Source organism: Heterocephalus glaber, unplaced genomic scaffold, assembly GCF_053883595.1.
Source record: "Heterocephalus glaber isolate CG9 unplaced genomic scaffold, H.glaber_assembly_v1.0 deba00001509, whole genome shotgun sequence".
Lineage (NCBI taxonomy): Eukaryota > Metazoa > Chordata > Mammalia > Rodentia > Bathyergidae > Heterocephalus > Heterocephalus glaber.
The window spans coordinates 11,888,194-11,960,282 of NW_028258325.1; the positions used below are offsets into that span (position 1 = coordinate 11,888,194).

The window sequence follows — 72,089 nt, forward strand, 5'->3', positions numbered from 1 at the left end:
GGAGCTGATGATCCCTCCAACTTACCAATCACGGTGGTCTTGTGTGCCTTTTTTGCAGAGATTCCCTTCACTTTTCCAGTGGGTTTGTTTTCATCAGGGAGCCTGAGACAGGCGTTCTCTCTGTTGTTCACTTCTGGCCCTCAGGACAATGGCTTTTATGTCCCCCTGTGCCTCTGCAGTGTGTAACCAAGTAGCTGCACAGCCAAAAGGCCAGAGGCAGGGGGTGGGGAGAGTGTTGTTGGAGGCTCCTCTGAGGCCAAGCAGTCAGCTGGTGGGCCTGCCTGGGGTGGAGGGGTCCTCTTCACCCTGTCCTGGTGGCAAGCCTGTCCTGGTGGCAAACTGGTGGAGCAAGCCCCAGGAGACAGAACTTCTACTAGAATTTTGACTTGATTGTCCCAGTGATGACAATTAATCTAAAATTTTTTTTAAAGTGAACTTTCCAAAACATGTTTATGGACTGTATTTTGGCCTGTGGAACCCAGTTTGGAAACCATAATGTAAGATCTGTTTGTCAGGTAAGCTTAAGGTTCAGCTTGATTGGATTAGGAGACTCCTGGAGGGGTGATTGGATCATGGCGACACTATATTCATTAGTGGACCAATACACTGATATTCGCAGCTCAGTATGCTGCTAGGAGGTGGGGCCCCATTGGAAGAGGTGGGTCACCAGAGAGATGCCTTTGGAGCCTTCCTGGCTGCCATGAAGTGAGCAGCTTTGCTCAACCACTCTCTTCTACCATGATGTTCTGCCTCACCTAAGACTTACAGCAATAGAACCAGCCAATCATGGACTGCAGTCTCAAAAACCATGAGCCAAATATGTCCTTTCCTCCTTTATGTTTTATGTCAGGGATTTCATCCTAACAACAAAAAAGCTGATCAACACAGTCTATAATCACTAAACAAGAAAATTGCAAAGCCTTTCATTTGCCCAAGATGCATAAGGGGCTTCCACTGGACCTGTTCATGACACTCTCTCATCTAGAGGTCACAGTATTTATGGCCCTTCACTTCTCCACTTCACTTAGCCCTTGAGCTTCATTTCTAAAACAAAATTGATTTGCCACAGCAGAATACTGATTTACAGGTCCTACAAGGCAGCCCTAAGGCCAACAAATCAAGTGCCAGATTTACAAATCCTCGAAAATGTATAATGAATGCCAAATAAAAACTTTTAATTTACCAATCTTTATTTGTAGGAAGCATAAATCAGCAACAAGGATGCAATGGCATCAGTGTTATTATGATTAAGTTTTGAAATCCTGTGGCTTTTTTTAGTTTTATATTCCCTTTCAAATTTGATCTTCTCTCTATGAGTGGACTCCTGACTTTAATAACTAGGGAAGAACAGCACCCTTAGTTACAGCCTAGAAAAAGGATTTGGTTGATGGAGACTCAGGTTAGGTATTAAAGTCCACAGTATTTTTAATTTGGAGACTCAACAAAACCTTTTCCCATTTCTGGCCAGTGTTTCATTTGCCAAGAAGATGTCTTTGCTGTAGGTTTAATCAGATAAAGCCCTGAACACCCCAACCCAAAGTCTGTTACCTTACTTGGTTTGTTACCTAGTGATGACATTTAATAGTCTCTCTGGTTTATCAGGAGACTTGGCTTTCAGATGCATTTTCTTCAGAGAAAATTTTCAGTCTTAGGCTCAGAGGCCCTTAAGACCCTAAATTCTGAACAGGGTGAGATGAAAATCTGAGAGGTGGTAGGCATTCTTGGGTGACTTGCACCTCTAGGGTAGTGATGGCGAAGGGCCTGTGTTTGTTCCTGAGACTCCCCTGGAAATTATGGAGTTGGAGTTTTCAGTGTTTCCACCTCAGCTCCCTTTTCATCATTAAAAATGGCTAAAGCCCCAGCATATTGGAAGTTGCCAGACCCTGTGGCAGCCTATGATATCAATAAATATTTTTAAGGGAAAGAAAATGCAGGACAAAGGAGAAGTGAGAAATTCAAAGCAAGCTTTCTCCATTTCCTCATTTTAGGCACTGCCCAATGAAAGGCAAATGAGCTCAAGGCAGAGCATTCAAAAGAAGCACAAAAATTATCACATGTATTTTTTAAAAACTTCTTCTTTAGTTTTTATTTTTTTCAAAGAGACCATTTCTATTCACTTTTTAAAATATATTGTATTAGTGCCTATTAATTTTATGAAATAGTAGATTTCAATGCAGTATTTTCATACATACATAAAACATATTTTGATTATATCTATCCCCCCAAAAGGAAAAGATTTTTAAATGCATTTATGTTCATCACAGAAATGTAGACAACTTCTTAAAGCCTTTAATTATACCCATAATCTTTCTCATTTGAAGATAATCTTTGTATAGATCCCTCATGTAAGCACCATGTATACTAAAAGGATGTCATAGATAATACTATGACATCATACTCAACCACACAAAAAGTTGTTTTGTTAGTGTTTACTGATTATGAAAATCCTTTTTTCTTTTGTGAGATAGAGTCTTGCCATGTAGTTCAGGCTGGTCTTGAATTCACCATGTAGCCCAGGCTGTCCTCATACTCACAGGAATCCTCCTGCCTCAGCCTCCCAAGTTCAGGGATTACCAGTGTGCACCACCATGCCTGACTGATTGAGACTATTCAAAGTGGCAAATAGTCACTGTGAATTTAACATCAGTGCACATTTGGAGTGTCGTAAGGGATGGCTGTGACTTTTTCTGAGTGTAGATTAGGTGTTGTACATGTTTTCTTACCTCAGTTTCCCCTTTCCCTTTGCTCACTCCACACACTGTAGGTTTTTCCACCCACACATCCAGTGCTGTGTCAGAAATACATAGGTGCAAACCCACATCACAAATATTCGCCATGCATCTGCCATTTACCATGCAATGCTGTAAGGTCTTGTGCCCAGATGTTGAGCAAGTACATGTAGGAGGAAAAGCCAGGCATAATAAATGCGTTCTTGGAACTTTTATTGTAAAAGTCTACATTGACTCAGTTGCAAAGTACTCCACAGGTGATTCTTGCTAAGAATCAGTTTTTTAAATTTGCAAATAATTAATGATTTAAAATAAATTAGCGTTGATTCAACTTTATTTCTTTGCTAGTATCATTCTCACTGACTCTTTAATTTACTGTTGCAGGTAGAAAGGCAGAGACAGAATTACGGTTAGCATTTAGAAAGTTTTAGCTAATAATCTGGTGCTCTTCCAAGACAGAGTATCACATATATGAGCGTGCTTAGTCAGAACTCTCTGATATAACCCAGCAGGAAGGAAAACCAGCAAGGAGCTCTGTTTGGAAGGGTTCATCATGATGGCGGTTCTGTGGGCAGACATGGCACCCACAGAGTGAGACTGGACCTTCCCCTAATACCTGCTGCTGGAGTTCCTAGCTTGATCTTTGTCGGTACTGAGAAGGAGAAAGTGAGCAGATGTGAATAAGTGTGACTTTAAAAGTACTGCAAATCTTCACTGGGAGTGTCTCTGTGCTAGGCACAAGGATTTAGACAAGAATAGATCTCCTCTTCCTGGTGGGATCTCACAGTTGAGGGAAAGAAAACAGCGGCCAAGTAATCCACACAGTGTGACACATACAACTGACAGATTCACGGGTAGAAGAAACAATCATCTCTGTGCGGAATTTCACCAAGGAGTATTACTGTAGGACGAGGGTGATCTGCCTGGCAAAGAAGGAGCTAAAAGAAGACGCAGCCTGGAAAGGCCAGTTCATGTGTATTGTGGAGAATTCAGAGACTGGAGAATCAAGTAGGAGATGAAACCAGGATGGTAAATTGAGGCAGTCTGTGAACACCCAATGGCACATTGTGTTTGGATTTAATCCTGTGGGCTCATGTTCAAAGAAGAGCATGAATACTCTTGTTAGCACACCACACTCTTTCAGAACTACTTTTCAAAAAATCATTATTTATTCATTTTAATTTTCCTTCATGTTGAATTTAAAAAACACATCTTGAAATTGAAATTTAATGAAGACCCTTCTTAGGACAAAGGTAAATCTAATAAAAAGATAAATGAATATGAAGACATTAAGAAAGTATTGCATGCAATATGGCAAAATAAAAATTGCAGCCAATAATGGCAGTTTGAGAAACACCTTCCAGAATTAAACAAGGGGAGCGACAGGAGTGACGAGACTAGGTTTGCAGGCCTTGGCTGTGGGCTGGGCCTTGCTTTCCAACAATCACTGAAACATCAGGGGACTGTGGGGACAAGGCTGGGACTCTGGGTTGGGAGACCTCGAAGTACTGTAGTCAAGAAAGTTTGAAGACTGAAACCACAACAGGGACTGTGTTGATGGAGACGAGGGACAGATGCAAGTGCCTATTCCCCGCTTCTTGTCTGCCTGGTAGACAGGCAGGAAATGAGGACAGATGGCTTTTCTCCAGATTATTATCATTTATGCTTCCTTCCCCAATTACTGGTATTAGAATCATAATGTCGGATGATAGTGGTGTTTTCTCCCAATGCCCGGAAGCTGCTACTCTAAGTGGTTATAAACATCTTTGCGAATGGACAAACCACAGAGTATGAAAATGGACTTTCTGAGTTAGTCATTACTGCGTCTGGCCTTAACTGTCAACCACTTACAGCTGGCCACATGCAAAGAAATGCCACTTTGAAGTTCATCAGTGCCATCAAATATAGAAAAGGAGCCAATTTATATATAGCAGGTGAGTTGCTGGTCTTTTATTCCCTCTTTGGTGGCCTGAATAATCCAAGATTTAATAGTCCCAGCAAAGATGGGCAGTGGAGGGGGTGGGGAGGCCAAGATGCCTTGGGCAGTACTATTCAACTTTGCCTGTTTAGCTTCTACTTTCATTTCCTATTCTAGTGGCACCCAAGTCTTCCTCAAAAAGCCACCCTCCCCAAACTTGAATCCTTGACTTTTTTTTTTAATTAAATTCTTTCATTGGTACATTGTAGGTACACAGCACAATTACATTTCTCACTGGGAATTGTACCTTTATGCATCTTGGAATCCTTGACCTTGGACAGACCCGACTCTCACTCTTGCCTTCCAGCTGAATACAAACCTCTGGTGTGGCCAGTCGAAGCTTTCTATCCTCATGGTGATGGTGACTGCTTCACTGATAGGCAATGGTAGAAACCTACACAAAGGGACTCAATCCCAACATGGTTTTGAGGGACTACTTCACTAAGAAACACTTTCTCTAGTGTTTAGAAGTAAACTGGAAGTGCTGGACAGCCAGCACATGGAGAGAATTAACCTCACCTCAGAGAAACAAACCGGTGGGAAAGAAACCCTACATCCTGATGACACTGATTTACCTTTTCCACCTAGTTTCTCTCCCTGGACTTTCCAATTTTGTGAGAAAATACCCATTTCCTTTTTTCCTCTCAGGGCAATTCTAATTGAGTTTTTGTCACCTATAACTGAAATCCATCAAGCCCTACTCAGTAAGTCCAAATATAACTGGTATAGGATGGATAAGTGGCAAAGGAAACAAGTGTTGTGAGCCAGAGATAAGGGGGCATCTTAGCTCCCCTTTCGGTCCAAATCTGTAAAAGTTTACTAAGGCTTTGCTATATAAAAAGGAGTACTGTATGTTGCAAGTTTGCATAGGGTCTAGGGATAAAAACACAAGAGCATGGTCTGTATCTTTCAAATGGTTATAATCCACCGAGTCAGTGCCCGGTGATCTCACTTACCCCTTGACCTTGTGTCTACTAAAGCAGCCTGCCCAGACTCCTGCTCTCTTATCCTCTACATGTGCAGCTCACTGCAGACCCAGTGAGGAAGTGGACACCGTCAGCTGAAAGTTCCCTTGATGTCCTTATCATTTTATGTTCAATGTCTGGGTAGAATTAGTGCTCAGGAAGTTATTTTTATATGTAACTTTGTGGTAGGAAAAATTAAAAAAACATATGCAGATATGTAAAAACAAAATTAAAAGCTGAAAGTCATAATGCCAATTGAGTGATGAACTATATAGACCTTCCCTATAGACCTTCTGAATCCTCTTTTCCATTGTATTTGGAGAGAATCAACCCCACCCTTGGAAACTGCACATTACATAGATCCATACAATTGAGTGTTGGAAAAAAAATAATCAGTACTATCAAAGAAAGGAGGTAAAGGAAGGAAAAAGGAAATGAGGGATAGAAGGAAAGGAGGGAGGAAGGGAGAGACAGAGGGAGGAAGAAAGAGAGGAGTGGAGAGGAGAGGAAAAAGGTTATATTAGTTGCCTCTTGGACTTTGTTGGCATGGAAACATGATATATCTTCCTCTGAACAAAGATTCCAGCACACTTGCAATACTACTGTGTATCCATCTCACAAAATCACCACTGCATATAGATCACAAAGTACTACCAAAGAAAAGCAAGGTGACCGAAGTCTGGATAAAAAATTGGGCAGATATACCCTGGACATTCACAAGAAGTACTCTGGCTGGAATTTAAAATCATGAAGCTGTGCCCCAGCTCAGCAGAGCCAGGGGGAGGCAGCTGTTGCCTCTCTCTCCTGCTTAGCCAGCAGAAAGCAGGTAGTTCGCAGATCTTGCCTGTCCCTCTCCCTTGGAATAAGAGATGTATGGGCATTTGTTATTTCTATATATGCTGAGGACTCTTTTCCCTCCTGCCTCCTAAAGGAAAGCACAGAGTCTGTAAGCACAACAAAAATTCAGCATGCAAAACATCCACACCATGAAGCCTTACTGCTTTTGTGGCTGTGTACCTTTTTCATCCTGCCTTAGGAAGCCTCACCTCTAGCCTCCCTGGACCAGCTGCTGAATTCTTAGAGTGCCTTTTCAAATTGAAAGGTACATATTTATAGCTAGCCCTTCTTCTGGAATTATAATCCAGGATAGACAAAGCATATGGGGAAAGGAGGACTCCTCACATCTCAAGCACATAACCAAGTGAGTCAGCACACAGGCTGGTTTGAGGGAAGGAGTCAGAAAAGCTGTAAAAATGGCATCCAGGAAATAAATTGATGATGCTTGTGACACATATTAAAATTATGACCCCCACAGGCATCCAACATAGGCAAACCCCACATTTGCAGTGCAGCCATGGGGATGTGTGTGTGTATAAGTAGTTGACACTTAGAATGCTTACTTTAGAAATAGAAATATACAGGCTGTAAATTAGTATCAGACTCATACTTGATTTTATGAAGACCTTTCTGCAGAAATAACATGTATACCCTGATGAATGACAGCATCAGATCCCTACACCTTGTGGGCACCCTGGGAATGGAGCTCCTGCCCCTTACAGGACAGCAATGAGATCCAAAGTGTCCAGCATGGTAGTTATATCAGGAGGGAAATTAAATTGTGGGGCTGGGAAACCCAGGATCTGTTTGGGAGAGATTGATCCAGAAAGCATATCCAGAGTGCTAGATATGAAGAATGAGAGAGAAGAACCAAAGAGATAGTCTAGGGCCAAGGAATACAAGTTCAGGGAAACTTGATCTTTATTCATGGGCAGCGAGATACCCTGGGAGGCTTAGAGCAGACAGCACTTTAATCAGACATGTATTTTCTGAAAAGTCACTTCATCTTTGCATGAAGCCTAGAGAAAACACTTCTGCAAATTAACCTCTCTGTTCCAAACTTTTATGGGAAGCCTGTGACACAAATATGGCAGAAATACCAAGGCATCTCTGAGACTGGAACCCTACTTGCCTGTAATTATTGACTCCCTCACGTTTGGCAGGAGGAGGAGGAGGAGGGATCTCCCATTTTAGACCTGTTTGTAGTCCACCCAGTTTCACCTCTCTGGGAAGAGTTGCCAGTTCATCAGACTAGAAGCAAAGATAGCAATTTATAGAGAAATCATATCTTCCTCCCTTGCACAGCCCAAGCAAAAGATAGGTCAATTGATAACAGCATGAAAATTTTAGAATAAGGGAAAAATGAGAAATTGGATGTTTTTTGTTGCTTGTAGACTAACGACACACTAAGACATTACTTAGGAACAGATTCTAGCTTTTGTAACCACCCTCAATGTCTGATCAAGTCCTAAGCTGTTAGTGCCTTCCCAGGCTGTACCGCTGTGAAGTCTACTTTACCTCAGTCTGGGCACTCCCCACCATGACCTCGCCGTAGTAGTCAAACCCAATGCTCTGTTTCCTCCCCTTTACAGGTGACTCTACGTGCACCATCGCAAAGCCTTCCCACCTCAACTATCCTCCTCTTTCTTCACCAACCATGATCTACCTGATGTCCCCTCAACGAGCCTCCCTCGTCTACCTTAGTTTACATTTATCCATCTCTATCTACTTTCAGCTACCTTTGCCTATGCTCAGCCACCCTTATCTGCCCATTATTCTTGGCTAACTTCATTATTCCCCAAATATCCTTGTTAACCCTAGACTACTCTTCCCTCCTCCTGTGAATGTTTAGCTTTATGACCACTGTTCTCTCTGCCCCACAATATAGTAGCAATGATAACAATAATGACACTCTCTCGAATGCACTGCACATTTTCAAGAAGCATAGTTGGAATGAAGGATTTACAGAAAGTCCCAGACTTATGATGGTTCAACTTAGTGATTTTTCAACTTTACAGTGATGCAAAAACAAAATATATTCAGTAAAGTGAGTACCTATAAGACCACTATAATTTTCACTATCAGTACCATATTTATTAGATGAGGTAGCCAACCTTTTATTAAAATTGACTTTATGTTAGATGACCTTACTCAGCTATAGGCTAATGTAGGTGTCCACAGAATATTTAAGGTAGACTGAGCTAAGCTCTGATGTTCAGTAGGTTAGATGTATTAAATGGATTTCAATTCATGATATTTTGAACTTACAGTGGACTTCTCAGAATGAGATCCCACCAAAAGTCAAGTAATGTATATATATATATATTTTTTGGTACCAGGGATTGAAGTGAGGGACTATTTTGGGGGTGACAGAAATTACCACTGGACTCTGGTTAAGAGTTGCACAACTATGTATATTTATTAGAAACTGTTTAATTGTACAGTTAAAATGAGTGAATTTTATAGCATGTAAATAATACCTCAATAGCTATGTTTTAAAACAAACTCATAAAGTGATATTTATGTGCACCTAATTTTCTCCTGTAACAGAAATACACTCATTCACACTGTGATGCTAACAAAGTCATCTACATTTATTTTCCTTGCAAATTTGCATTTTTAAAAAGGAAAAAAGTTTTACTTCCAAAAGAAAGAAAATATTTTCCATTGGAAGAATTGTCTCCAAAACTGTACTCAAATGTTTAAAGTTTTCATAGTTCCCCAAGTTACACTTTGTACTTCTAAAGTCATACTTGTTTCTAACACCAAAAAAGAAAATAGGTCAGATATTAAAGTTTTCTTCCTTCTGCTACATTCTCCTCTATTTTTTGCTTCCTTCTACTGCAGAGCACATTTAGCTCCCTTGAGTTAAGGCACAAGAAATGTGAGATACTCTGTTATGCAAATTGCAGGAGGAAAGGCAAGGTCTGCTATGGTGAAGGTTTTTGAATTATTGAGTTTCAAGCTAAGTCAAAAGAGTATGCAGTGACCTCATTTGACCTTGCCAGCAGCTGGAAGATTCTTAAGGAACTGTATCATGAAGAAAACCCAGGAAGGATGTGGAGCTCATATTGACTAGGGGTAGAATGCTCAGTGGTTCAGTGGTGAGTATGCACATTCTGGGCCAACACTGCCTCAGCTCAATTCTCAGCCCACTACTTAAACTCTGCCTCAGTTTCCTCATTTCTAAAAAGAGAATACTGATAGAAATAGTAGCCACCTCAAGTGGAAAAGAAGGAGCCAAGGACATACAAGTCTGTATGTACAGCCTATTTCAAACAGGCTCATATTAAATGCAGCATGATTGGTAGGAACCATCCTTAGTGGCCCTCTTCTTAGGGCTCTGGGGTGACTTCCTGGGCTAGATGAATTAGGTGGTTTGACCTGCAAGATATGGAGTCTCATTAGGTTGCAGCAAGAAAGAAGGGTATAACATAAAAAGTACAGGAAACAAAGAACATGGAGACAAGAACGCTGTCCGTACATGAGAAATACTGTCTTCAGACGTCAGGTGACAGCTCAGGACTGGATGGAGGCTGCACCATTTCCCCATCTTGTGCTCCTTTGTTAGGACAGGGAATTGATTCTGCATTGGTTGAGTGCCTTCAAATGCCATGTAAGTTCCATGTCTCCAAGCGTGCCTTTCTTAGGCATGGTTTTTTTCAAGGATGCTGCTCAGTCACAGACTCCTGAGAAGTAAAACTCAAAGTCAGACATTGTAATTTACCTTGAGAGAAGTTAAAATTCTCTAAGGGACTCTAATTCTGATATATTTTCATTTCATTAATCCTTAAATATATAAAGTAATAAACACTTTGTAGAAATGTTTATGTCGTTTTGATTTGTACCATGTGTTCTTCCTCTTATTATTACCTTTCCTAATGAAGGGTAAATATATATTCATTTACCAAGAAAGGTGAGATTTAGAAAAAAGAATTTTACAGCTGGGTTTTCTCAAATTAGGTGCACATAAAAATCACTTTAGAAGTTTGTTTTAAAACACAGTTATTGAGGTATGATTTACATGCTATAAAATTCACTCATTTTAACTGTACAATTGAACAGCTTCTAATAAACATACATAGTTGTGCAACTCTTACCACAGTCCAGTGGTAATTTCTGTCACCCCCAAAATACTCCCTCAATCCCTGGTTCAAAAAAAAAAAAAAAACTCCCTCATGCTTGGAAAGATTTTAGTTTTGATTTTGACTTTGAATCATTTTATTCTCAAATAAGTTACTCTTAACAGCATGGTACATATTTTTCCATAACTTTATCATTGCATTTATGCACTTATATACTGTCTCAGTCCATTAAGGCTATTAGAGAAATAACATAAACTATGTGACTTGGAAACAATATTTATTTCTCATAATTCCAAGGCTTGGAATTTCAAGATCAAAGCATCAGAGGACTTGATACCTGAAGAAGGTCTGTTCCTCATACATGCAGCCTTCGCTCTGTGTCTTCAGAGTGAACTTCAGGGTAGCTTTCTGGAATCTTATTTATCAGGGTACAAATCCCAATAGGGAGGGTTCTACCCTCATGACCTAATCACTCCCACCTCAAAATTCCCACCTCTAAATACCATCCCCTTGAGGTTTGGGATTTCAGCGTATAAATCTGAGAAGGACAACAAACCTTCAGAACACAGCATATAATATAAAACCTTACTTATCATATAAATATATAATAGCTAGCCATATGTCAAAAAATTTGCAGTACATGCAATCATAGCATAATTCCCTTCCATGACCTGCTTTTTTAGTTAAAAATGTGCCTGAGATGTTTTCATGTCAGTTCATTTTTCTCATTCTCTTATGTCTCCCTAGTATTCCAGTGTATAAATTTAGCATAATTCACTTTGCCACCATTTCCCTTTTTGAGGAAAATAGAAGCTGTTTTTAATTTTTTATCTTAAAAAATACGGAAGTAACATCCATGCACTACATCCATCGTGTGACTGATTCCAGGTGAAAGTTTCTCAAACCATCCAGCCTATGTCAGTTCACCAGCAACACACCAGGGAAGGCAGTCTGAGTCCTTAGCACTTCTTCTGGGACTAGAAGCAGCTCCAAGTCCCTGATGGGAACACTCCCCAGGACAGGAAAGACATACGGATCAGGGCTCTTCCCTTCCTGCTCCAGACCTTCTGCTCCCAGGCAGCCACTTTGGGAAAGGACTGGAGAGAAAGAAGCTGCAGACCAGATCCCAGCTAGGTGTGAGCACACCAGGGCTGCAGGCAGTGCATAAACAACCCAGAGACCTGATCCGGGCAACACTTGCTGCCACAGCACTTGCTTGTAGGTACCTCCTCCAAATTCCCCTTTTCACTTTCCATTTGGCCCCAAGACCTGATAAAGGGCTGCCTGCACAGAAACATGCTTTGCCTTTTGTGTTTGTTGTTTGTTATTTTGCTACATTTTGCTTTCTTGTCTTTTCTTCAGTTACTTGCACAAACCATTTGGATTTCAGAAGATGGGGTCCACATATTGGAAAATCTTCATATTTTCTTCCTAAAGGAAAAAGTGTCATACTGACACTTTTTTAAAATAGCACTTTACAATCTGTCCAGTAGTGCTGGATTTAGTTAATCTCTTACCCTCTGTTATTAAGTCTACAAATGAAGAATAATGTTATAATTGAGAAATAGTATTATAATAATAGCCCTATAATGCCGCATAGATGGTCATAAGGATTAAATGAGAACATGCATGTCAAGAGCTTAGCATATCTGCCATTTAATAAATGCTAGGTCTTTCCCCTATATTGTCTTAGATGAGTATTTCAGCTGGGCTATGAAGTAGACAGGATGCAATCAGTTAACCCCATCTCATAAATGAGAATGATGAATCTCAGAAGTAAATACCTTCTTCAGGACCATACAGCTAACGAGGAGAAAAGCAGAACTTGAATTCAGAATTTCTGACTTCAATGCTCTGGTTACTCTGGGCACACACCTTCTAAGGCACACACCACTGACACTGGAAAAATACCTCAACACAGAAAATTTTATGCAGATCAACAAAGAAAAACTTTGCACTGCAGCAGTTTCTAGATCATGGCAGATGAATAGTAAGTGTTGAACAATTCCCAGTAAAAGAAAATCCTCAATCAACAACTCTTGATCTTGCTGAATTTCTCTGTAAAATCTTGAGCAAGCTCAGGAATTCCCTAAATGCTCCGGCAGTTTGAAGCTCCAGCATACTGTCCTTCAGCTTTCAAGGTCACATCTGTTCCAGAAAGCACAGACCTGCAGCATCTCATTTGTTTTATGAATCTCTTGGCATGGTTCCCGTTGCCTCTGCCTGGAGCTTTGTTGTCATGGTCCCATTCTCTGCTTTCATCATCCTTTCTTCTAGCATTAGTTATCTTCCTGCAACTCAAATCTTATCAAAACCTGCACCTGTTTATCAACAAATTAAGCCCTCTCCAATACCCCTGGGTTAAGGTCCAACTCCTCTCATAAGGCCTATAAGATCATTTTTCTAAGTCAATCAAAAATATTTATTGAGCCCTACACTGTGCCAGACATAATTGTATGCACTGGGGAAACAAAGTCCCTGCTTTCATGGAGTTTACATTCCAGTGGGGAGGATGAAGGGATAAGCAAGTAAATGTAAAGAAAACCAGGTACTTTCATAGTACAGTCTTACCCTATCTTCTTCCTCCACAACTTCTGCCCTATATGCTGTACACTTGCTCCTCATTTCTCTATTCTTGCAAATACATTAAGTTTTCCTACCTTTGTGGTTGTTTTTTTTTTTCTGTCTGAAACGTTCTTGACCCTTCTCTACTTTGTAAAACATATCTAAAATGTAATTCACATCATCTCCTAGGGGAAGTTTTTCCTTCTTGATCTCTTGTGGGTATGTTCTCATATATGCCCCCTTACACCTAGAATGTTTGTCATGATCATATTTTGTTTTGTCATTTTTTAGTAGAGTGACTACAGCAGAGGTGCTGCCGATCAACTGCAAATAATGTTCCAGATTTTTTTCTCTCTACCCCACATATTGGTTTGTGTCAACTAGACTAGATGAAGGGATACCCATATAGCTGGTAAAATATTATTTCTGGGCATGTCTGTGAGGGAATTTTTGAAAACCTGGCATTTGAATCACTGGGCTATGTAATGAAGACTTGCTCCCACCCAGTGCAAGTGGGCACAATCTAATGTGCTGGTATCTGGATAGAACAAAAAGGCAGTGAAACGACCAATAGATTAATTTTGTCTCCTCTCTGGATCTAAGATGGCCTTCTTCTCCTGCTCTTGGACATTAGAACTCCAGGTTTCCTGTTCTTTGCACTCTGGGACTTAAGCCAGTCCCTGGCTCACTCACCCAGTTTCTCAGGCCTTTGGACTTAGACTGAACCGCACTACCAGCTTGCTTGGGTCTCCAGCTTGCAGACAGCCTGCTGTTGGACTTCTCAGCCTCTGTAATCATATGAGACAATTCCCCTAATGAGTCCTCTCCCATATATCTAATCATCTGAATGCCCTATTGGTTCTGTTTCTCCAGAGAACCCTGACTGTTCCAAGCCTTGCAATAGGACTTAGCAGCCTGTCCACATCAAGAGGTAGAGTCTATTCCCCTATCCTTTAAGCTGGAATGGCATTGTTCTTGCTTTGGCAGCACAATGTGACAGAAAAAACAGTTCCTGCTGACTTCTGGTCCCTTGGCCTCTGCATTTGCTGTGAGAATAAGCATGTGCTGGCTGACTGCAGGATAAGAGACCTCCTGGACCAGAGTCAAAATAGTTCAGGAGCCCCAGGAAAGGCTAAGGCAGAACCAGCAATGCACTCAGCTCACTCATGGATTTGTTAGCAGAATTCAATGTTTATTGCTCTATGCAATCGTCTCCTAGATAGCATCAAACACTAAGGCAAATGCTTTAGGGAACCATCAAATCTTATTGTTCTTTATACATGCCAGATCATTGGTATTATTTCACTCATTCATTTATTTACTTATTCATGTATCTAACTTTCAAGCAGGCTTAAAGATTGATATGATATATTTTCTGGCCTATCAATAAAAGTCAATGAAATGAGAAACGTATTTCTTTTCTTCTTGAATAGCTCTAGAAATGGAGCTCTCCTAACAGCTCAACAGAGACAATCCCTATGTTTAGTCTCCTCATAGACTAGGAAGTTCTTTCGTTTGTCCGTCTTCAAGCTCTCCAGCTTTAATTTGAGCTTCTGTGATTTTCTCAGCTGCCCGTGAACCTGGGGGATAAAGCTTAGCATTCACCTCATAAAAAACCTTCATAAATGTAAATTCAGTCATTAAGTCAAGGAAACAGTTAAGCCACTTTACATGTGCTGAAGATTTTATTTTGGGATATCTCTGTGGGAAGGGATGTTTGGGATTAATTGAGCTTTCTGGATATCTGCACACGAGCACTGGAGTTTTATATTTAGAACCAGAACACCTGATCAGAGCACCTGCCAAGAGAAATTGCTCACTTAACCTCCCGAACTCCAATCAGAAGGGGGAGGGTGTGGAATCCCTGATGGAGGCCTGTGGCGAGGTCAGGTCCCTGATTTAGGGGCAAGAAGGACCTGCCAGGGAGCCCGTCATGGTTCTCGTCTTTGCTCATGGTCACTCATACTCTACCTGGAACCCCCTGGGGTAGGGTTCTCCATGATTCGCTAATGCAAAAGCTCTGGTCTAGGTCCTGTCTTCTACAACATTTAAGGGTGAATTTTCCAGATGTTTTAAATGCTAGAAAGAAGAAAATCTCTTTTTCTTTTTACTTCTTTCTGCCATGAAAGAATTTAGAACATCATCTTCCCTGTAGAAGTTTTGATAAATGTCCACTTTCTTCTTGCTGCAATGAATTCTAGTCGACTCTATGTTCTAAACACACAGCATCAGAGAATTTCACTGCCATTCGATTTAAATGGGCACACATACTTTCTCATTTCCAAGTCCCTTTTATACCTCTATCATTTTTTGCAGTTCTTAGCATCAACTGACCTCTACATATTCTTTGTTAAAAATCTGATTTCTCCCACAAGAGCTGGGAATTTCTTTCATCTTATGGGGTTTGTGTTTTCTTTTTTGTCCAAAGACTTTTATGATATGTAATCTATGTAACATTGTACTTTGTTAGCTTTCCCATTGCTGGTGCAAGATACCTGACACCTGCAACTTAAGGGAGTAGAGACTTAATGTGGTCATGGTTCAGTCATTATCCGCTGTCTGAAGGCAGGAACATCATGGGGGAAGGGCACGGCATAGCAAAGCTGCGTATTTCATGGTGGCCAGGAAGCAGAGCACAGGGGACAAGCCCCAGGAAGAGCTATAGCCTTCCAACACGGCCCAGCAGTGACCCACCACTAAGGACCTCCTCTCCTAACAGCGCAGTAAGCAATAAGCATGAGTAGATTGATCCATGGATGAATATGGCTTCACTGTGATCCAATCACTTCCCCAGGAGTCTCTTAATCCAGTGAGGCTGATGATTAAACTTAATTGTCACACCCTGAAATGTACCTTTTTTAGTGCAGCATTCTATGAGTTCTGACAAGTCTATAGAGTCCTATAACAATACCCACCATCAAGATATCTGACAGTTCCATCCTCCCCAAATGCCCATGTTCCTTTGTGGTCAGCTCTTCTCAACACCCTGCTCTTCACGATTATTGATCTCTTTTCTGTATCTTTAGCTTTGCCTTTTCCAGAATGTCATAAAAATGGAATTAGACATAGTATATTATGCATAATAGATTTATATTGTGTAGTCCTTATGATTTCTCTTATAATAACACATTTGAGATGTCTTGTTTTCTCATGTAATCAGTAATTTTTTCTTCTTTTTTAATGCTAAGAAGTCTGCCATTGCATGGATGGTACCACAGACATTCATCAGTTTGAGAACATTTGAGTTGTTTTCAGTTTGACCCATTACAAATCTGTTGTAAATATTTACACGTACATTGTTTTGTAAACATAAGCTTTCATCTCCCTTGAGGAAACACCTAGGCGTGGGACTGTTGACTTGTAGATAAAGCATACGTTTGATGTTGAATGAAAGTGACAAACTGTTTCCCACAATTACTGTACTATTCCTTCCAGTTACTCCACGTCCTTGTTGGCACTTGTATTGATAATCGTCAGTTGTGAATTTTTGTTTTGTTTGTGTTGTTTGTTATTCTAGTAGGCAAAGGGTGGCATCATGTAGTTTTATTTTCTGTTTTCCTGGTAACATATTACAATCAGCGTCTTTTCATGTGCTTATTTTTCATCTATTTATGTTTTTTGGTGAGGTGTCCATTAATTTCTTTGTCAATTATAAATTGAAGTATTTATTTTATTATTATGAACCTGGAGAGCTGTTTATATATTCTTGATATGAGTTTCGTTAGACATGATTTACAAATACTTCTTTTCAGTCTATATTTTGTCTTTATTCTCTTAATGATGCCTATTGAAAAGCAGAAGTTCATAATTTTTATGAAGTCCAAATTATCAACTTTTTAAAAATGGATTTTGTCTTGGTGTTACACTTAATAAATCTTTGCTAACCAAGGTTATAAAGATTCTCTATCAAATTTTCTTCTAAAGGATGCTTATAGATTTAGGCTCCAATTGTATGAGTATGCTTCATTTTGGATTATTTTTCATGTGATGCAAGGTATAGGTTGGGGTCCATATAAAGATGTCCAATTGTTCCAGCACCAATAGTTGGAAAGACTGAAATTTTGGTTCTGTTTATTGCTTAGACCTGTGTCTGCCATGTAAAAGAATTCAATAAATATTTGAAGAAATATTGAATCTCCCTAATTTAATTTTCATGTATATTTAAATCAATACTTCATCTAAAGTTGGAATATTATAAAAACTATGGATTTATTTGCCAAATTGTTTGTCATGTCAGCTTTATGTATTAATTTTTAAACCAAATGTTTTTCTTTGAAACAAAAATTATCTAATTCTTTCATTCACCATATATTTCATTCACCAATTTTGATTCTAAGTTACACACTAAGACAAGACTTTCATCAGTTTAGTGAAACCTGTGGATTCCTTTCTCAGAATAATGCATTTAATTCATAAAATAAAAGCACAGCATTATAAAGAAACCAATATATTCAAATATGGTTTGTGAAACCTTTTTTTGTAACTCAGTAATGTATGTTTATTTATTTAAATGTCATATAATCAATCAGAAAGTCTAATGACTATTATTGTGTCAGATCAGAGGTGAGGTGTTTTGAGATGCCTATAACAACCTGTAATGTAATTTAAGAACACCTGGGATTACTATTTACGACAAAGCCACAGGTACTTCTGATTCTATTGTGCCTTCATGTTTATACTCATGATTGAAGGATGCACTAAATTTCTGTTACAGGTTAGTGAAAATGATAATGTATTATTTTTCTGTTTAAACTTCCAGCCCCATGAATTTCAACTCCAGAGACAAACTTGAGCTAGAGAGGTGCACAGATAAATAAAACTCTGCTCCTACTCCCAAAGAGATTGCATTCCAGTGAGAGGCAAAAAACCAAGAGATTCTACAAAAGCCAGATTGTGTTGAATGGGGGAGGGAGAATGGTAAAGGGTTCACAAAAATGGAATTAACCTAGATCAGCCCAAGAGGAACATAGTAACACTTGTGGTCACCTAAGAAAAAATAATGAATTCTCCTTAATAATGGTAAAGGAGTAGGAGAAGAGAGGAAAATATGAGAACCTCAATGACTAGTATAATTTCTTTCCCCAAGATCACCACTGAATAATAAGAAGTGGGTATGTTTTAAAAACCTTATCCATTACCACAAATAAAAAGAATTAGAAATGAATATTCCATTCTCTGGTGGTGAACCAGACAATAAGTTCTTCTCTAGGTTACAGAAAAGTCTTTTCATCCTAAAAGGTAGAATGACATCCTGGAGTTTTAGGCTGTAATCTGGAACTTAGCTCTTAAAATGGGACCTTGTATGGTGAGAAAAGCTACTCAGTGCAATAGGAAAATAGGGGCTTTGTGTCAGCAGACAGATCTGAGGCTGTCCTGGTCACTTACCTACGTGTTTGGGGCAAATAATGCAATCTGATCAACTCAGTCTTTGTAAGGAGGATGATTTTTATCCTGCTGGGTTAGGGTTAAAGACTAAGGGTTAAAGGATATTACTGAGTTAAGAATTCAAGAGTCGAGGCTATGATGCACCAGTGGAGGGTGATTTAACAGATCAGTGGTAACCTTATCAGGAACTGGGGCATGCGTAGTTCTGCTCCTGCAAGGCTGCCCTTGCCTGTTTGGGACAAAGGATAAAGCTTCTTATCCAGTCACATGCTCCCTTTTCCATGCACTCAGCTATCTGGGGCAGGCCTTGACTCTTGAACTGAGGACTGCAGGAGGACATATGCTGTTGTTTATCTGCCCTCCCTCATATGTGTGTGTTTGTGTCAGTGTGCATCAGTTAAAGTACATTCGAGGCACAGAAATCACACCAGTTATTTGAAAAAAGAGTTTAATATAAAGAATTACAGAGTTGTTACCTAGGTAACTGAAAGGATAAAAGAGAACTTGAGAGTATAACAGAGGTAGAAACTGCCAGGAGCTGCTACCCATCACAGGCCAGGGCAACAAGCGGGAGAGGCAGACTTATTATAAGTCAGGACTTGGAAAAGCACATGACGCTGGACCCACGTTTCTGCAAAGGGGTGCTCCAGTGTTTCAGGGCAAAGGCAGGGCAAGGAAGTAGTTTCACAAGCGCTGAAAAAAGCCCCCACCTGGATTCAGCCACTGCTGCAGGAAGGAGCCGTCCCAGTCAGGGTGATGAAGTGGGGCTTCAAGGGGGGCATCAAGGAAGAAGCAAGAGGCCCACAGGCAGCTCCATCCTTTCCCCTCCAGCCTCCTGCTCTCTCCCTAGTGCCTCCTACTGGCAGATCCTGAGAGGGAGCAGCTGATAGTAGGAAAACAGCCCCAGCCTCAGCATCACAGGGCTGAGGATAAAAGGGAGATTTGAAGCCAAGAAAAGGTAGTGCAAGAGCGTGAGGTGAGAGGATTACTGCAAGTTTGAGGCCAGCCCGTGCTACATAGTGAGTTTAAGGCCAGCCTGGACTGCATAGTGAGAGAAGAAAAGAAGAGAAAAGAAGAAGAAAAGGAAAGAAAAGAAACAGTGGCATAAGAACTGGCATGAAGTATGTATGTGTACATGTGTGTATCTCCATCTGCATGGTTCTGGGGAGGAGTGAGTGTTTGAGACAGGGATGGGAAGCAGGAAGTCCATCTCAGCTTTGGGTCCAACTTGACCTTTGTTAAGACAGGTGGTTGTTATGTAACCACTGTGTTTATTTCTCAATTGCTTAAAAACTTGAAGGGATATCACAAACCCCTGTTTGTCGAGAAAATAAAATTTAAAAACGTGAAGTAAAGGACCTAATACAGTGGTTTGGATGTTGTAGAAAATCAGCAAATGCAAATCCTCTCTTTTCTTCTCACCTCTCCTCTCCGTACAAGCGGCACACTGGATAGGGAAATTTCTCTCAATGATGAATAATTATACAGTATCCACACAAATTGAATAGTGGACAGAGATTTAAAGTGTACAAAAGTTTTTCATGGTTATTCCACTTAATCCTTGCAATGATTTGAAAAGCAAAATATTTATTCCTATTTTTCTGTAATAAGATATCTGTAGCTCAGAAAAGTTGGCAAACTGCCTGAAGGCCAACTAACTGAACTAAGGTCAAGTAGTTGAGACATAATTAATTCAGCATCACTGTTTCTGAAGCGTGGTCCTTTCACCTCTTAACTCAAAAATACACCTGACACTGGTTAATATACATATTCCTAAACCTTACCCTAAAACTATGGATTCTGAATCTTTGAGATTCTCCAGGACTTTGTATTTTTCACAAGCTCCCCAGATAATTGATACACGAAGGAGTTTGAAACTCACTGTCCTCACCATATGTCTCTCTAATTGGTAATAAAAATGTATTCTGGCAATAGACCTTTAATTGGTTCCCTGATGGGATAAGCTACTATTCCTGACATAATTCTTTGCAATTTCAAAATCTTTGTAGGTATTAATTGCAATAATTCTCAAAGTATGGTCTTGAATCAGCAGCATCAGGATCCAGTGAGACCATGTTGGGAGGACAAATTGTTGGGTGGTAACAGACATGGGAGAGGTAAACAGGACACTTCAGATCCTACTGATGCACACTGAAGTTTGGGGGCCGCAGTTGTAGATGAATCTACTTGGAACTATCCTTTAAATTCCTTGACCTACCCTCCTTCGATGGCCGGTTTCCCCAAACCTCAGCTGCGCATGCCAATGGTCAGACCCTCATAGACTCTGCTCTTCTCAAGAACAACTGACCTCTTCATGATCACTATTTCTCTGTCCCATCCTCCAACCACTATGCTACCTTTGCAGATCCCCAGTACTATAGTAGTTCAGCCATATGGGAACCTCTGATGCATTGATCTTACCTCCTTTCCATTGTCTTTCACCCAGGTATATTGTTCCCCCTAGTTACATACCATGGTCTACAAGTAGATTCACTGTCCTTTTATTTGGTTGTGCCTGTCAAACCCCCAATGTTGATTATGTCGAACACACTGTCTATTCTGAGTTTACTCCCACATAATCTAACATATGAAGACAAAGCGTAACTGAGGTGACAGGGGTCACATTGAATTCAATCCATGTACCAGATCTCTTCTGTGTCCATATGCATTCCTTAGACAAAATCATTAAATCTCCTAGCTCCCAATAGCTTCTATGTACCAATCATCCCCAAATCTGTGTCTCCATCCCAGACTCTAGAGTCAATGCAAATGCCAAATCTTCATTATGTATATCTACAGAGGTTCTCGAACTTCCTGTAGCCAAACCCTGATTCTGCCTCCTTCTCCCACATCCCAGTCTTCTGCTTCATGGAGCGGAGGAAGTTTTAGCTTTTCAGCTGTTCAAGCTTCTACCTTTGAAGTTTTCCTCAATTCATCTCCTTTCTCAAACTCTACATCCCAAGGTCCCATCAACATTATCTTTGCAACATATTCTGAACCTGACAACTTGTTCCTACTTCCATCACCATAAATTCAGTCTGCAACACCATCATCTGTCCCCTGGAGTATATTACAAGAACTTTCTAAACGTTTTCCTCATTTCTGATTCATAGCACCCCCAATAGTAGCTTGAGTGATGACTTCAAAACAGAAAGTCTTACCATGTAAATTCTTTGCTCAAACTTTCCATTGGCTTCTTGTCTCAGCACAAAAGCTAAAGTTTAAAAAAAAAAAAAAAAGCTAAAGTTTTAGTTCTGACATTGGCTATTGGTTGACATCTGACATTGACTGTGTGACCTGCCTTCTCTCTCTCTCAGCATCTACTTCCTACCTCTCTCCTTCCTCCATTTTAGCCACTGTGGGTTGGAACACACCAGATGTGCTCTCACGTTGATGTGTTTGACCTTCCCTTGCCCTTCAAGCCTACTCAAATGTCTTCCTATCAGTGGGCTCTTCTCAGACCATCTGTATCCATCACAAATCCCTTGGATGCAGTATTTTTTCTTGCCCCTATTTCCCTTCTTCGTAGTGCACATAGTTATTGAAATATCATGTTTATGGCATGCTTGTTTATTTATGTATTGACTATTTTCTCCACTAAGCCATAAGCCCCTTGAGGGCAGAGACTGTGTTTTCTTCACTGTTGTACTCAGCACACATAGAACAATGCCTAGCACATACTATACATTGTGATATTTAATAAAATTTGTCTAATAATAAAATCATTTTTGAAATTGAGAATTTTTGCACAAAATCATATATATCTCTCTTTTTAAGATCTCAAGATACCATAGCCACAGACTCATAGCTCCTCTGCAGCACTGGATATTTGTAGCTAAGGGCTTCCACCTTAGAGGGTATGAGCCCTTCAGTTTTCAAAGGACTTCTGTCTCACCTGTAAGCCTGAACTCAAGGCACTTGAGTGTTTTGTTATTTCATTGGTTAGGTATTTTGGGGGGGCAGGGGGGAGTTGCTTTTGCTTCATTCTGGCTTTTGGTTTAAACAACATAATGTTAGTCTCACAGCACAAGATTTTAGCAGCTTTAAATTTTTAACCTTTGAAGCATTTTTTTTGACGCTCAAACACTCCTCAGCTCCTCTACCTGAATGTGCTCAAGTGGGTGAAATCAGCTGAAGCAGATTAACCACACATCAGCCACATGACAAGGACTGGGGAAACAATCCACCCAGTAAGGATTTTACTACAGGAAGCCATGGTTGCCTGCACTCACTTAGTAAGACAACAAATAAAGAAACAGCCTCTATCTATTAACTACTGTGTCTGTCCCCGAAGCATGTCAGTGTGGTGGGAAAAAACCAGATGAAACCCTCTGAAAATGTGTGGCCAGGGTTTGAATCCTGACTGTGCCTTTTATAGTGGGTTGACTTTAGGCAAATGTTTTAATCTCTCCATTCCTTGGTTTTCTCATCTGTTATATGAAACTGTGATAAACTAAGTTATTGAGTCCTCACTGCCCACAGCTGTGGTTCTTAGGGGTATCCCTAAATTATAAAGAATGGAAGAGACTATTTTAAATTATAAAAAGGGATATTTTCTTCTTTTCTAAACCCTGAGGAGTATGTGACACACTTTCCAACAAGGAAATTTTCAGTGATTGAGGGTGCTGGAGTCAAACTGTCCAGGTCTGAATCCCAGCTCTGTCACTTACCAATTGTGTGACCTCAGGAAGTTACTTTGTCTCCTTCCGCCTCAATTTCCTCATGTATTAAGTAGGAATAATAATAGCACCTTTCAACTAGGGTTGAGTGAGGACTAAATGAGATGATGTTACCAAGATCCCTTGTGAGAGCAGATCTCAACCATGCTGGTTTTGATGGGGCATGGAAGGTTCTCTAGGAGATGTGGGGGCAAAATCAAAGTGCAGGCACCAACCAGCAGCATAATGGAATCTCTTCTTCACAACTCCTACTCTTCAGAAAATATTTAATTTCTTTAAACCTTGGTTTTTCATCTTGAAAAAAAATGATACTCTCTTATTTAAGTGTTGTACTATTTGATGGAGCAATACAGGTACAAGCCCTAAAATAAGGATTAACATATGGAACAAAGAAAAAGGGCATCAAATAGAAAACAGCAACAAATATGGTAGGTATTAATCCAATTATATCAATAATCACTTTGAACATCACTGGTCTAAATGCAACAGTTAAAAGACAGAGGTTGTCACAGTGAATTAAAAAACACAATCCAAGTATATGTTGTCAAAAGAAACTCACTAATATAAAGACATGGCTTAAAAGTAAATAGACATGCAAGAGAAAGATGTGCCATGCCAACACTAATCCGGAGAAAGCAAGAGTAGCTATATTGATTTCATAAGAGCAGGTTTCAGAACAATCCAGGCTAGCAGGGATGAAGAGGAGCATTATACAATGACAGAAGGATTAGTTTTCAAAATAGACCTAACAATCCTTAAAGTATATCTACATAACAACAAAGCCTCAACATATATGAGGGCAAAATTGATAGAGCTGCAAGGAAAACGAATCCATGATTACAGTTGGAAAATTCAACTCCCCTCTATCAGAAATAGACAGATCTAGCAGACAGAATATCAATAATGACAGAGTTGAACTCAACACTGCCAATTGAAAATAATGGACAATCAATCAGTTGAATATAATGGATATCTGTCAACTACTTTATTCAACAACAGCAGAACACAAATTCTTCTCAAGCTCACATGAAGCATTCAACAAGATAGCCCACATTTTGAGTCACAAAATACAGCTGATTTATAACAACAGAAATCATACACTCTACTTTTAAACCACAATGCGATCACACTAGAAATCAATATCAAAAGATGGATTTAAGAATTCCCAAAATACGTAGAGATTAAACAGTACATTCATAAGTAACAAATTAGTCAAAGAAGAAATACCAAGAATAAATTAAAAGTCTTTTGAACTAAGTGAAAACACAACTTATCAAAATTCATTGAGATACAGCACAACTACTGCATTGAGGAAAATCTATATCAGGGAATGCATATATCAGGAAGAAGAAAGAGCTAAATTCAGTTATCTAAGTTTCCACTTTAAGAAACTAGAAAATGAGGTGCAATTTAAATCCAAAATAAGCAGAAGAAAATAAATTATAAAAATTACTGTAGAAATCAATAGAACTGAAAAAAATAAATCAATAGAAAAAATCAACAAAACAAAAACCTGATTTTTAAAAAAGATCAATAAGCCTCTATTCAGGCTAGATAAGGAAAAAAGAGAACACAAATTATGACTCTGGAATGAAAGAAGGGCTATCACTACAGATCTCATGGATTTTAAAAGGATGCTAAAGGAATAAAATAAACAGCTCTATAATATTGAGATAATCTAGGTAAAATGAACCACTTCCTTGAAACATAATCTCCCAAAACTCATTTAAGAAGAAATAGGCAATTTAAATAAGACTTTTTCTCTATTGAATAAATTGAACCAATAATTTATAATCTTTCTAAACAGAAAGCAGCAGGGGCAGATGGGGTCACCAGTAAATTCTACCAAACATGTAAAGAAGAAATTATGCCAATTCTCTACGATCTTTTTCAGAAGATTAAAGGAGAAGGAAAGCTTTCTAATTCACTTCATAGTGAATGAGACCAGTGTTATCTTAACACCAAAATCAGATGAAAATCATTACAAGAAAAGATAACTATAGATTAACATCTCTCATGGATGTAGATGCAAAAATCATCAAAAAAATTTACCAAATTAAATATAACAATGTATTATAGGAATTACATATTACAACCAGGTAGAGTTTGTCCCAGGTATGCAAGATTGGTTCAACATTTAATCCATCAAATCTACAGGCTAAGAAAGAAAAAAGCATAAAATCCTATCAATGGATTTGGTAAAATATTTTTATAAAATCCAATATTCTTTTTAAAGTTTAAAAATTCTCAGTAAAGTAGGAATAGAGGGAAATTCCACAACTCAATAACACATACCAAAAACCCTACAGCTAAAGTCATACTTGATGAGAAGTTAGAAGATACCCACTAAAATCAGAACAAGGCAAGTGTGTCTCCTCTCACCATTCCTTTTCAGCATCATACTGGAAGTGCTAGCTAATGTGTGGAGAAAAAAGATGTATATTGATTGAGATCCAGGAATAGTGGTGCATCCCTGTAATCACAGAACTTGAGACATTGAGGTAGGGGGGATAGCAGTGAGCTGGAGGTCAGCCTGGGCTTCATAGTGAGTTCAAGGACAGCCTGAACAATATAGTGAGACTCGATTCCAAAGAAAAAATAAGTATACTTATTGAGAAGGAAGAAATGAAGCTGTCTTTGTTCTCACATGATATAATTTTCTACATAGAAGATCTGAAAGAATTGACAAATAATATTTCTGGAACTAATAAACAATTCTATCAAGGTTGCAGGATACAAGGTTAATATATGAAAGTTTCTTCCTTTCCTATATGCCAATACACAGTGAAATATGAAATTTAAAACACAATACTATTTGTATTACCACTCTGTACTAGTCAGCTTTCCCATTACTGAGTCAAAATGCTGACATGGACAAGTTAAAAGAGCAAACAGCCTATTTGGCTCATACTTTCAGAGATCTCTGTCCAAGGTCAGCTGGCTCCAAGGCAGGAACATCATAATTGAAGGACATGATGGAACAAACCTGCTCAGAAGGTGGCTGGGAACTAGAGCACAGGAGAAGGGTACCAACAAGAGCAATATCCTCCAAAGGCACAGCCCCAGTGACACACCTTCTCCAACTGGGCCTACTTCCTAACAGCAATTCAGCTATGAACACCTCTGGATTAATCCACTGGTGAGTATGGTGCCTCCATGATCCACTCATATTCCAGGGGTCTCTTAATACAGTCAAGTTGACAATAATTAACTGGCATACTTTCAAAGAAAAAGTAAGCATAAATCTAACAAAATATGTAAGTATGTATATGAAAAAACTATAAAACTCTGATAAAAGAAATCAAAGAACTAAGTAAATGAATAAATATTTCATGTTGATAAATAGGAAAACTCAGTATTGTCAAGACATCAATTCTTTTCAACTTGAGCTGTAGAGTCAATGTAGTCCCCAGCATAATTCCAGCAGGTTATTTTCAGAAATCAACAAATTGATTAAGTTTTATATGGAGAGGGAAAAGAACTAGAATAGTAATCACAATGTTAAAGAAGAAAAGCAAAGTTGGAAAACCAAAAATATTTGCTTTCAAGACTAACCATAAACCCACGGTAACTGAGACAGTGTAGCATTGGCAAAATAGACAAATAGGTCAATGGCACAGAATAAATAACCCAGAAAGACACTAATAAATATAGATGATCAACATAAATATAATCAATTTGTCTTTGAGAGAGAAACAGAGGCGATACAGTGAAGATAGTATTTTCAACAAATAGTGTTGGAACAACGTGACATTTGCATGTAAGTTAATCTAGACATAGACCTTATGCCCTTCACAAAAATTAACTTAAAATGGACCACAGACTTAAATATAAAACACAAAATTATGAAACTCATAGAATATAACATAGTAGAAAATCTAAATTACTATGGACTTAAAAATGACTTCTTTTAAGTATAACATCAAAGGAAAACACACAAAAACCAGAATTAGTTAAAATGGGCTTCATCCAAATTTAAAACTTCTGCTCTGCAAGAGATACTGTCAAGAGAGTACAGCAACAAATCAGAAACTAGGAGAAAATATTTGCAAAAGATATACTTGGTAAAGGATTTTTATCCAAAATATACAAAGATCTCTTCAAATCCAATAATAAGAAAATCAGTCAACTAAAATATGATCCCAAAGTTTTAACAGACTCCACACCAAGAGGATGATATGGATGATAAGTATAAGAAAAGATGCTCTACATCATATATGATCTGTGAAAAGTAAATTTTAACAATGTGATACCACTAGATACCTACTAGAATGGCCAAAATTCAGAACACTGAAAACATCAAATCCTGGTGAGGATATGAAGCAATAGTAACTCTCATTTATTGCTGGTGGAAATGTGAATGGGTGTGGTCATTTGCTAAAACACTTTTGGCAATTTCTTATAAAACTATGCATATTCTTACCATATAATCTAGCCACCATACTCCTGGTATTTACCCAAAGGAACTGAAAACTTATGTCCACACTGAAGGACCCTAGTTAGCAAGACAGACTCCACATTGCTGCTTGACCCACCTGCCTGCCCTTTAGATGAACTCAGAAGAAGGAAACTTAGAAACCTCCCCTTAGAGTCTCTTAGAAACAACAATTAATCAACTATTGTTTTACAAATGTTCTAACAGCAGGTCGTTCCACTTCTGTACCTTTTGCTTGCTTTACTAGTTCTATCCCATAGTGGGGCCTAGAAACTGTTGACCTCAAAGGTGTATAAAACATGTTTGCCAATCCCCAGTCGAGGCTGGAGTCCGATGCTCGGCTCGGGTCCTGGCCGGTAATAAACTCCTGTGTGGATTTAATATCGGTCTCTGGTTGGTTCTCTCTCACTGGGTGTAACACACACCAAATCCTACACACCAGTGCTTACAGCAGCTTTATTCATTTTCAAAATTTGGGTGTAGCCAAGACATTCTCATTACATGAATGGATGAATAAACTATAATACATCCAGACAATAAAATATTATTTGGTACTCAAAATAAATTACCTATTAAACTATGGAAAGACTCAGAGGCATCATAAATGCATATTACTAAGTGAAGGAAGCCAATCTGAAAAGGCCATATATTATATAATTCCAATGATGTAATATTCTGAAAAAGGCAAATCTATGGAGATAGTGAAAAGATCAGTGATTGCCAGAGTTAGTAGGGAAGGGCTGAAGATGCAGAATATAGGATTTTGTAGGTCAATGAAACTCTTCTCACTGACATTATAATTGTGAATAACCCATTATACAGTTTTCCAGACTCATAGAATGGATGACACCAAAAGTGAACCCTCCTGTATGGATGCTGAGTGAAAAGGATGTGCCAGTGTAGGTTCATCAGCTGTAACAAATATATCACTTTGGTGGGAGAGATTGGTAATGAGGGAGGCTGTGCATGCATGGGTACAGAAGGTATAAGGGAAATCTTTGTACTTCCCTTCAATTTTTCTGTGAATCTAAAACGTAAAACCTATTAAAAGGAAACCAAAACAAACAAAATACCCACTTGAGCTTCACCCTAAATCAATTAAAACCAAGTATGTGGAAGACAGGACGCTAGCATTGCTGTGGTTCTAATGTACAACAATGATGGGAACCACTGTGGTGCCCCGGGGACTCTCAGGCTGTGGTTCCCTGAAAAACTACATTAGCACCTACAAGGAACGATAAGAAATGCAAACTCTCCAGCCCCACCCGCACCTTTCTGAGTTAGAAATATTGGGGGTGGTGATCAGCCTGTAGGAACAGAACAGCCTTTCCAGTGATGATACATTCTCAAGCCCTAGACAGGCCCTTTGGTTCAGTAATGACATGAAGAGAGACTGTGCATACGACAAAGTGTGTCAGGAGACATCAGAGGCTCCAAATGTCCACATGTCCTCAAACATCACACTCTGTCATGTCCTGGGTTTATGTGCTCCTGTTCCTTGTACTATTTCCCTAGGTTGCTTTACGCATCTGCAGACAGAAGAATCACTTTCTAGAGAAGGAAACCAGGAAGTGCCCTCTCTGCCCTCCAATCCCACCTCAGGAGAGGCCTGCCCCTGCCTTTCACAGCCATACTGAACCTACTCTTCTATAGCCATCTGTCTGCTCATGAGTCTTTCCCAGAGCACTAGACTCAGAGCCTCTCAAGCGTAGAGATAATGTACTTACGTCTTTGTTGTCTCAACACCTGGCAAGGCTCTCGCAATAAAATAAAAGAAGGTTAATAAATTTGATTGAGGAAATAAATGAATTATGATGAATAAAGTCATCTGCTATAAACTATCATAGTCATCATAACTGTTTATTGACCACCTTCTCAGAAAGGAACACTAATCATCACAACCATGAATTTATCTTGACCTACTTAAACTTCCCAATGATAATTATTGTCATGAATGTCATTGTCCTCTTTTTATTTAACCCATTTTCTTTTTACATTCAAGGAAGACTTTATTCAGGACTATTTCAACATGAGTCAGGGCTATCACAGTAGGGGAAAAAGACTGAGCTGAACTCCATTGGTATAAAAGGCAGGGGAGTTTCTAAGCACGGGAGTGAGCTACTGGAAAAATTCTGGAGGGTCTTGGCAGGAGGTTGGTCAATGCAATTATACCATCTATTTACTAATGGGAGCTTATCTGAACTAGACTCCTAGCCTCCCACTGAGACTGGTACACATGGGCACAACCTTACTTTCTTTCACTATTTTTAAAATTTAAATTAATTTTTTAGTTTAATTTGTAAACTTATACACAAAAATTGTACACATGCATACATTATGTGATGCTCAAATGATGGTGAACATATTTATTTCTGTAAATATTTTCATGTCGTTGTAGTGAAAGCATTCAAGTCTATTCTTCTAATTTTCTGAAATATACAGCATATTATTATTACTGATAGTTACTCCACTGTCCGCAAGCATGCTAGACCTTATTCCTCTTACCTGTTTTTAATGCAGTCCTCACTGATTAAATTTTCCTTATCCCTCCCTCCTCTCTACTCTCCCCAGATTCAGGGAACCACCACTCTACCCTCAACTCCTGAGATCAAAATTTTTAGCACCTGCTAAAGAGTAAATGAGATTGTGCAGTCTTTCTGTGAGATTATACACATATATTTCCATATCTAGCATAGTTCACTTAACATAATGACCTCTACCTCCACCCACGTTGTTTCAAATGATAGGATTTAATTCTTTTTGTGGCTGAATAGTATTCCATTATCTATGTGTACCACATTTTCTTTATCTACTCACTCATGGAGGGATATTAACATTGCTTCCTTTTCTTGGCAGCTATGAGTAGTGCTGCAATAAACACAGGAGTGCAGATATCTCTGACATGCTGATTTTATTTCCTTTGGATACACACTCAGCAGTGAGATTGCTGGATCATATGGAAGTGCTATGTTTAATTTTTGAGGAAACCTCATCCTATTTTCCATAATGGTTGTACCAATTTACATCCTCACTAACAATGTGCAATTGTTCTTTTTTCTCCATGTCTTTGCTGACACCTTTTATTTTTTGTCTTTTTTATAATAGCCATTCTTATTGGAATGAAGTGATGTCTCATTCTACAAGATTTGAATTCTGGTTTTGATTCGTATTTCCCCAGTGATTAGTGATATTGAGAATTTTTTCATATGCTTGTTGGTCATATTTATGTCTTCTTTTGAGAAATGTCTATTTAAGTTTATTGTTCATTTTAATTGAGTTGTTTCTTTACTTCTGAGGGTTTAGTTTTTATATATTCTAGATCCTAAACTCCTGACAGATGTCTAGTTTACAAATATTTTCTCTTTTTATGTTCACTCTGTTGATTTTCACCCAGTTGATTGTTTACTATGCAGAAGTGTTTTTAGTTTGCTGTAATCCAATTTGTCTACTTTTGGTTTTGTTTCCTTTGCTTTGGGGGTCTTCTGTTATTGCCTTCTTTTTACCAAGGGAAAATAGAAAGGCTGAGCCATAGGACAAGTGAGTGTCAGAGATTGGAGTGGAAGTCAAGCGTCTATGCAGCCTCTGCTAACCAGTCCTGTGTTGCTGTAGATACTAGAAGAATCAGAGACTGGTCCTAGCTGAACAATCATTCTCTTGGTGACCTTGGACAAGTCACTTTTCTCTGGGTCTTAATTGTGCTTTTGCTAAATGAGTTTGTCTCCCTATACCAATGGTTTTAATTTGTGGTTCAAATTTCCCATAAGCTGTGGGCTTACTATGAGAAACTAACAAACCCACCTATATATGAAGCATTGCCTCAGGACTTATACCTACATGAGGAACTGTTATTAAATGTATGCAGGGGGTGTTGTGAACCATTCATTTCTCAAAAAATACTTACCACGCACCCACTTTAAACGAGATTCTCTATTAAACGTTCAGTATACAATGGGAGCAATCCTGTCACTGTTCTTTTTTTTTTTTTTTGAAGGATTTACCATGAAGAGCAGAAGACAAACACAAACACAGTAAATGTTGACATAAAAGGTCCCAGAAATGCTATGAAGAGAGTGATTCTGCTACAAGGGACACTAGGTGTGGGGTGGATATTTTATCCGATTGGCAGTCAGGGTGAGGTTCTTTGAGGTAGGGATGATTGAGACTTGAAAGATGATCAAGAGCCAGCTGTCTGCCTAGGAGAAATGTTCCCAGCAGGAAAAACAGTGAAAATATCCTGAAGCTATTGAATCTAAATAAGTTTATTCCTAAATAGTACTAAAAATAAAATTGCTATTACTTGAGGGTTGGAGATAATTTTAGAAATTAAAAAGGAGGCTGTACATAAAATTTTCAGGGTAAGTATTGCCAGTTTCTGCAATAAACAAGCCTCAAATTTCAGTAGCATAGCACAGAATCTATTTCCTGCCTCTATCATAGTCCAATGTGAGTGTATAGTGAGCCTCTGGCAACCGAGGCTCCTTCCAGCATGCGAGACTCATCCATTCTTAACGACCTCAGCCTGGAAGTGATAAACATTTACTGTGGTCACATCCATTGTCCAGAAACAGACACTCGGCCTCACTTACAGCACAGACCCAGTGTTGTAAATATCTAATCCAAATATTAGGGGCCACAAGTACCCTATGCTTCAACATGGGGCTTGGCCATTTGCAAAAACACAGAAATGGTCAACAAGAAGAAGAGAAATGTTCAACAACAAAAAAGAAATCAGAAAAAATGTGTATTATAAAATTATGCAAGTTTTCTCATTTCTTAAATTGGACTTCTAAAATTTTTTTATTAGTATATGTTTGCAGTACATAATGATTATATTCCTCATGAGGATTGGTACATGTTCGTGACACAGCTTAATTCTTTATCATCTCCTTCTCCTCTTCTCCCTTCTCCCTCCTTCCATCTTTTGATCCTCTTCCCATTTGAGAAAGTTCTATCTCCCTACTTCCTATTATCTAGCTAGCTATCTCTCTTTTATTTTGTACTTTATTTATATATTGAGTTCCTCATATAATAGAAACCAAGTGATATTTAAGGTTATGTGTCTGATTTACTTTACCTAACATTATGGTCTCAAAGTGCATCCATTTTCCTACAAATGAATGACTCAAGTTTATCTTTCTTTATGGCAGAGTTGTACTCCATTGTATATAAATACATTTTTTTATCCATTTATCTATTGATGGCCATATAAGCTGCTTCCAAGATTTAGCTATTATGAGTTGTGCTGTTATAAATATCGATGTGCATGTATCACTGTAATATGATGTCTTTAACACTTTTGGGAAGATACCTAGAAGAGGAATAGCTGGGTCAAATGGAATTTCTACTTTTAGTTTTTTGAGGTCTCACCATAGTGATTTCCATGTTGGTTATACCAGTTTACACTCTCACCAACGATGAAGAAGTGATCCTTCCCTCCAACCACATAGCCTCTCCAGCATTTTTAAATGTTAGAAATAGTGAATATATAGTAACTAAATATTCATTAATAAAAAGTAGTTAAAAAAATTTCAGCACATCCATTTTAAAGTGCTATGTAAATACTAGAGAGATGTTTCAGATATGTTGTTAGGTTAAAAAGTCTGATTGCAAATCTACAATTAAGTGTATGAAAAGTAGATGCATAAGACTGTGTTCTGGAAGAATATTCACCAAATTTAATGAGTGCTCTCTTGATAGGGAAACTGGATAGAAAGATCAAGGGAAGAGATTCAGAAAAAGAAGAATTAGTCCTTTTTGTTTTCTATAATTATTATTGGTGTGCTTTGTTTTTAATGAGTATGTATCATTTTAGGAATTAAAGGAAAAAAGGAAGGAAAGGAGGAAGGAAAGGAGGAAGGGAAGAAAAAGAAAGAAAGAAAGAAAGAAAGAAAGAAAGAAAGAAAGAAAGAAAGAAAGAAAGAAAGAAAGAAAGAAAACAGACTCGGAATTGAAAACAATTTAAGGAAACTGTGATTTTCATGTTCCAGTGGTGGAAATATACAAATTGGCACAATTCTTCAGGAGGGAAATTTGGAAGTGCATGTATCAAAAATTTTAAAAGCATGTATCCCACCTCTAGGAATTTAATCTGAGGAAATATTTTGTATGCATACACATTTAACCCTAAGGAATAAGGAATAATTTTTAAAGATTATAGTACACCTACTCTACAATAATATGCAACTGTCCAAAAGAATGATTTACACTTACTGTCATGAAAGATGTTTGAGTTATATTATTAGAGGCAAAAAGAAAGTAAATAATAAAGGAAAGTGTTTTTAATGACTGGGACTAAGTGCAATATCCAACAATAACCTATCAACAGAATCAAAGTAATGTTACAAAATTTCTAGTGTTATACAATTTCTATTAATTTGGTATGCTTTAGATTAATTTTTGTTTGAAATGGGCTGAACAGAATATATAAGATATTTGATATATCTAATGGAATACACTTTTCTGCAGAGTTATGACTTTTATAATACAGTTTAAAAAATGAAAGTTATTTTTAAATAATACAATGAGATTCTCACAATCATCAAATATAGGCAAATCCGGACTGTAAGATCCATTCCAACTATGGTATCCTTCGACAGTTCAACAAACAAGCTCCTTTCAGTACACTCTGTGCACTGCTGTTCAAGGTCAGTGTGGTCTGAGTGTGTCCTCAGTGCCCTGACCCTCACAGTGAACACCGCAAGTGTGGTAAATGCCCTGCCCCACTGCATCCTAAGTCCTGGCTGGGTGGCCCGCCCTGGGGAGTGCTAACTCTGCAGAGACTCCATTTGGTTGACAGCATGCTGACTTGTATGGCTTCTACTAGGAATCTGGGAGTCATTATATACCCTTCATTAGCATTGAAAAACCATCTGTTGGTCATTAGAAGGCAAACATTACATATAATACATTAGGCCCTAAAAACAATTTAATTAACATCAAGGTCTAGTCAAAACCCTCAGAAAAATGGAGATTCCCAGATACAGGGTAACTGCTTTTTCCTTTATCCCGTAGCAGATGAGAAATTATGCCAGGCCACAGTGCTGCCAGCTCCAGGCAATGCCCCTGCAGATTCAATCAGCTCGATTCAGAGGTCGTTGGCCAAATGGTCGTTGCTTTTAGGATTCAGTGAAGTTGAATTTTTTTTAAACTTTTGATAGTTCTGTTTGTAAGTGAAATAATGCTATTTCCCGGATACTTTGGAAAATGCTACAATGGGGGCCCCACTGGGTGTTCCCCCTGTTGCATGGTGGTTTTTCACTCTAGGATTTGGTGGGCTACAGTTGAAAGGGCTGCAAGTTGGGAATGAGAAAGCCGTATTCAGCTCTGTGCAGCTCACTCTGCATGATCTTGAACAAGTCCCTCAACTTCTCAGAACTTTTCTCATCCCCTATTGAGTAGGTGGTCTTCTCAGGGGCCTTGTGGATTCTACCTGACACAAATTATCAAGTCAGTCTTGGATTTATGAGTGGGCCAGTTTGAAATTGCAAAACGAAAATGGCCCGGACTCCATTAAGTTTCCATGAAGCAGCATTTCAGAGTGTGAGAACTGGGGCTAAGAAGTCAGCTCACACCCCAGTGCTTTGGGAGATAAAATCCAGGGTTCATTCCCAAAAACCATTTTTCCAGAAATTCTAAGACGTTCAGTTTAGTGTTTGTGCTTCTTCCATTCTCTTCACACTGGTCACACTTGCCAGTGATCTCTTTCAGGGCAAAAGTGCATATGAGAACACAGGGTAAACATCAGACTAGACCCTGCCCCAACTAACCGTTGGGTTCCTTGCTGACCCCACACAAAGGCCATTAGCCAACTGAATTCATAGGTTTCTTGGCTGGTCCTCAGGCACAAATCCTAGGCCTTGTTTAAGGAATATTACTCACTTCTCTATTCACAGGAAGGAAATCTTTCTGGCCTACTTTGTGCCAAGTACCCTGTTAATATCAGGAATACAAAGCCTTCCTTGCCTGTGTGAAAGAAATACACAGTTCCTTTCCCTGAGGAATACACAGCTTGATGGAGGAAGCCAACAAAAGAGGCACATTATGATCCAAGGCAATGATCCTAGAGAAAGAGAAAACAAAGTGCACTCCTATCCCTCACCATTCAAGGATGGTCCTAATACCACATGATTGCCTGGGAGTGTCTTAAAAATGCAAAATCTCAGGGCTCAGTCTTCCTGGGGGATCAGAGCCTACATTATCACAAGGTCCAGCTGACTTATGTCCACATTCAAGTTTAAGGGGCACTACTACAGGAGACCAAACAGGGTAACCAACCCTCCTGGTTTGTGTGAGACTGGGAGATCTCTTGGAATGTGTGGCCTGAGATGATAGAACTGAGCTAGCCTCAAGCAATCCAGAGCAGTCCTATATACCACACAGAAGGCTCACTGAGCCACACATGGAGAGTAAGGAGCAGCTTCCAGGAGCACAAAGCCTGAAATGATCATAGGGCAGTTTTGCAGATGGCGAAGGCTGAAGAGACAGGGCAGTCTCTCCAAAGTCATAAATGTGCCTGGGGTAGCCTCACAACCTCATTCTCAGAGGCCTAGCTTAGGGTGACAATGCTTCAGAGGTGGTCAGGGGACAGGCTAGTGGAACCACAATGTATGACTCAAAACTTCCTCCCACCCATACTTCAATGAGAAGACCATACCGTTCTATTTGTTAACTTGTATACTGGGGGCTGTATTAAGTTTTTTTCATACACACATCCCAAAGTGGTGTATTGCTAAAAAGAAAAATAGTTTGAAAACTTCTGTTGTACAGAAAAGCTAGTCTTGATAAAGAAGAAAACCTAGGTTTAAATCCTAGCTCTGGATGCATGACCATGAGCAATCCACGTAAACCTTATAAGCTGTAGTTCTTCATCTGTAAAGTTGGGGTCACGTCCAAAGTTCCCAAGACAAACCTCAATTTTTGTGATTCAACAAAAGGACTTGCAGAAATCAGAAAAGATATTATACCTATGGCCATAGTTTGACAGAGTGAAAGGTGACAGATTAAAGTCACCAAAAGAGAAAGGTGCTCAGGGCTGCCCTCCCCTCCAGCGGAGACAAGTGCAGGATTCCAGTTGTTCCTTCCAGCTGGAACCATACAAATAGCACTTAATTCTCCCAGAAAAGAGGCATGGTGACATATACAAAGCATTGCCAGCTAGAGAAGCTCACTCGCGTCTTGGTGCTCAGACTCTTTACTGCGGATCATGACATGGCCAAGGAGTACCCATAGACTAATCTTAATTACCAGTCTTCAGCACCCCCAGAGGTCAGACTGATACCAGCAGGGCCTCGGGAGAAGAATAACTGTCACCCACCCTAAGTCACATTGTTGGTATAAGCTGTCTACACGACCAGGTATGGGCCAAAGCTTCATGTCTACAAAGACATAGTTAATGGGCAGGGTAATTTAAGAGTTCACAGGTTATCACTGAGGAAACAGGGTCCAGTTCTTTCTTGGGAATGTGTACGGCTTGACCACTCTGTCTGCTAAAGTGATCCCTTACGACACACAGGATAATAACCTTATTGCCAAAAAAGGCATACACTTGTATTCTGTGTATTATGGGTGGTAGGTGTAAGGAGGCTTTTATTATTTTTTGAATAAGAAATTGCTTTGCCCAGGCCTTTCCAGTATTTTTCCTTCTCTCAGGCCCATCTAGAGCTATCTCATTGGTAACTGCTCTGCCTGTTTCTTCAGCCAAGAATTTCCCCAGATACTAACCCCACACTAATACCTTTTCTCCCTCACTCTGAGAGCCATTCACAAGCATTCTCCTTGTCCCTATTGTTCTGAAAAATAAAATGATCTTATTTCTGTAAAAGCAATATATGCTTATTGTGAACTCAAGCAATGAAGAAAAGCAAATATACAAAAAGACCTACAATACGTAAAAACATTGCCTCAAATTATGCTGCCCCAAACTAAACATCAATATTGTATATTGAATATTGTTCAATATGTTCCACATGAATATTGTTCCACATATTTTTCTATATAAAATATAGATAGATAATAGATTGGCAGATTTTTTTCTAAAAATAGAATCATGCTATAAACACTGCTTTTCATTGAAAATATTTAATTTTATTTAAAATTTCACAAAGGATCTAAAATGAAATGGTAGGAATTATTAACTTTGAAATGTTTCTTCATCTTAACAGATATTTAAAAATTCTCCTGATGTTAGGAAACACATAATGAAGATCATCATGAGAGACGTTACATGTTTTAAAACTACATGTTTCAATTTTACCCAGCATTGACCGACTCCCTTGAACAAGGAAGCCATTAATACTCCCACACTTCCTCCCATCAACCCTCCTACCACCTCTCGATTTTTGTTAGGTAGATCATCATTTTTATACTGTCAATGTTTATAGCATATGCATTTTGCTTTGTAAGAATAATTCTCACAATTATTTAATATTAGGTCGATATTTAATGAATTCAATGTTCACCACATCCTTCATTCCTCAGTTCTATGCTTTAATTTGTCTCTTGAGTGACCTGATTCCGTTTTCAAGTCATTTTTTCCCAGCAAGAGGTGAAGTATTTCCTGAGTTACACAAGTTTTGTAAGCATATCTGTCTGTTGTCCCGTTCTTGAACAACATCTTGGTTATACCTGACATTTGTGAATCACATGTCCTCCAGAAAATGGAGACATTAGTCTCCTACCTTCACCAGCTGAAGAACCCTGTGGTCAGGCTTCCTGTCTCCTGCCTCTGTGACTTACGCTTCCTGCATGCCTGGCGAGCTCATTCTTTTTCCTGGAAGCCCAGTGTCTGAATGAGAACATGTCTCCACATTGCATCCTCTTTCTGCTCAGGTGCTCTGCTTCAATTTTTTCTGAAGCAGGGCATAGACTCTTAATCTGAAGACTTACGGATTGCTTACTGCATTACATCTTCGAACAATTTTCTGATCTATTTGTTGTTGTCTCTACTTCAAGGACTTCAGTGTACATTGATAGCATGCATATATATGTGTGTGTGTGTGTGTATATATATATATATATATATATATTACACCTCCCCTGGAATTTCAAAATTGTACATCCAGCCACCTCCTTGTATCTTCACCTAAAATAAGAGTCAAACTTATGTCCAAAATCAGATTCCAGTTCCTGTCACAAACCTACTCCCACCATAGTCTTCTCTGCCTCATAAATGAAACTTAATCCTTCTCATAGTTCAGGCCAAAAGCCTGGAGTTATTCTTGGCTCCTCTTTTACCTCCATGTCCCATGTCTGTTCCTTCTACAAACCTTACTATCTCTTCTTTCAAATATCTAAAATCTGACCACTCAGGACCAACCTCCCCTTTTGCATTCGTTTTCTGCTGATCTAACAGAATACCATGGACTGGGTCATTCATAAACACTAGAGGTTCATTCAGCTCACAGCTTTTTTGGCTGGGAAATCCAAGAGCAAAATGTGTCATCTGAAGGCTTTCACAAGGTCTCAGACCAGGGCAGAGGGCATCACAGAGCAAGTGGGCATGCAAGAAAGTAGGGCTGGGAGCAAGATGGCATGGGATAGACAGAGCTGGTTTTCATAAGTACCCATTCTCAGGATAACTAACCAACTGGCACAATGACGGCATCATCCATTCGTGAGTGTGGGGCCCTCATGACCTCATCACTCCAAGGGACACCCCGCTCCTATCATGATGGCACTTACATTTCAACATGGGTTTTGGAGAAGACATTCAAACCATATCACTCCCTGTGCTAGCCCTCCATCATTTCTTGTTTCAATTACTGTGAGAGCCTCCAAACTGGTCTCTCTGCTTCCACCTTCACTCATTCCACATATTCTACTTTCAACAAATGGCTCAGGGTCAGCCCCAGTGACCCTGTCTTTCTTTCACTCAAAGCATCTTTGGGATCCCCACTGTGGCCCACGAAGGGCCCCCCCAGTGTGACTCCTTGCATCTCTCTGTCCTTATGCAGCACCCTCCCCAGCTCCTGACTGGAGCTGCCTTTGCTCCAGTCACATCAGTCCCCTAACGCTCCAAACATACTAGGTATGCTGCCACTCCAGGGCCTTTACACATGTATTCTCTTTTCCTGAAACTTCCTCTCCCTAAATATTCTCAGGGTTGGCTCCCTTGCTTCCTCTGGTCTCACTTCCTGGGACTCCTATGAAGTCTTTTCTTACTACCTAGCATAAAATAGCAGTGCCTCCCACAATGGACTCACTACCCCTTTACTTTGATATTGTTTCTCCTTAGTAATTACCACCATCTGCCTTATTGGCCTGTTTATTTGTTCATTTGTAAACTCACTGAAAACTTTGTTCCACATATATGCTGCATAATATTTATTAAGTGAATTGAATGATTATTAGATTTATATTTTGTTGCTCTTCTCTATTAGCGTACATCTGCTTACTTTCCTTGCTCTTTTTCATGCTTTCATTCTGCTGTTTTCCAGCCTTTTCACATTTGAAGTAATTGAATTTTCAGCAATGCCTTTTCCCTTCTTCACATATTTAATTTTGTTTTTTTAATTCTGTAACGAAAATATTTTACTCTATCACTTTTCTTTCTTAGAGCTGTAATGTCCCTTTACATTGTGTCCTATGGCTTTATTCTCTTATCCTCAAGCACTTGTTTTTATTGAATTCACACTCCTACTAGGTTGTGCAACAATGACAAACACTTGTAGGAAATTGCCTTCTGTTCCTTGAATTATGTTTTCTTCTAGACTGGATTCTCTGTCTATATTTTGCATAGGTTTTTTTCATTTTTACCCTTGTTTACTTGTGTAGTTCTTATACCCTCTGTCTTCCTTTTTCCTTTTTCTTTTTCTCTTACTCACTAGGTCTGGATAGAGCTTCTCTTTATTCAGATAGTTTTGCTACTGACTCTCAAGGCAAGTTCATTTCTTCCTCAGAGTGATCCTTTGAGGATGACTGTGGTTTCTTTTGGTGCATCTTTTCAGGAACCTGAGTCTTGGATGAGGATGGGAGGAGAAAAGAAGTGACCAATGTGCAAACTTCTATTAGGTGCAAGAGTACACGGAGGACAGGGAAGTAAGCTACTTCAGAGGGAGCAGAGATTCCCCAGGCTTCATTTTTCTGACTTAGACTGGAGCCCTGGAGTTCACACTTCATCAAAGCGCACCCTTCTTCCAGGCTTCTTTATTTTCCAGGTGTTACCAGTTTCAGCCTAGATGTTTTCTCCTCCAATTTTCAATTAAAGGAAGAAATGAATAAAATTAAGTTTGTTTCTCCACTGATTTAGGTGGCTTATATGAAAATTGTATTAGTTGCTAGGGTTGCCAAACAAAATACTATAAACTAGATAGATTAAACAATAGAAGTGCATTTGTTAACATTTCCGGGACTAGAAGTCCAAGGTCAAAATAGCAGCAGTTTGGTTTCTCCTGAGACCTCTCACCTGGACTTGCGAATCACCATCTTCTCATTGTGACTTCACGTAGTCTTTCTTCTGTGCTCACACCCTTGGTGTTTCTTCCTCTTAGGATTCCACCCTAAGAATCACATCTTAACCTAATCATCTATTTGAAGACCTTATGTCCAAGGTCACATTCTGAGCTACTGGAGGTCAGGGCTTCGACATATAAATGAGTGAGGGGTTAGGATTACGCCTACAACAATTTTCAAATTGTAGTTGTCTTCTTAGTTGTAGCTACAGGATTGAGTGTCCAGTTAAGTCTCCCCATGGTCCTCTCTCCACTTGGCTGCTCCTCTGAGCTTCTTTCTTATTCCTGGGCTCCTGTCATTGGGCTGTGGTTGATTTGCTTCCACTATTTATTTGTTTTGTTAGGAAACTATGATGGATGCACAGGGGGATTTGGCATCATGAGTTCTAATTCAGCAGAGATTTATTTTCTACAAATCTGTCTTGAGCATGCCCTGAGGATCAAACATTGTGCTGTCAGGACAGGTGCTTGGCCACAGCATGAAGGAAGCCAGCATATGCTGACTCCTATCACCCACATTTCCCATTTGTCATCTTTTCTCTTCAACCTGCTCATGACTAGTTAGGAGGAATTTTCCCATTCTTCTTTCTTATGTGCCTCAGTGCTTTGCCTAGTTCTTTGGCTGGTTCTGGATATTCAAAACAAATCATGTTTTAAAAAGAAATATACATGAAAATTCTAAAAGGTACTATTATAATGTTATTCATTCTTAGCCCTAAAGAAAAAAAGAAAAAAACCTGCCTTCTGATTTTCTTCTGATTTTGAAGGAGGGGGAAAACAGGCTCACATCTGGCCAAGTTTTAGCTCTGAACATTTTGCATAATCAGTTAGAAACCCTTTGTTACCAGGCCAGATGGCTGCTGCACCCCAAAAGGAAATTAAATATGTAGGCAGTGGCAGTTCAAGGGAAGAATTAGAAATTCCTTTCCAAAGAGAAAAGACTTCATCTGGAGCTGCCCTGTAGGTGTGGTTAATAGTGGCCATTGGTTTCCTAGCAACCAAGTCCTTTCCCTTTCAGAAGTTATTTTGGTACCCAGTGTTTAAATGATCTCCATAGACACTGGAGGACATATCTAACACCCACAATAGCTTTCAAAAGAATAAGGAAAGCCAAGATCAATAGTGATAAGAGGGGTGGTAGCATCTGCCTTTCTGGTCCAGTTTATCTGATGCCACACTGATGCTTCCACCTATGTAACCAGGCCCTATTCATTTTGTCATGGAGTCCTGGCCCAGACAGACCACATACTCCAAGATTCAGGACTCTGGAACCACTCTTCACACATAAGTTTTCTAAGACAAATCATGGATACTTCAATCCTCATAATTCAGAGCATACACTAATCATACTTGTTTAATCTTTAATATCTCTTCTGGATTACTGCAGTCAATACCTAAACTTTTCTCCTGTCTCCAAGGCTTTCCATCCTGGGTCAGTCTTGAACATGCAGCTGGAATCATCTTTGCAAAAGGAAGTTCTCATTTCTGTTCCATGAGAACTTTTTGAAGTCTGTCTCTTGCTTCACTCCCTGGCCCTTTGATTTTTCCATCTTGACCTTTTCTTTGACCAGATCATGCCATTTGTATCTCCTTGAACATACCAGGCTGCTTCACACCTCTTAAGATTTGGATGTAGCTTGCCCCCAGGGGTTCATGTGCTCGAATCTTGGTCCCCCATGTAGCAATATGAGAGTTAATGGGATCTTTAAGAGGTGACAGCTAGTAAAAGATAATGAAGACATTGGTGGTACTGCCCTCCGAAGTGTTTAAGTACTTTTTATGAGACCACAATTAGGTCTTATGTGAGGGCTGTTATAAAAGAGCAAGACTGGCTGCTCCTCAATCTCCGACTTCCTACCTACCATATAATCCCTCTTACCACATACTATCATCATGATGCCATCCACCATGATGTGATACAGCCCAAGGAGAGGCCACACCAGAGCTCTATCATGCTGTTTGGATATTCAGCCTCAAAAACTGTGAGTGAAATAACCTGTTACAGCAGCAGTAAACAGACTTCAACATCACCTCAGTGCCATAGGACATGCTTTTTCTTCTGTAGTCTATATCCTAATTTCATTTCTAAAATTGCTCAATTCCTTTGGAAAGTCTTCTCTAACCTTTTTCTATGCCTAGATCTGCTTCATATGCTCCTCCTTTATGATACTACAGGACTCTGTGTTTACGACTCTAAGAAAAATACTCTAATTGTTTACTTACTTAGCTGTGTCCCTATATGTGCACACGTCTTTTAATGACAAGAAGATGTGTCACTTTTTTCCATATTCTCCAGGTGCAGAAGAAAGTCTAATACAGAAGAATAGTTGCTAAGTAACTGCAACTGAATTGGTGAATACAGTGAAATACTCAGTGTGACTTGGCTCCTGTTTAAGCTTTCCCACATAATGTTTCATGTTCTGCTGTAGACTGAAGTTCTGCATTTATGAGATGTTAGTTGAGCAGTATGGAAAGAAATACATATAGTGGCTTACAGTCAGACTCAAAAACCTGCATTTTAACCTCCTTAGACATGTGCTTTAAAGGTGATATATCAACAGGATGATAATAAAAAAATGTCTAGAATCTGATATTGTTCAAGAAACCTAAGACATTATCTGAAATAACCTCTCCAGTGGGAGAGCGGTTTCATTATAAATGAGTCCAGTGATGTGTTTAAATGCCTTCCATATCCACAAGCACAGAAGCCATTGCATTATTGAGCATGCCTAGTTAAAGCCTGAACCAAACAATTTCTATCTTAATTTTAAGACCCAATCTTTTTGTGTGCAAGATTTGCATATTTTTGCAGGTAAGGGGCATGTCTCCTTACCAACTGGCTAAAATCTGCTTCAGTGCACCTTTCACATATTAGTTTCAACTTTGTCCTTTACAGCAGCCCAGGAGAAAAGTATTAGTTCTTCTACATTACTCTTCAAAGATTAGGAGACTATTTTCATGCTCTCCCTTGGTCTTTTGTTCTCTAGACTGAATTATTTGCATTCCTTCAACTACTCTTCATGAGAGCTGGTTTTTGGAGACTTCCTCAACCTAGTCACCAGCCAGTATATTAAAAATTACTAAATTCGAACTGTCAAGATGGTAAGGGCTGAGATTTTAAACTCCTTGCAAGTTAAAAAGTTAACCTTGCAAAGTTTCACAGTTGCTGGTAAAGATGCAGAACTCTGGGGTTAGAAACATGAACAACATAGTAAAAGCAAAGGCTGAAGCATCATCATTCTCCTTTTCCAGTTGTCTAACCCCCAAGTTGAATAAAGAGATAAGACAAGGACCAAAAAACAGCAGCAACAACAAAAAAAAAAACCCACCCGCACACACAGTAGGTTGCAGTTTAGAAGAGGAGCCATGAGCTTAAGAAACACCATCTTTTAATATAGTCTGCAAGCAAACCTGTGCCACCATTGCTCTGAAAAAGCCAAGATCTTTATCTTCCAAGTCTGTTTATTGCACAAACTTGCTCAAAAATGCAGTTCAGAAAAATGTATCAATGTCTCTCCTCGTGAGATGTCCAGAAATGTGAGAGCACAATGAATAATTGGATCTCAGGGGCTACCCCCTATCATCTGAGGAAAGGGGAGAGGCAGAGAGCCCAGCAGCTGGTCCAAAACCTACATTTTGGGGCATGGAGTGGCCACTACCTGTCTGGAAGTGAATGAAGACTGCACTTTGAAAGATCTCAAACGAATGCAAATTCTCTCCTTTCAAGCCCTATCAGATTCAGTCCTTATCTCTGATTTAGTTGTTTGTCCTGTTGACTAGTTTACTTCAAACTAACAGATCTCTACAAAAAATAAAATAAAATAAAGAAGAACAGTTCCTTTCTCCTTTTTCTTTATGGGCCACTATTTTGGCATGAATTTTTCTATGCAGCAACAAACAATCCACATTTTGATGGAATGAAAGGAAACCCCATGTTCAGGTTCCTTGGGATAAGAATCCTGAGGCTTTAGCCTATTGGGCAAAAGGTCAGGCAGGATCTCTATGGATTGATGCCGATGCCGTCATGACCCAGTTTTGCCAGGAAGAGTGGATTCTCCACTTAGCCAGACATGCAGTCGTGTGCTTTCTGACCCCAGGTGACCCCTGGAGTATGTAGGAAGAAGAAATGAAGGTATTGGAAGAATTACTGCTTGATGCAGATCGAAGCATAATTGCTGGAAGTTGTACGTGGCTAGACTGTAGTTCCTTTTTCCAACAGCTTTTTCACTGCTATCGCCCCATAGGTTTTGGTAGGAGAACAGATCCCAGTGCAGACTGCATCAGGTATCATTTGCTTATCTTAAGAGGCTTTCCTCAAAATTCATCTATGATCCCTGGAATGCACTAAGAAGGCATTCAAAAAGTAGGGATTTCAGAGGAGTTCATTATCCCAAACCAGTGGTGAAATAGGCTGAGATCAGCAACCCGAATATGAAAAGAATGAAGCATATCTGTCAGCAGCCTTTACCACACAGAGGACCAGGTCTTCTTGTATCAGTACCTTCCAATCCTAATGGGAATGGGGGTCTAATGGGATATGCACCCGCAGAAAATATCCCAGGTTATTGCAGCAGTGCATGCTGCTCTCAGAGTAGTAGCTTACATTATGCTCATAGACAGTCAGCAGACTTGGCTGTTAAGGCAGGGAGGAAGCTTCATGAGCACTGTTCTCTGGAGGGGAAAACACCCTAGCCCGGAAGAGCATGCACAGAGTGTTGGTCCCCAAGTCCAAAGTCAGAGTACAAACTAACTGGAAAACATTCAGAAGGAATACTGTTGCTGCTGAAAGTGATAAGAGAGTCAATACATGTCAATTAAATAATTTAAAAATCTTCTTCCATGATAGAAAGTAGTTACATTTGAATGCATTGTTTCTAATGACATTTCTATAGTTTGCAACCTTTTAATGAATTTCACACAGGACAAGTGATAATTTGCACATAAAGAACTTGGTAAAATAATTTGCTTAATATAAATATAGCCACAATTATTGTGTCCTATTAATGTGTTTTGATAACTTTTTATGCATGGTAAATATTTAAGTGGCAAACTGATATTCTGATATAAAACTTAAAAGTTTTGGAACTCATTGTGGGAAATGAGGAGGTTTTTAGACTTTCTTAAAAGACTGTTAAAATTTTAGGACAAAATTTTGACAAAACTGTTTGACCTAACTTTGTAATAATGTTCATAATAATAATGTTTAGAATGTATACATAATCAAAATTAGTAGCCTCTGTTAACACAGACAATATATGTTTTAAAGTTTCATGTATGCCTACACTTGTAGAGGATCATGAGTTAAGTTCTTGTCTCTGTTTTTTTTCATTTATAGTTAAAGCAACTTTGTTATTAAAGTATATGCAAATATGGGGAAAAAATAAATATAACTCAATGTTCATACAGATACCAGCATTCAGAAAATGAAACAGTCCTAGGGAAGTAAGTGGACCATACAAAAGAGAAAAGTTAGAAAGAGCTCTGTCCCTGGAAACAACAGTATGAGTATCAACTTCAGGTTCATGGAGCAGAAAGAACTGAACCTCAGAAAAGCTATGGTCTTGAATCATGGAGGACAACAGCCAGTGGACACACATCTGCTCATTAATTATTATGAGCACTTTCCTACCTCCACTGAAATGTGTATTTAGTGAAACAGGGGTAAGATCCCATGGAATCCCCTTAAGAGTGAATTTTGGATCCCGTGTGGCTAGCAGCACTTTTATTTATTACTTTAATTATGCTTATTATAGTCAGTCCACAAGACGAAGCAAAGGGCATGTGTTTGTGGGAAATGGTATTATCATGGAAATTGCTAGTGACATTTTTTTTTAATATAACAGTATGGACCCAGCTAAATTCCAGGAAGGACAGTTATGAAATTATAACAAAAGTTTTACCAGAATTTTTAGGTCAATTCAATCATTTACGTGCCTCTGGGCTTGAGAGGAAGTTGGGTTTTATTCATTTGTTCATTCAACAAATAGATACTAAACTGTAATGGGCACCATTAAAAGTGAAGAAAATAGAGCCATGAACAAAGCCTTTACCTGCCCACATAGAGTTTACATCCTACTGTGGGAGACAGAAATAAAATAGGAAAATACTTAGATAAATAATGTCAGGAAGAAGGAGTCTGCAGCATAATATCAGAAAGATAAATGAATAGGATTTTCCAGTGCATGTCCCATAACAAAAACATCAATTTGAACAACCATCCTTGCATGAAAGAGGTAAAGAGTTCAAGAGGTGAGAGATTATATCACCCAAATATAACACAGAAATGAGAAAAGAACCATTAAAGACGTTAGAAAAGAATTTCTACTTCACATTATCTACTTCAGTCCTTCTTTTCCCCCACCCACACAGTACAGTGTAGAGATGCATATCCTCCACTGTGGGAGACACCACCAACAGGCCTGACCCAATGATACTCAGTACAAGGCTGACCCCTGTGAACCCAGACTCTAGACTGCTCAGTACCAGGCCAACCCACATTTCTCTTGACTCCAAGCCAACCCTCATATATCCAGCTACCAGGATGGCTCCTGTAGAACTAGGCATTAGTCCCACTCCAGCAAAGGCCACCATCCATGGTTCCAAACTCAAGATACACACCAGAGGTGGCTCAACCCTCTAGTCCCAGGCTCTAAGAAAAAACTCATGGACCCAAGCAACAGGCTGGTTTTCAAACACCTAAATTCTGGGCCAGCTCCTCTGAACCCTGTCTCCAGATTCATTGTAGCACCAGAACAGCTCCAGTATCTCCAGTCACAGCCCTCTACCCCCATGGGTTTACTCCTGTAGACCTGGTCTCCAGGCTTACCCCAATGTACCCCAACAATAGGCTGGCCCCTGTGGACTGAAGATCTAGGTCTACCCCATGGATCCTGCCAGCACACCAGCCTACTTGGAAACTACAGTAGCAAGCTCCACTGAAAACTCTGCCAGCCAGCCCACCCAGAGCCTCTGCATGAGCTGATTGATGAAGAACTTTCACTGTCAATGCTGGTTTGTAAAAATGGGAAGAGGTGCCTATTTCTCCACATATGCATACAATAGCACAAGACAAGGGTATTGAGAATAGTGAGGGAAACATGGTACCACTAAAGGAACAAAATAAAGCACCACGAACTAACCATATCATAATGGAGATCTGTAATATTCTTTTAAAAGCTCAGTCAACTCTAGAGAAAAGAGATATACAACAAAATAAAAACAAGAAAACAATACTGCTTGCATACAATCAAAATTCAGAAAAGAGATAGAAACCACACAGAGGAACCAAATAGACATTCTGGAGTTGAAGAACACAATGACTGAATTGAAAAGTTCCACAGAAAGTTTCAACTGCATAATCAATCAAGTAAAGAAAAGAATCAGCAAACTCAAAGACAGATAATTTGAAATTATCCAGTCAAAGGAATAAAAATAGAAGAAATGAAAGTGAAGATAGCCTGACAATTATAGAATAACATAATCTGGTCCTTATGTTAAGTGAACTATGCCAGGCACAGGAAGATAAATACTACATGATCCCACATATCTGTAGAATCTAAAAAATGTCTAGCTCATAGCAATAGAACGTAGAATGGTATCGCTTCTTGGACTATTGGCTAAGATCAAGTGTAAATTGTAGAATGGTGAGTGTCAGGAGCTGGAGATGGGCAAAGTAGAGAGTGGTGGTCAAAGGAGCAGGTTTTCAACTATACAGGATGAATAAACTCTGGAGCTCTGTTGTATAGCATGATGACTATAGCTAATAATACTGAATTGTGTACTTGTAATTTGCTAGGAGAATAGATCTTAAATGTTTTTGCCACCTAAAAATGAATGCTTACTATGTGAGGTAATTGACCTACCAATTAGCTTAATTATGGCAATAATTTCATAATGTATATGCATATCAAACATCACATATATTTAAGTATATACAATACGTCAGTTAAGCTGGAGGTGTAAATCAAGTAGTGGTACTTGCAACATAGAATATGAAGCAGGACGAGGTGTTACAAAATGAGAAAGGAGAGCTCACTGCTTAAGTCTGGGTGATCAGGATACATCATTCTGAGATGATCAGAATGAATCAAAGAGGATGGCTCTGTCTGCAAGAAGGAATAGCAAGTGCAGGTTTGGGAAAGGTTAAGATCAATGTGGCTAAAGAAGAAGGAGCAAGATGGAGCTTGTTTGTAGATGGGACTCAGCCTTAGTGTAAAGCAACATGCCTTAAACCACACTGTAAAAGTGGACTTTCTCCATATGAACAGACACATTATTTCTTTGTCCTCATATTCACCCTCAGTAACAAATTTAGAATGCCAAAGCTATCACACAATGGTTTGAGATAATTTCATAAAACTCTCTTATTATATACTGCCATGTATATACTACTTTTCATGGGTTCCTCATTAACTGCCACGTAAGCAGAAGCACCTTGGTATCTCAAGAACAATTGGTCAATTCTCCAACTTCGCCTTTGACACTGCACTACTCTTCTACCATAGGTAGGGTCCAACCATGATGAGGTCCTTGCAGGCCCTATACCAAGCTGCTTTCCTTCTTTGGGGCTTTTCCTTCTGCTTCCTTGGCATGGAGTGGCATTGGCCTCTCTTCTTTCTCTGATCTTACATGCACTCTTCAAGACTGAACCTGAGCATTACTGCTCTGGAGAACTCTACCTAAATACCCAAGCTGGATAAAATCCCCTATTCAGTCTTTATTTCTCTCTTCACCTTTTCACTCTCAACTGCAATTGTTTATTATTTTTACCATATTTTGAATTGAGCCTTGGAGGAGAGGATATCTTGAATTTCTTCTCTATATTTTCAATTCTTAGCACAGCATGCCCCCTATAATAAGTGCCCAATACTACTTTTGCAGAATGAATGAATGAATGAATGAATGTTATATCTTTTAATGCTTTTTCTATTAGCAGGAAGCATTTGAATACATTCCTCTGGACTGCTATGCCAGCTGTTCCCAGCATATTGAAAACATTTATTTTAGCCTTTTCAGAATATAGTTCATAAATCATTTTAAATCTGTAATGCACTAATCCATCAGAGTATTTGACAGTGCTATTATCCTCTGATAATCTCAGTATCACTGCAAGTAGTCTTTTTGGATTACTTTTTCTCCTAAGAATTAGGCCCACTATTTGATTCCAGGAAAGATTTTGTATTTCATGGTCTGAGAAACTCACTTAACAGGGGTTAGCAGACCCTGAAACTCCTAGAGAAATATAACTCTTCTTTAGGTATAGTTGTTCTAGACTCAATTTGCAAGAACTTTCATGTCTTTATAAGGGTTCAAAATAAAACTCAATGTCCATGGCCAGTATAGCTCAAAGTAGAATGTATGTTATGGCTTGTGATTAGATGTCCCTTCCAAACGCTCATGCAGTCATAGGTGGGGCTTTTTCAGAGGTAGCTGGATCTAGAGTGTGTGACACTGGGATTGATTTCTAGTGCAATCCTAGAATAAAAGGCATTAAGATTAAGGGTGTGAGTACTATCTGATCTAAGTAGCCCAGATAAGATATAAAGGGTAGAAAGAGCTATGGTCAACCCTTTTTGCTTTGCTCCTTCTGCCCATGATGAACTGTTTCTCCTCTGTAATGCTCCTCCACCCTGCCTTGGAGCCAGCTGATTATGGACTGAAACTTCTACAAACTGTGAGCTAAATGAACCTTTCCTTCTTTAACTTTCGGTGTTGGGTATTTTGTCTCAGAAATAAGAAAGTATCTAAAACAATGTATTAAAATGGTTAAATGTAATTTTCCTTAGTTGCTACTGTTCAAAGTATATGTAGTTCTTTAAAAATTTGGTCCTCTTAAGGGAGAGCCTGAGACAAGGATTTGAATAAGACAATTATTCCAGATGTGCTGGGAACAGGGGAAATAAAAAAGAGAAGAGAAGGCAGCCAGTAATGGGTGCGCTATTAAGTCAGCTACCCTGGTGGATGACTGGAGCTTCATCCCAGGGTAAATATGCAAAACACACTTCTCACAAATATCTCACTCAAGAAAAAGTGAGGGACGTGGGGTATGCACACAGCCTCACCCAAGAACCACTGACTGAGGGTTGCTTGGGGGTTGTTAATTTCCAAATACTTCATGACAGTTCCACCTGGGAGCAAAAGGGGAAAGGCCCCAGGCCCAGAGAAACAGATATTGGCAGGCAGTTGAGAGATAGGGATGGAACACTGAGAATGTCTGTGAGAGCTACCTGCTGTGCAGGACCCTGTCTCTGAACAATACTGAAGGCCATTCTGAATGCCTACCTCCAAGAGCTCTCCTTCTCAACAAAGAAGAATAAATGCCCAACCCCTTCAATGAACTCAAATAGGACCAGAACTTGGGTTATGAAAAAAAGCTGCAGCATCCAGCAAACAAAAGGAAAATCTTCCAAGAGTTAGAGGAAGAAACAAAGAAAGAGAGAGAGAGAGAGAGAGAGAGAGAGAGAGAGAGAGAGAGAGAGAAAAGCAGCCACCTAGAATTTTACAGAGTATACCAAAAACACTCAATAAAACTAAAATATTAAATCAATTTGCAAAGATTCTCCTTAAAGTGAAAAGCAATTAATCATGGAAGTAATTGCTAAGAAAAAAATCATCAGGACAAGATGGTTGGGGTACACTCCTGATCAAATCAAAGGAAAGGAAACGGCAGAAAAAGGGATCGAGGCCAGGCCAGGATAAGAGATGCCTCCTTGGTCCATTGGATCAGAGTAATCTTTGGTTCCTTACAGAGAAGGGCCTGAAAATCATTTGGGCTCAGAAAAATGATATCCCAATGAGGTGTGGGAAGCTGAGTGCTTTGAACTTGGTGACATTAGAAGGCTTCAGAAGCACTCTGAGCTTCTCCAGCCCTCCTGGCTCCTGCCCCACATTCTCCCTTGAAGTCAATCACAAAAACCAAACCAAAATTCTTCTTCCCCAAGGCAGGTCATAGAAACTAGAACTCCTTTTCCCCAAAGACACCCATTAAGAACCAGAATTATTACTCGTATCTTCTCCCTCTTTTCTTTCTGTCTCAGAGATGGCCATAAAGAAATTCTCTGGCCTACCCTGTCTGATAGTAGAAGGTCATTAGTGCCATATTCCAGAGGAGCCCTGCCTCAGGCCTGGGAAAAATAAAGTTGCATCTAAGAAGCCAAGAAGAATCTGAACAAACAGCCTTAGTAGATTTCCCCACACAGTCTCTTACTATTACATCAGATCCTTTCAGTCTGAGTGGACTTCTATGTAGCTGTCCCTGCTTCATCCAACCTAAGCATAAAATAGGCATTTTTCCTTTTGTGTTGTGTCTATATCTTCATTCTGAAGATCATATCACATATAACTATGAATAAATATATTTGTTATTTTTTCTCTAGTTAACATCTCCCATTATAGAAGTGTTGGCTGCAATTCTTATGAGGAGGAAAGGGATCACCCCCTTCCATCCTTCCAGTATTGATATCAGATCATTACTATACAACAGGCTATTCTAAGTATTCCTGTCTAGTCACCTATATTTGTTCTCTTTCCACAGCGAGAGATTAGACTTGCTCAACTAATCCTGTTATCATCTCCATAAAATCCTGGGATAAAGAACCTACCAAGGTATTGCTATATTCAAATACAAGGCCTGGAAGAGCAGTGTGCAATTTTTGTTAGGTAAGAGTCTAGCACCCAGAAGGTACAAACCATGAAAGCAACCTCTAAATACACACACACACACACACACACACATAGATTGCTAGTGGGTATGCTGGCTTCACATCACAAAACATCTCCTGAACAGCAGGAATTTTAATTAAATCAGGAGAAATCTAATTTGGCCTAAATTGGCTTGCAACAAAAGGTGTTAAGAACAGAAATTGTTCTGCAATATGGATGTGTGTAAAAGGGATAGGCTTGATCCATTGACAAATGTAATGAAAAGTGATGTTGAAAATATGAACCTACCAAAGATGTTAGAAAGCCTGAAAATGATAATCTGTGATGTTCTGATTACAGAAGGAGATGCACTGTATCCTAAACATATATTCCTAAATGAATTTTATCTGAAAGTACACCAAATATAGGAGGTTAATCCCTGATAATTCCCAAAGGAAAGATGTAGATAAAGTACTATTAATTGCATAGACCAGAGTCAAGAATTGGACAGAGAAATGATACATTTTTCTTCTTTATTTCAAGAAAAGTTACTGGGTTGACAAGTGGACTTTTGACAGCAGGAAGGATGACTGAGCAGAACTAGACTGGTCTAACCAGAGGATAAGAAGGTAGGAAATTTGAGGATGCCAACAATAGAGCCTTTGAAGTTATATACCATGAAATTCAGACTAAATAAAGAAGAAAGGGAACCACAGCAAGAGGGATGGGAGCCAGGTGCCAAAAGGTCGTTTGGGAGTATAGAAGTTGTAATATGGCTAAAAATCAGAAATATTGTAAGCAACAGAGTAAGCTGAAAGGAGGAAAATTTAAGTCCTCTTGGGATATAGAAATTTACATTCTCATAGGTGTAGGATTCCTGGCAATAACAACAGGTGTAAGTGGTTGAAGGGGAATAAGTATAAGGATCAAGGGAATCACAAAGAAAAATGACCTTGGAAGTAGGGCGGCTCATCAACACAGATGATCCCCATGATGACAGAAGGAATTAGAGTGAAGAGGAAAATAGCTATGCAACTGCCAGCGTCTTCAGGGGAGAAGGGGAAGAGGTCAGGAACTAAGAAAATAAAGGCAATGAGAAGTAGTAAAGAGTGGTGAGGTCAAATGTTGTTAGCCTCAGAGGAACAGGGCTTGTCCATGAGGATGAACAAGTAATGGTCTGGAAGGAGCTAGAACTTCTTCCATACTTGGGTTCTCATGAGTCTTGAAGTGTGGGAGAAAACTCAGCTTCCACCCAAGGAGGAAGCAAGTGTCCTTTCAGGCCCAGCTGCTGGGTCAGTGAAGCTATATTCCCAAGTGCATCTGCACAGTGGTAGCCCCCATCAACAATGGCGACAAACACCAAATAACAAAGAACAAGGGTTTCACAGTCATGTGAGTTTGACTATACTATACAACAGACCCTCCTCCAGGAGCATCATGTTACCAACTAAACCGTTAGGGAAATACTATTCAACAGAAATATGTTTTACCCTAAATTTTTTATATATATTTGGCCACTGACTCATTGCCCTGGGAGAAATATTTCTTAACATTTCACTCAACAATCATCTTATAACCCGTGGGAAAAGCTGAGAGAGAGAGAGAGAGAGAGAGAGAGAGAGAGAGAGAGAGAAAGGCCTCAGAGGAAAGGTAAAGAGGTTGGTTGCAGACAGACAGGCAGAGCATGGAAAACAAAGACAGCCCAGTTGATTGTGAATTCTAGCTCAGCCACTTCTCGGTGCTCTAATTTTGGGCAAACCACTTCAATTCCCTATGCCTCAGTTTACTTATATCATGTGTGGAAGGAGGTGGAGGAGGGAAGGAGAGCAGCAGGAGGAGACTTTTATCTTAAGGTGGTGGTGAAGATTAAACTGGTTAACACAAGAATGCTTAGAAAAATCCCTGCCATGTGATATGTGCCCCCAGATAAGAGCTGTTTGCTATTGCAGAGTTTATTTTCTATGGAAGAAGAGCTCCAAGTGACAACTGCTTGCCAAGCAGTGAGAGTTAATAGGGGAGAGCAATCCCAAGTCTACAGGAAAAATGTAGGCGAGGTAACTCTCAGATGGACCTGAACTGTATAAAAACAGGATCCCAGAGGCACTTCTACAAAAGTAATTAAATATCCTACCTGTCTGCACAGCCTCAGGGCTACGGCTTAACCATTTCACACCCACTGCTGTGTAGGCCATAAAAGATGCTTTCATACAGTGGCTTTGCTCCTTTATAATCTCTTTAATCATTTTTCATCCAAATGTAAAGGTAAGCAGTTGTCCCCCCCTCCCTTTCTGCCTCTTTCTCTTTGTGTGATGGTGAGAGCTAATTTCATTCATACCAGTTGTTAATGGTTTTCTCATCAAGCATATTCAAAAGCCTAATCAATTCATTCTTAATCAGGATAATGGGTGAGAAACACGCAGATCTTTCTGATCACAGATCTGTCTTTTGGCCTTAAAACTATTTTCATGTCTGTTCACCTAGTATCTTTTCCCCAAGACGTCAGTCCTCTCTTTTTAGCTGACAGTTCTGAACTGGGATATTCTACCATGTCCACATCTCAAATCTAATAAGACAGAACATACTTTTCCTGCTCTGTGAAAGCGAAGGAAAGCAAGTGAAGAAGGATGCTCTAGGCCAGGACCAAGGTGCACTGCCCCTTTTCAAATGTGCCCCCTGGGGAAAAGCCAAGGTTATTAGTTACTATTCAAAGTCTAGCCTGAGAAAGCCTGAGGAACTGGACAGGAGGGGAAAGCAAATCCAAATTCAAAAAGAATCCTTGCTGTGCCTTACACTCAGGTAGGATGTTACTACCCACCAAACCCTGTCCATTGGTCACAACTACACTACTTCCCTAAGCAGTCTTGTGTTGGTGAGGACAGATCTAGCTTGATAAATATATATAGAGAGAGATAAAGATATATGTATAGATAAATAGATAGATATAGTCATAGAGATCAGAAATATTCAGGGAATTATATCAGTGTAAAAAGACTCAAAAAGAACTCTTATTTCCTGATCTGATATTTAACCCCTCCCCATGTACCAGTGTAAAGTATTATAGCATTAATTACCTTTTACTTGGTGCTGTTGAAGTAGAGCATTATTCCTTGTGTTTAATGCCATGTTATAGCAGGAGTGGGAGGGAAGAAGAGGAGGATTCAGTAGAGATATAAGGATGACAGGGAAGAGAGGGAGGGTATACAGGCTATACGAGAGAAAAGATATCTTCCCTCAATCATTTAAGCTTCATGCCAGACATTTCTTCCCTCTAGGTACAGGGCAGGACACCTGTCAAATGAGGGTCCTCAGGAGAGAAGGGAAGGAGGAGATCAGAGAGTGGCTTTTGTATTTCTGTTGTTTTTTCAGTTACTTTTAGCTTAAAATATGCTATATGCCTTCTGGCAGTTTCTAGCTACATCAGTAGCTGACCACAGTTATGGATCATTAGGAAAAAACTATGGTAAAATCTATAAGAGCTCAGCTAGAGTTTTAAATTTCTTAAATGAGATTTGTTCTTCAAATTGTCTCTTACCATCTTACAGCTAAAACTAGAGAGATTTATGACAAAGTATCAGACTTATACATACGTAACCTTCATCAATGAAAGAATGTAAGAGCTAGCAGGTTAAAATCACTTTTTCAATTTCTAAGTGTGACTTTCTCCCCAACCTGCCATCTCATTCTAGTGTGCTCATGCTTAGATTATACATGCTCTGATTTCTTAAAAGTTTTGTTTATTCTTGCCTAGAATTCTGCCAAACTCCAAGCAGTCATACAAATGGAACCAATGAACAAATGTGCTAGACTTCTTTTACTGGGATCCACCAGATCGACCTTGTAAACAGCTTATAACTGCTAAACTATACAATACGATTTCTATGTTGGGATTCTGAAGCTGCCTGGACCTTCTCCTTATCCTCTTTGTGGGAGGCTATTACTAGTTCCTCCCAGTGGAGACCCTTGTTGGCTATATTCATAGCAATCCTGCTGACCTTATAATTTGGCCCCTGTATTAACTATTTCTTTGGCTTTGTCTCCTCCAGACTCAAAGCTATAGAGCTACCAAGATGACAATGCCTGGCACCTATCAAGGGCCTTTAGATAGACTCTCTGTAGAGTAACTCTGACTGCTGATGACAACTACGACCCTCTTCAGCTGGAAGTAGCCAGAATGGTCTTCACCCTTTGCCCTCTCACAGCAGTTAAGGTCCTTCCTTCTTCAGAGGGGGGAATATTGCAGATAGGTAAGTTAATTAGATATCTTGTGTGCAGTTAGATGGGACCAGCCCTCCAGGACCCAACACAGCAAGGAACTAACATGGAGGACAGTCAAGGAGTCAACATGGAGGACAATCAAGACACATTCACTGAAGGCCAGAATTGTAAAAGGGGAGAAACTACACACCCTTGTGCTTCCCCTGGGGATAAATAGCAGTGGTTGATATTCTAAGTAGGTATCCATGCCCTGCCTAGGGAGTCAAGGTCTTAACCCAGGCTCTCCAGGAAATATCCCTGGCCCATCCTTACTGAAAATCCTTGTATGCTTGCTAAGTGACTTGCTTCCCCATTTGACCCCAATTTAATCAATATTACCTGGGTGACTGTACTTGTAATCTTATTGGTTGGTCATGGTTTTGTTCCACCTCATGCCTACCTTGTAAATTTCCATTGGGTCTTATAGTTTTGTCCCACTTTGTACCCACCTCACCACATGGCTTTGCTGCATAAAACATCTTTGAAACATGGGGTGAGTGGGCAACCCACTTTCCGGTGCCCCTTCTTTCTCTCTTAGACAGAAGCTTTCTTTCTCCCAATAAATTTTTCCTACTCTTAAAAAAAAAAAAAATGCTATGTGCCAGGGTGCCAGATTTGGGTCATTGTGTTCTGAATCCTTATGAGACCAATTCCTGGACTTACAGAAATGACTTTCCCAGTCCACTTCTTTCCCCTCTGCTACATATAAGGTCAAATCAGCTCTTTAGGGCTGTACCTCTCACTCAAGGGCAATATATATTTTTAAATCTGTCAGTTTTTCCCCAATCCTTTGTCCTGGATGCTGGATCCCTCTCATGTCTCACAATATTTGAAGACAAAAGATTCAAAACAGCAGAAACCTTGTTTCACATTGAAATATAAAGCAAATATTAATGTCAATTTTTCTGTGTTCTCTCTTTACCTCCATTGTGTAACCAAGTCTCTGTTTTGAAAATGAGCTACTTGAAAGCCACCAGTCAAAGTGACATGACCTAGCCTTTTATCTACTAAAATTTTAAGAGGGCCCCAAATACCAGTTGTTTTGACTGCAGTGCTCCTGTAGTTGCAAATACAGGTGGGAGAGATTGAAAGTAGACTCCCTTCCCTATTCCACCCAGAGGTGCCCAGCTCACATCTGTTATGGCTGCTGAGGTTCTATAACACTGTATTACCAAGAGGCTTCCATTGCTGACATTGAAGTTTAGAAACCATAGCACTAACTGGGCTGCCACGATGAGGAGAATAAAATACTCCCTCTCCAGAAAGTCACTGTCAATGGAAAGCAATTGTCATCGTGCCATCACCATCAAAATCAGAATATATCTGAGCTCTTGCACTTTTCAGACTTCTAAAGACAGGAGGGCTTTAAGTCATGGTCATTATTACAGTGTCCACAACTCAGCTGATAACGAGCAAGTCAGTTTCTAAAATGCTGATAAACACACTAAGAACTGGTAAGTCCTGTAATGTCTACTTCAGGAATCCATTGGAAAAAGAGGTCCTCAAAGTTAAAATTCAAAGATGGGCTCTCTAGAATTCCAAACTAGAAATGAACTATGATAGGGATTATCCAGAGCAAAATGGAGACTGTCATTCATATGCAAAAGTACACTGTGGATCCTGGACGACTGAACCTGGAATCTGAAGAATAGTTAAATAATATTCACTTTTCTTGTGCTCAAGTTTGTATGTGGGTTGTCTTACTTGATTCCTTCCTTAACTCAGTGATATGCATGTGATTTTTTCTCATTTTGAATAAAATGAAAACATCTTTAAAGAGTAAAGCACACAACTCAAATGTCAACACTTCTCCAACCTAAATATGCTTCAGAATCATAAACCTGTGGATCTTGTTAAACAATAGATTCTGTTCATAGGGCTAGGATGGTGCCTGATAGTCCTCATTCTAAGAAGCTCCCAAGGAGATGCCAAACATTATATGGCCCAGATCACTCAGTAGCCAGATTCTATATTATTTTGCTCTGGTAATTGATACTAGACTTGGACCTAAGCTTGTGCAAATCCAAAGGCCATACTTTTAAATGCTTCACATAATAAAGATTAAAAGTAAAGAAGGTACATCTGCAAAGTAGCCTGGAAGCTGCTTCCTTCAAGCAGTTCTTTGATTTAACAGTCTTCAGGATGGGACCTAGCCCTGTGATGGATAAGAGTAACTTAGAAGACTCAATATTGATGACTAAAATCTAGCGATGAATGGTAGTGTTCATCAATTGTTGAGTTGGGACCAGGTCAGAAAGGAGACAAAGTCTGACTTGGGTCCAGCTTGGAGATAATTTAGAAACAGCAAACGGAGTGAATCAGTTAAAGATAGGCTGTTTGGGGGTGGTAACAAATAGTCCCAAAATACGAATGGTTTATCACCACAAAGATGTATTTCTCACAGGAGCAAAGTCAACTTCTGGTCCAGATGTCTCTCCAGGGCACCAGTTCTCCACGGGGAAGTTCAGACTCCAAGCTGCACCACCCAATGAATCCTTTTGATTGATTCAGTGGGAAAGAGCAAGACTGGATGGTGACATCCAATTGTTTTATCATTTCAGACCAGAAGTGACAACTTTCCATTCCATTCATCGTTCATTAGCCAGAGCAAGTCCTTAGCTGCAAAGAAGCTGAGGAAGGCAGCACTCCATTAACTGGGAATGGCAAGAGAACTGGACACCAGTGGACACTGCTATCCCCGCCACAGGGCCTCTTGACAGTCCTTAATGACATACCTCTCTATACAGTGATTTACTAGAAATTCATAGTCACCTCTCACTGATAACTGACTCTGCTATTTTCTGGGGGGTTCATCAGTTGACACAATATTATTCACTACACTGTACCAATGCTGTTGCTTAATTGATTTGGGGTCTTAATTCCCTGGTCCAAGAAACAGCATTATAATTATCTGTCCCAGAACTGGAATATAGATATTGGGTATCTCTCTCCATGTGTCCTTAAACTTATTCACACCACTTCTCTGTTTAAGTTCAAGTTTATTTTGGCTTCTTTCTGGTCTCCATATCTACAAATGTAAATAATTGACCTAGACTAAAAGACTGACAGGCACAGACATTGCTTTGGTAAATTAAACAGGGTCTGCATATTTTCAAGGTTCAGAATAAAGTTAATAAAGTCAAGATTCGCAGCTGACAGATTAACAGCATTTTCCAGGACAGAAAGGGGTGTAAACTTCTAGGCCATAAAGTCCCCATAGTTCCAACTAAATGTGAAAGGTGAGGTCTCATCAGGACTTGTGATAGCCCAAATACACCCATCTGAAGACTCATCTTCATACACATGAGCAGGCCAGTGTGCAGGCTGGCCTGGATGCTTGCCAGAGACTCCCTGAGCGAGAGAAGAGTCAACTCATTAATCTCAGCATCACACAATAGGCACCATGGTCACCCAAGCACATTTCGTTAAGCTCAGGAAAATGGTCAGACAGCCTCTGCAGCCTTGCTCAGATGGAGGCCCAGGCTATGGAAGCCAAAGTCAAGCATGGTTTTCACCTTCACCAGAAGATTCTTGAATTCTGAGGAGCAAGAATGAAGTGGTAAACAGGGTTACATTTGCAACTTCAATGTTTTTTGCTAGGCAAAATGGGGTCAAGTGTTATGATGTTCAAAATGCACAATGTTGGGTTTGGAATTTTGTTTTCATTTCTTGTTTTAAAAAGAACATTTGTGATAAGGAATATAAAAGATCACATCTTAAATCTATTTGGTGACAATTGCTCACATGCCATCAGAATACACTTAACTCCCATCTGTCGTTTCATTGGGTCTCCCTTTAGAGGAGTAAGGCTCTTTTAATTATAATTCACTCACACACGTTGGGCACCAGCTTATTGGAATAAGATGGGAATGAAAGGCAATCATCTCAGACAGAAGTTTAACAACAGTTTCTTCTACCTGAGGACTTGAGCAAAGCAAAGGAGAAAAAGAGAGTAATAATCAAAAAATGGCAAAGGCTAAAATGCAAAGAACTTTACTTTCCTAAAAGATTCGGAACAGTTGGACTTCACACAGTTATATACCTGTTATGTGCATTTACTTAAGAAAAGAAAATATATATTGGTCAAGGTTCTGTAGAACAGAATTGATAGCAGATAGATGACAGGTAGATAGATGATAGTAGATGATAGAAGATAGATAGATAGATAGATAGATAGATAGATAGATAGATAGATAGAATGCAAGGGGATTTATTAGGTCTGCAGACAGGATCAGGATCAGAGGTTGGAGAGTCCACAAGGGCCATCTGCCCTCTGGAGAGCTGAAGGATCCAGGAGCTGCTCAGTACAAGAAGCTAGAAACTGCAGAATAAGAGGAATCGAAAATACAACACCAATCTGAGCCTGAAGACTTGGAATCTCCCTGGAGAGTCTGTGATACAAGTCTGCACGGGAAGGCTGAAGAAATTGGGTCTGATGTCCACAGGCAACAGGAGCCAAAGATGCACCCACTCAAGCAAAATGATCTTCACATAGGCACCAACCTCCTTCTTTCCCTTTTAATCTAGACTACAAGCCTGTTGGTTGGTGCCATCCACACCCGAGATGGATTTGCTGGGCCACATGCCAATCATCCCTGGAAACACCCGACAGGTACACCCAGAGCCCTGCGCTACTAATCTGGTAGGTATTTCCTAATCCAGTCAAACTGACATAGCACAATTAATAGTCACAATATATCTAGTAAGTAATTTGCTTCTTTTTTTCTTAATGTTATATCTTGATTTTATATAACAGCATCATTTGCTCATGAAGATACAGAGAAAAAGAAGAGACAATAAAAATCACTTATTGTTCTTCCATCCTGAGAGTCTCCTCTTACTTCTACATATATACACACCTGTCTACAACTGTCTATCCATACAGATATACACACAAACATGTATACACAAGCATTCAAATTTTACAAATCACGTTGTGATTTTAATCTCTTTACAGCACACATTCACAGTATGCAATACTACTCTTCATACTTATCCCAACCCCATTCTCCTCTACTTCCAAGCTCACCAGGTGACCACTTCTCGGTCCTTTGAAGTTTGATGTGGCCACTGAATTTAGCAAACGAAATGTGAGCTGAAGGGACACAAGTCACTTTGGAGTGGAAGCATTTTAATTCCCAGTAGTAACTATTGGATCAGCTGCTACCCTGCTGTGACATGGAAGGGTCACAGGTGTGAATATCTTGAAATGATAAGGCAACACATGAAGGGAGGAGCTGCCTTTGTCTCCTAGCTCTACACTGAGAATTTTGGATTGTTCTTCTTTCTAGTTTATCATGACCAGTACGATCCTTAATTTTGTTCTGACATTAAACATTCTAGCCACCACAGTAGCGTATACCTGTAATTCCAGCACTCTAAAAGGCTGACGCAGGAAAATCAAAAGTTCTAGGCCCCCCTGTACAATTTAGTAACTTAGGAAGACCCTGTCTCAAAATAAAAAAGGGACGGGGGACTTAGTTTAGTCTGAAGGCTCTGGTTTCAATCTGTGAACTGCGACATAAAAATTCATTTAAATGCTGAATTACCTTCATTATGTGGACATATTATAATTTATTCAGCCCATCTTTTAGTGTTGAGTATTTAAATTGTGACCAAAAAACTCTCATAACCAATATAATAAGGAACTTATTTTAATTAAATGTTTGCTCATATTAATGCTCATTTACTGAAGATACAATCATAGAAGGGAAAGTCATGTTATAATGCTGAATTATCCTACAAAAGTGTTACTATTGACACTACTGACAATAGCATGAACAGCAGGTGATTTATTCATTTGATACAAATATTCTACCAGTCTACTTTTGCCAAGCTTAAAGGTAAAAATGATCCTTTGTGGTTTTTAATTATAAATACATGAGTTAAATATTTTTCATATTTGTTCCTCTTTTTTGAATTATCTTTTCAATATTTTCTTATTTTTAGAGATTTCTCCATTTGCTAATTATGTAATTGTTAATATTAGTGAAAGATGATACACTTATTACAAGCTAAGCTTTGAAATATGCACTGCACATATTTTTCCAACCAATAATTTAATTGGAAATGTTCCACTGTTACTTAGACTTCCAATATACAGATGTGCTAGTTGTTTTGTTTTGAAGGTTACCAAATCTATACATGTTTTTCACCTCTAAGTAATGGTATATTTTCTTAATTCCCCCATCATATACATACTCTTGTTTTCTTCTATTATTTTATGATTTTGTTTTTATATATAAATCTCTGATCCATATGCTTTATAAATTGTACACAGTACAAAGCACAGATCTGGTTTTCCCCAATCTGTGGTCTTCCTTATCATTTATTGAATAACCCTTCCTTTTCAAATAAAATTTAATTATTCTAGTTAGCCATATATCAATTTCTCAGAAATAGCTGCAGCTGGACTTCAGTCTTGTCCTACTGACCAATCTGTCTATACCCAAGTCAATACCAGCCTGCTTTAATTATTTTTATACTCTTTGACAACTCATATCATATGTTGGTATTCTCTTTCTTTTCATTTTTGTTGCCTAGTTTTTAGTATTTATTTTTTCAGGTTGAACTTTGGAAGAAGTTTACTTTGATTTTCATCTTTTCCAGAAACATTAATCAAGTGTTATTTAACATCCTTTCTTTCATGAATCATTCAACAAACGTTTCTTGAGCACTTGCTATGAGCCAAGAACCCTTTCTTGATACTGGGGACACAAACAGAGAACGAACAGAATTTCATGCCCCAGTGGTTCTTATGTTCTAGTGAGAGAAGGTGAAAAAGTGTGTTAAATAGTAGTAAGAGTTAAGTAGAAAGAATAAGGCTGAGAAGGGGGTTCTGACCTAGCTGTATTGGTGGCTTTCAACTCAGGTTCCTTCACGCTGAAGTTAGCCCAAGGGAAGCAGAATGGGAAGAGATTTACTGGGGGAAGGGTGCGGAGAGAGGGAGCCAGAAGGGACAGGCTCAACTTCCGCTTTCAGCATGGAAGGGCCTCTGACACCCAGCAGAAAGGAGAGGCGTAAGCCTCAGAAGGGTGCATTGAAATAGGAAGAAAAGGGGCAAAGGGGAAGGGAAAGTGGGAGGGGAAGGAGAAAGGAAAGAAGGGAAAGGAAAAATTATGAGAAAAGGAAAAAATGGAAACAAAGTCTTTGTAAATAGGGAAGGGTGGAGGGGGTGAAGGGAGGGCAGGGAATGAGGAAAAAGTAAGAACCAAGATACATCACGTACAGGTACAAGATCCCAATGATGAATGTAAATGTATTGTGTACCTAAAATGTACCAATCAAAGAATTTAAGCAAAATAATAATAATAATAATAATAATAATAAATACAAGGAGGAGAGAAGAGGGGTCAGGAAAAAGGAAAGAATGGGTAAAAAGAGCCTCCCATGCCATGTGGCTCTGAGAAGGTCTGGGCCGTGATTTGTGGGATGGGTGCAGTGAAGGCTGTGGTTCTCTCTCCCCCCCCCTTCCTGTTTCTTTCTCTCTCTCCCCCAACCCTTCTATCTTCCTTCCTACCTCTCACCGACCCTCTCCCCTCAGAGCTTTCACACTGAGCTACATCTCTAGCCTTTTTTCATTTTTCAATTCTGAGACAGGGTCTCTGCTAAGTTACTTCAGTTGCTCAGGTTGGGCTCAACAGTCTAGATCCTCCCTCCTCAGCCTCACGGAGTGCTGGGTTTATGGACATGTGTGAATACCTCCGGCTCTTTCTTTGTTCTCATGTGTTACTTTTATTCTTCACAATCTTTTAAAAGAGAAAAACGTGAGATCTGCCTGTGCCTTTTCTTGTTGCACCTCTCATGTCAATCCTAATAATCACGTAGCCCTGGCTAAGGGTATCCATTCTGATGTGGTACCAATTGCCTGGGTTCACCTCACAGCTCTGCCTTTGCCAACCATGGGACACGGACAAGCAGTTTCCACATCTGTAAAATGAGGGTTGTTATTATAATAAAACATCTCATAGGGTCAGTGTGAAGATTATTTGAGCTAATATTTGTAAAGCTTTTGAAGAAAGGCTTGGCACACAGGAACTGCTAAGTAATACATGAATAAATTACACTGATGCACTGCTTTATCCTTTACAAAGCCTCGCACATTAATTTTCTACCTTAGTTATCATGACAACCCCACGAGGCAAACAATCCTCTTGCCTGCTGTACATGAGATAAACCTGTGACTCCGACAAGTTGACCTGAACTGGTGAGTGGAAGAGCAAGTTCTTATGTGCCTTGGATGAGTCCTTGGCTTGAAGCCCAAGTGACCTCTCTGGTTTCGGGGGTGTGGGGGGACGCGGAGGCAGAAGAGCAAGTTTGGCTCAGCTTTAGGCACTGGCAGCAGTTTGCAGATGGTGAGTTCTTCAGATGGATGCTGCGCTCCAGACTGGAGCGGGCAGCAGGGTGGCCTGGGCTTCTGGGCAGTCTGGCTCCTGGTTGAGGGCAGGCAGTGCCCACCGTGGTGAGCCGGGGTGAGACCAGGTATAAGTGTGGGAGATGCAAGTTCTACTCACAGCCCTGGCACTGTTCTACCCCTCCAGCCATCCAGATACAGCCAGGGACTTGGCACTGCATGCCTCAGCTTTCTCAAATAGGAAATAGAGAAAATAACTTATCCCCAGCCTCCATCTTAAGGCCACAGCAAGATTCAAAGTATGCTGGTGTTGGTGACACACTCTGAAAGCTTATAAAATTCTCCACATATGCTAGATATCATGTGTGTAAAAGATATCTACACTCCCACTTGCTTTGCTTATACAACTAGGACATGCATAACAGATATAAAAGCAGCTCCCAAACTTCATACCAAACCCCACAAGTTTTTTGTTTTTGTTTTGTTTTGTTTTGTTTTGTTTCCGTTCAGGACACATCTTCCAGTATCATCATGACATCAATATTATTATTATCTTTGCACAAGAAGAAAAAAATCTTATATGCATCTCCACACAAAAATCTGATTTCCAATTGGCTTCTCTTTTTGATGGTGAAGTGTAGTTAACAGAACACAACAGAATTTTCCACAAGTAAGATTTTCCATGGCATACCCAAATCTAAACAGGAAAGAGAAGGAACTGAAAACTTCCCTTGGCATTTTGCTCTTCATTAACAGTGTGAGTGTGTGAGCCACCTGGGGAAAATAATCAAATTTAGGAGGGAAGGAGACTAATCTAATTCTAGTTCCCATTGCCAGAACTGTTTCTATAAATACGTATTTCTCCAGATTCTAAGAATTGTCCCCTGAACTCTTGACATTTTTAATTCCTTGCATTTAGGTTTCTTTTTCTCCAAAAAAAAATGAATCTGTTTGTTAACCAGTCTTTTCTTGCTAATTAGCCACTTTGATTTTCCTAAAGTTCCCAACTAGAAATTGGAAGATGTCCAAATCACAACTACAGCATGGATAGGTGAATGTGGGAGATGCTACCCTTACTTCTGTTCCAAACAGTCACCCTTAAAGCTCTGGAAGGAGACTGAGCAGCTACATTTCAGAGTTCTTCTTCCCTTTGCAAGTGAGAGAGTGGTTGGGAGATTCAGACAAAAAAGAGAGAGAGAGAGAGAATGAATTTTCTGAGGGCCAACGGCCTTAATCCTTCATGACTTTCTTTCTCCCCTTGCTTTGTGTGGGGAGCAGTCTTGGTTAGCAGAGAGGGAATTGATAGGAGAGACAAAGAAATAAACATTCAATGGGTGTGCAGGGGAGGACCCTGGCTGGACTTGCCATTTGAGGAGAGTATATCAATGGCCCTGGATGCCAGCAATGCCTATTTGGGCCAGGTAAGGACCTCCAGAGCAGAAAAGCTGTCCTCCAAACTCTTGTGAACACAGCCGTTCTCAGCCCAATTTAATGAGGAAAATTATTATCAACTCTAGTTGCTCTGTCCTCATCCGGCCACCCTGGAGCAGTACAGAGGGCCAGCAAGGGGTGGAGGGAACCTGTAATTATTGGGTATCTGCTACGTGTTTATACTTGTTTATAGATACAAATCCACGCGCGTGCACCCACACACACACACACACACACACACACAATCTCATTTGACTCCCTAGAAAGTTAATCCCATGAGGGCAAAATTTTTTGCCTGTTTGGTTCACTATCCCTCTTCACGTGACAGGAAGACAAGGAATATTTGTGAAATGAACGCATGAATCTGTGCAGCTCAACAGGGACATGATAAATCCCTATCTGGCTTTATGATGAGGCAGCCAAGCTTCAAAAAGGTTAAAGGGTAGACGAGCTGGATTCAATTGCATGCGGGTCTTGGCTCTGAGGCCAGTGCCTCTCAGGATACGGTCCAGGCCTCTCATAAGGACTGGAATGAGTGTGTGGGGACTTGCAATCACATGCTGCAAAGCTTCAGTGAGGAAATGAAGCATTTTTTGACACCAGGAACACCTGTAGCACACCATGGCCAGCCCCTTCTGCTTCCCGGGGCCTCTGCTCTCTGGAAGTGAGATGAAGGAACTGGACCAAGGGCCAGCAATGGACACCTGTGGCACCACTCTGACCTCCCAGTCTCAGGAAAGTAAAGACTCTTCTCACTCATCCACAGGCCTTCCGACCGAGGCAGGACTGGGACGCCCTCCATAGTATTCTCAACAGCACTCCGCACAGTCCCACCCACTGATTAAAGCTGGTGTGCATGATAGAGTCACCTCTCCTTGACTTTTCTACACTGGGTCACATCCAGTGCCCCTCAAATTTATTTTTGTTTATAAATTCCATCATTGTTTTTATCTTTCTCTGTGTATTGCTTAAAAGGTAATGCACCATGAGCAGTAAAAGCCTTCAGTCTTCCCTGAAAGCAGTATCATAAAAACCAGATAGCCTTTAGACTCTGGGTTTATAGAATCCTCTTATTAAGACTCCCTTCCTCACAGAAAAAAAGAATTAACGACAAATCATTCAAGTACCGTTAATAAAAAATGCCCTTTTCTAGGATTAAGACAATATTTATCAAAAAAGATTGCATTTCAGAAGCAAGCTAAAAAGTTGGGGCAGATTTTAAAGCATGGGCCTCATGAATTAGCTCACGGTCAATATTTTCTTGAGTGACACGTACAGTGAAGATCGTCATGAAACAAGATGACACATTGAAAATAATATTATCTAAGCAGCCTTGCGTCTGGATTTTGGCTAAGCTAAAGGAATATAAAATAAGAGTGCTGAGGGGTTTTTTCGTTTGTTTGTTAATGTTAGCCTCATGGCTGGGTGCTGGGCTTTTAATGGTTTCAGAAGTGTAAGAGAGAAGATTTTATATTGATTTTTTACAAGTTTACTTTTTAATGACACAAGTAACCTTCAGTATCTCATAAAGTATTCCACCAATGCCATAAAAGTACAAAGCTCAAATCTCTGGCTGAGAAATTCTAACATTTGCTGCTCCACCCGGGGTCATTGTTTACAGACACAGAAATCAATCCTGATTTATTTCGGTAGGAAGGGAAGGTAACAGGAGGGTTTGGGATACTCAAGCAGGGATCCGTAGGCTGAAGACCTAGGCTCAGGAAGTGCTAAAGGAATCTGTGGCCTGGACCCTGCTCTGTCAGCACAGGCCATGGGCCCCTCCCCACCCCACCCCACCTGTCTCCTTGCACATGGCCTCAGGATACAAAGTCTTAGGCAGGAGCTTCTGAGTAGTCATACTGAAGTACTGGCCCAACGTCCAGCTTTTAGGGGATGGAAATAGAAAATGTCTGTCCCCTTCCTGAGCCTCTGCTCACATAGGAAAGAGTTAGGAGTTGGAGAACTAAAATGACAGCGACAAATCTGTCTGTTAAATAAAATGTGCGAATGAAGGACAAAGTGAATATTTTATGTTGGGGAAATAACTCAATAACAAATAACTACAATTTATTAGTCACTTTTTTTTAGGCAATACATCATCTGAAATATATAATATAAAATATTCCCATTACCTAATTTAATTCCTTATAACACCCCTAATGGGATAGACATTATCATGTTAAGGTGAAGGAAAGAGTGACTCACTGAGAGTCCACTCTAGAGCTGTAATTCAAAAGGAAAGCCTTTTGTAAGATCAACCCTAGCCCCCTCACCATTAACCTGTGCTGTCTCTCTGTAAGCATTGCTACTCTAGCCTGGCTCTTCCTTCGTACTTGCAAGGTATTCTCTGAGTGCTGGTTTTAGCATTTCCTTTCAGTCAACATTCAGTGAGTGCTTACATATAGGCCAGCATCGTATGCATCACAGAATAGATAGGACAGATGCACATGCCAGTCGTTTACTACAATGAAATACAAACAAGGGGCAAACACAAGTCATGTCTTGAAATGTTCTTGAGAGCAAAGATTCTATCTTTCTTGCTTAACCTATATATCACTACTTAGCACAGTAACTGGGCCATCACAGGTTTGAAGTAAACTTTTAAAGGATAGGTAAGAATAAGTATCCTTTCTCAAGCATTTCTGATAAGAAAGTCCTCTTGCAAGTCTCTATATACTGACTGCATTTGTACCTTGCTTTGGATCACAAGTATGAGGCATACTCAGGATACAAACCCCAGCAGATTGCTCCTTATTTAGGAGGAGGGCTCCAGCTTGAAGTGGGCACAGAGAAAAAGCTTGTTTTCACAGTCTGGGCTTCACATTGGCATCTCTCAATTCCAGTAGGAAGAAAAATTCCTTTTCCACAATTTTGGGACTTCTCTCCCAAAATTTCCCAGCAGAACTCTGCTTCTACACACACACCTTTTGCATCTGACTGGCAGAAATCGAGCAATTCCTATTCCTAAATTGCTTCCCACTGCCAAAGTGAAGACTTGATGGGCATTGACCCAAACAGCCTGTCCAATCAGACCCAGAAAAGTGTGAAGAAGGGTAGAACATAATGTCTCATGGGGCCAGAGCGTATTGCTGATGTCAGTTCAGCTTCCCCCAGACCATGCAGGCTCTTGGGAGACAGGGTGGTACCGGAAGGTAAATGGAGATGGGTACTGGTGGCTTATGGGTAGTAGTATATACAGTGTGTATATGCTGGGCAAAGGGAAGACTCACATCCCTGTGGGGCAGGGCGGGATCATGCAAGATTTTGTCATGATGTATAATTTCAAACATGAATTTCTAGAATTTTTCATTTATTTTTTTGAAACCAAGGTTGACTATGATTAACTAAATCTGAAAAATGGGCAGGTGGATGCTCTACAACCACTATAAACCCTGCTTTGCCACGACTTCCCAAATTCTCAAGATGAAGTCTAAGTGCCTTGGCAAGGAACGCAGCATCCTTCACCTTGTGCTTTCATCCTCCTTTCCTGGCTCAGCTCCAGCTGCAAGTCTGCCACTGTCCTTGTCTCCTGCAACCATTCCTTCTTCTCAGGAGCATGACTCAGATCACCTCCTTGCCTTGGAGAAGCCATCTTGCGCCTCACAAGCTTTTCAACACTCGGGAAGGAAGACAGCTGCTTTCCTCAACTCTGCCACCCACCACACTCCCGGGTGGGATCCCCAGTGCCTCCACCCCAGGGACTGTGTTGGGAAACCCCCTCCCCAGTCTTCAGCAGAACCTTCCTGTCCACCCCCCTAGCACTGGGCACAGCCCCTGCAAGGCAGGCAGAGCAGTCTTTGAATAAAAGAAGGAAACAGAAGTGAATGAAATAGTATGATTCATTCTCTTTCGATTTTCTGAGACTTTTCTACCCTACCCTTATCATAATTGAAATTACATATTCATTAACATAATCATTCGGAGTCTGTTTTGTCTTCTAAAAATATAAGTTTTTCAGGGTCAGGAGGCCATGTCTCTTGTTCACCCCTGATCCTAATACAGGATCCAAGTATTTAGTAAATATCCCTTCAGTGAATTTAATGTAAGGTTGCCTAAAACAGCACACACTATTTTTTCCATCATATCTATTTCCTTCGCTGAGGAGACAATATTGCTTATAGGAACGAAGAAGAAATCTAGGCTTTATTCCAGACATCTTTTCATGGCTTCAATTGCTGGAAAGAGGCAAAACCCCAAGTCACATGATTTTGTATTTAGAATATTAATTTTTCCTAGGTCAGGCAGAAACAGCAATACTTTCCTTAATGAAATGTTCTTGTACTAATTTCTATTTCTATGCAAAAGACGTCATGGGTTTAACACATTGAGACAATCTCCCCTTTCCTTGCACACCCCTATCCACCTAGCAGAGAAACTGGAAGGCTTCTGATTTATTACACACAAACAAAATGAATAAGATAACATTTTATTAGTTAGAAACCATTATAAAAACAGCAATAAAATGAGGCAGTACAAGTGGAAGACACCCTTATCAATAAATCACGGGAAGTTTAGGTCCCTGGTGCATGTTGTAATAATAAAAAAGATAATTAAATGGATCAAATTGCAGAACTGTATCTTTTGATCAAGATGCATCCTAAAAACAATAGGAAACATCAGGACAGTGATTGTCTGTAACTTTTTTGGAAAGGAAAGATGTTTGAGACTCAATTTTTTAAAGAAAATGTGAGAAGAATCTATTTTGAGGTTGTGCGGTGTTTGAAATACACAAATCCAGGCCAAAAAAAGGATGTTTTTCCTTTCAAATCAGTATCTTTTTAAGTCTTATTTCTGATGGTGAGCAGCAAATAGCTTTCTGAAATTAGCCACGTCCATCCTATCAATTAAGGTTGATAGTGTAACACACAATGGTCGATGAGAAAGACAATTTTGTGACTTTTTCAGTGACTCTTGGTTTTTCTTCTCTTGACTGAAAATCTTCATTTCATCCTAGAAAATCCTTATGACACATTGCAAATACTTTTGATACAAAAGCATCACAAGGAAACAGAGACCTAGGAGGTTTTTTATTTCCCAGAGAGCTGTAGCCAGTCTTTAGAAAGTAAATCGTATCCTCTGCCCTTACCCCCACCCCCTCCTTCCAGGTCAACGTCTCCCCTCCTCCAACCTGGTCAGTTTAATCTGAGTCACTGCCTGGGCTTTGTTGTAGGGAATAACATTTTCTCCTGGGAGTCAATTCATGCAAAACACTCTCCGCTGAGAGAGTGGAAATTTACCCAGAAGACATTCTTCCAGCAGCAAGACCCCGGAGGAAACCTGATCAGAATGTTTAAAGACCTCCCTT

The 72,089-nt window shown here is 39.7% G+C and overlaps 1 long non-coding RNA gene and 1 pseudogene across 1 annotated transcript; one reads left to right on the plus strand and one right to left on the minus strand.

Annotated features, from left to right (window-relative positions):
- Window positions 1–8,917: 8,917 nt before the first annotated feature.
- LOC147825067 (uncharacterized) lies at window positions 8,918–14,111 on the minus strand. The gene is made up of 3 exons (XR_015441218.1): window positions 13,853–14,111; window positions 9,994–10,198; window positions 8,918–9,893 (listed from the first exon to the last, which is right to left on the minus strand). It is a non-coding gene; the product is annotated as an uncharacterized LOC147825067 (long non-coding RNA).
- A 25,139-nt stretch (window positions 14,112–39,250) lies between these two features.
- LOC101712959 (cryptochrome-1-like) lies at window positions 39,251–45,856 on the plus strand (annotated as a pseudogene).
- Window positions 45,857–72,089: the final 26,233 nt, after the last annotated feature.